Raw genomic sequence first — 72,089 nt, 5'->3', positions numbered from 1 at the left:
CCCCCAAAACTAAAACCCTCCCTAAAATTACTCCCTCTCTCTTTCTATATCTCACTTTCTCTCTCTTGCCCATGAAAATTAGAGGAAATTTGAAATTTCCATGGAAATGAGAAATCTCCACCAAACAAAAACAAACTTATTAACTCAATAAAGAAAAACCGAAGACTAATTTCTATGTATAAACACACCTTAAATTATTATGAAAAACAGACAAAAAGTTTAAGAAGCTAAGAAGAAGGTTAAGAAGGAAAATAATGAAGGGGAAAGATTCATTAGATATGCTAATTTATGCAAAGACAAACAAACAATTTCTCTATCCTTATCTCTAATTTTTCTCTCTTTCTTTTTTAAGTGAAAATCTTTCTTTTTCTTCATTTATATTCAATTTGCTTTTTTTTTTTTTTTTTTTTTTTTTCAATTTTCCTGTAAGTAGCCAAGGTGAGGGATGAGAGAGAAGAAAATGATTTTGATATTTGTTGAGTGTGGATTTTGGAGTCAATGGTAAAACAAACGAAGGAGAGAAGAGCAAGCCGAAAAGAGAGATGGGCCTAGTCGACCTAAGCCGAGCTGAGATCAAGCCCATCAGTAATGGCCCAAAAATGATGAGCCCAACATAAGCTTAGCCAAAAATAGATGAAACCCTAAAAGCACTAGGTAAGAATGTAAGGCTGGTCAGCCTCGGCCCATAGGGAATCTATGAACAGTCAGCCTAGTTGAAAACCCTAGTCAAAGCCTATAAATAAGGCAAAGAAGAACGTAAATGGACAAGTAAGTTCTCCAAATAGTATCAAATACTCTCTTATTCTTCCAACCTTCTGACTTAAGCATCAGAGTGGTTGTGGCTTATACCACACCGGTGTCCAAGTTTCTCTTTGTTTGCAGGCGAGCTCTCTTCCCCTAAAATACAATTGTTGCCCCGTGGAGATCAGGTACGCTAGCTTGGTCAAAATTTGGTATCAACAATTGCCACCGTCTGTGGGGAAGAATACTCAAGAGAACATTTAGAAGATCTTTTTAGAATGAGTCAAAGATTCATTAACATGAATTTGGAAAGAGATGAACCTGACTAAGAATACTACCGTCGAAAAGTCTTTAATGAAGAAGCTCCTTGGCCTCGGTCCAAGGATCAACCCGTGAAAGACAAGAAGATGGTATCGATCAAGATTGTCACCCATTAAGGATCTAAGGTGAAGAGTCTCATTGACCTTGGCTAAATGAGGGTCGATCTAAGGAGATATTTAAAGCCCAAGGACAGGCTAAACTTAAAGAAGCATTACAGATCCTTCGCAAGTATAATATGAAGTTAAACCCTACCAAATGTACTTTTGGGATAACATCTGAGAAGTTCTTGGGCTTTATGATTCATCAAAGAGGGATAGAAGCCAATTCGAACAAAATTCAAGCAATCCTCGACATGTTTTCTCCAACCAATCTTAAGCAACTTTAAAGTCTTAATAGTAAGATAACAACCTTAAATAGATTTCTTAGCGTAGCAACCGATAGGTGTCTACCTTTTTTTTAAGATTTTAAAGAAGGGATCCCAGTTCGAATGGACAGGAAAATGTGACAAAGCTTTTTCAGAACTAAAGGCAAACTTAAGTAAAGTTCCATTTTTTGCCAAGCCTATTCCAGAAGACAAACACTATTTCTCTATTTAGCAGCATCTGATACAACATTGAGCTAAGTTCTAATCAAGGAGGAAAATGCGAATCAACGCTCGATTTACTATACAAGTAAGGCAATGGTGGGGGCTAAAACTAGATATCCATGAGTAGAAAAGTATTAATCTTCACGAGTAGAAAAGTATGCTCCTACTTTCAAGCACATAAAATTACAGTTTTGACTAACTACAAGCATTAAAAACCCGAGACGTCATGGCGATTAATGAAATGGGCCAATAGATCTGAGCGAACATGATATTCACTATAAGTCAAAGACTTCAAAAGGGACAAGCAGTGGCAGACTTCTTAGCAGAATTGATTTTGGCTAATGCCGAGGCCGAGGCCAAGGCCAACCAAAGGGATTAAAAGTTTCCAAAGGGATAGGTATTTTTAACCTTATGATTTTGAGTGCTTCATAATTAATGGTAAAGTAAGTAACAATGGAGTACCACACCAAAGAATGAAGGATGACAACTTATTTAACCAAGGTTAAGGAGTTACTTGCTTCATTCCCCAAATATAAGATCAAGTAGGTTCTAAGTGTAGGATTGTATCAGCAACAGTGGAAGCACAAGGATCATCTAAGCACTCAAATTTACTAATTTTGACAAAATATAAAGCATGCTCTTGCAGAAAACAAGTGAGTTTCAAGACATACCTCTTGTAGAACTTTTTCAAAGCTCCTTCTCCAACTGCTATCTTCTCCAAATCTTATTGTAGATCACCTCAAGATCTTCCCCACTATTCTCTTGGTGCTCTAGATTAAGTTGTGGGACTCAAAACAAGCTTGAATCAAGGGATGAAGGAGAAATGCTCACTGTAGTAATCTTGTTGAAGAACTCTTTCTTTAACCCGATTTTTCTCTGAAATTCTCTATAGATTGCATGCCCAATTTTCACTCCAATCTCTTTATTATATTGCAAATCAACATGCAAAGGAGAGACTTGCATGAGTTGCAGCTCATGCTTGGAGAAGACAAGGCCAAGAAAATGCTTCTTGTGTGAGCAAGTGAAAAAAAGGATAATGGAAAATCAATATTTTCCATTTTAGTGTTTTGTTTTCTAATTTTCAATTTTTATCTCAAAAATCAAAATTTGAATTTATAAAATCTATTTTGATTTTTAAAAATGGAAATTTTAATTAATTTCACAAATTAATTATTAAACAAAACTTAATTAATTTAATATCAAATATTAAATTAATTTTAACACATATCCATCTTTATATATTTAAATCATATTTAAATATATAAATTCTCCTATTCTGTTTAATTCTCAAATTAAACATGTAATTATATCTCATATAATTACTAATTCCCTTAATCCTAATTTGAACGTTTCAAGTTAACTTATCACGTTATTCTAGAGCTAGTAGGGAGACCTCGCGGACCTACAGATCATGGGCTCCAACGATTCGAGATTAATTGACTAAACTCATTAGACTAAATTAATCCTCATTCATTAACTAATGGGTCACTCCACTAAAGCCCATAGTTGCACTCCCTTCACTGTAGATATATTATCCATAATCAGCAAGTCGACCCTTCACAGGTTGTTCGTAATAACGGCTGGGTCAAATATCTGTTTTACCCCCGAGATTACTTCTTATTCCTCAAGTCCCTACTGATCCTCTAATGAACAATTGGTCTGTCTCTTATACACATCTAGATGTGTATAAGAGACAGGTATAACCTAGGTCATCTAGGTGAAATAGTCAGTCTTAAACAGTAAACAACGTTATAAAGTAAGAGTGACTTATTTCTTGATCCTGATCTTATGCAAACTCATTGCATAGGATGCCCCCACTCCTCATGTCATAACATGTACGAATTAGGACCACATCATATGTAACACTTTACAACTCTTTGTAACAACTACAGAGTAGGCCGCATCCAATGCTGTTACCAGAATAAGGTGCCCAATCTTATTCATGTACCATAAATCATTTTGACTATTTACTCGAACTTGATCCACTCTTATGTCTCCACATAAAGTTCAAGTACTCATACAATAGTCATGGGTCTTATTTTATTGGATTTAGACTTTTATACAATTTATGAAATCAATAATAAGTACATTGATTATAGAAAATGTTTATCATTTTACAAACTGCGAGTTTTAGGACATAAAACCCAACACTAAGGTTGTAGAATGTAGACGCAAATTCATTAGCACGGTTAACAGCATCATATGAGATAGAATTTAACAGAATAGTCCCGGTAGAAATCTTGCTCGAGCCCAGTATACACAAGAAATAAACTATGGATATTGAAGAGCCAGAATTCTCCAAATTCGAGGCGGTTAAAGCCAAGTCTGAGGTTGACCCTACTAGAGACGACCTCGAGGCCGAGGCTATGGATATTGAAAAGACAGGTTTCTCCAAGTCTATGGTTGTTGAAGCCAAGTCCGAGGCCGATCCTACTAGGGATGGGTTTGAGGCTGAGGCTATGGATATTGAACGGCAACATTTCTCTAAGTCTAGGACTATTGAAGCTAGGTCTGAGGCTGACCCTACCAGAGACAAGGCCGAGGTGATAAAACTTAAAGAAGTTTAAGTTGAATGGACCCGATAATCAAACATTTGAAAAACAGAGAATTGCATTAAGAAAAAGCAGAGGCCAAGCGATTACAGAGGCGAGCATCGTATTTCATTTTAAAGGAAAACCAGCTTTATAAATAAAGTTATTCATTGCTCATGCTAAAATGCCTCACACCCAGTGATGCAAAATATATGATGAGAGAAATTCACAAAGGGATATATGGCAGTCATTATGGAGTAAGATCTCTATGCCACAAAATCTTTAGGCAGGGATATTATTGGCCAACCATGCTTCGAGATGCATGAGACTTTGTGAGAACATGTGACCAATACCAATAGTATGCACCAATCCCAAGGCAACCACCTGAACCATTAACCAATATTGTAAATTCTTGGCCTTTTGCACATTGGGAAATGGACCTTATTGGGCCACTCCCCCAAGGAAAAGAGTAGATAAAGTTTATTGTGGTAGCAGTAGATTACTTTACAAAGTGGATTGAGGCCAAAGCACTTGCAACTATAACAGAAAATAATGTTATAAACTTTATTTGGAGAAACATTGTGTGTCGATTTGGGATCCCCCATACAATTATTACGGATAATATAAAATAATTTGATAATTCAGCATTTAGAAGATTTTGCTCAGATCTCAACATCAACATCGATATTCCTCCCCAACTCTGTTGGGGTTGATGCCTTAAAGTCTCGTGTCCTGTAGTTTGTAAACAATTTGTACGAACGCTTGTGTTGTATAATATATGATATTTACTTCACATCTTGTTTTTTGCTCAGTTGCATGTTTTATTTGCTTTACTATAAACTAATAAACATAAAATCCCTGGTTATCTGTGTATAACTTAAGCATGTATGTGGTGACATACAAATGGATCATGTCTTGAGAGATAACCAAAATGGTCTGTAGTATATGGATAGGGAAACCTTATCTCGGTAACGCTACGGATGCGACCCACTTTGTGGAATGGTCATAAGTGTTGTGACTTATCACAGATGGTCTGATCCTGATCATTCATATAGGGGACATGCGAGTTGTGGATATGATGAAATTATGGTATATATTGAAATGGTGGTGTGTGCATTGTGCATGCAAGTTTTCCTAGCAAAATCCAAGTATAATCTACTACTTGCTTGGTAAGCCAGGGTCGAACACAGGGACTTATGGAGACAGTATGCGATGGTGATCTCAGATTTTCCTTGCGGTGACAAATAAACAATGCGGTTTTTGGTGTGTGTTTGTTTAAGGGTATAGAATTCTATGCTGGCGAATTGAGAAAAAAGTTAATAACATGAAAGTTTCAATGAGTTATGTGGAGAGAACAGGTTGAGAAGGGATTTAGCTAACCATCCTAGATTGTGTTGATGTTAGGCGATATGATATATACATACAAAACAACATGTCATCTCTCAATGCAAATGCTCTAGCTCCTAGTTTTAGGATGCATGCGATGTATGCGATGATGTCTATAGGACTTATGTCTAAGCCTCTATTCTTGTCTATGCAATGATGTATGACACACACATACACAAGGCGACCGCATACTACCATAACCTATTTCTAGGGTGCATACAATGCATGTTAGCAAATAGAACTTATCTCTAAGTCTCTATCTCTTGCTTATGTGGATCTAATCTTGCTTTCTCAAGTCTAGACTCTAACCTAGCTCTCTCAAGTCTAGATTCTTTCTTTAGACTCTCTCTCGAGTAGCTCTAAAGGGGTGATGGACGCATACATAAGACAAGATGATCGCATAAAATGAAGATCTTAGGTAATGCTAGCTAAGTGCTTCTCAACCCATTTAGACATTTAGTTACTCATGCGTAATGTAAAGAGAGTGAACAGATGTAGAGATATAAGTTCCATTCTATAAATGAAATCAGAATACAGAATGACAATAGGAAATAAAGATAGGGAGCCTGGTAGCAATTTCTTACTTCCCAAGGCTTTTACACTGCATTTTTCTACTCTGCCCAAAAGAATATCCTTGCTTTCGCAAGAGACAACCCTCTCTTCATTCTCAATGCTTCTCGACACTCTTTCGAGCTGACCAAGAACGATCTTCCGGTGTCTTCTCTCTTCACTCGCCTCCGCCTTCTAAATGTAAGAGAACTTATGAACAATGACTAACTATCTTCTGTATGGTGAACTCTCTATATGGCTCAGCTGGAAATGGAACAAAACTCCTTTAACAAAGGTGGCCTTCGGTATTTATAGAGCTTCAGGTTGAAGAGCTTTTCTCTCTCAAATGATTGCATTGATGGGATGTCATTAATTCTCTGTCTGATGCGCCGATTAATTGTCACCAAAAAGTTGAGTGTACTTGCTACAGTGTATCGTTAATGGCTTGTAAACTAAATTCGGATTCGACCACATCAGCTTTTTGTCCCATCATAATTTATTAAGCTTTCACCTCGATGCACCATCTCTATGTGGCCACCTTCTTAAGCAGATCTTCGCGAACACATATGATCGCATAGCCTTGCGGTCATAATCTCTTAATGTGCTCGGACGCTGAATTCCTTAGATTGCAATTCTGCCTTGCGCCAACGCATTTTTCTGCACAAAATACGTAAATTAGCTGCTTTAATGCGATGGACGCATGTGATAGCAATGTTCTCAACTTAATGCTTTTGGACACGGTTTTACATATTTTTATCGTCGCAATCCTCCATTGTTTTATATCTTTGCGTTGTAATAACGTGCATTTCTGCCCGTTATCACACCCCCAAATTTAAGACAATGCTTGTCCTCAAGCAAAACTAAAGATTTTCTCTAGAAAGTCAGCCACCTTTTTCTTTCCTAGTTTTCTCAAGGCGCCTTATTCAAATCCTATGTACCAAAATCTCCTTAATTCCTATCCAGGTCTCTTCTTAAAATATTTCTAAAATTTAGAGACCGAAAGTTTAACCTTAAAAAAGCTTTACTTGTTTCTAGTGCATCGCATGATTTATTTCATAATTTTTTTTTTCAACTGGGGTGTTTTCAAATGATTTTTATCCTTGCGTAGTTTAGATATTCTTTCTATGAACTTGGCTGATCCAAGTGCCTAGCCTTCATTTTGGCTTGCCCCCACGGGTGTCATGCGAGCATCCAACTACGAGCAAGGCACTTTTTCTCAGACTAAACTCATGCCCATTTGGCAGCGGAGTTGCGATCATTTTATTTATGCATTGATCACGATTCCTACCTTCGTTTTGGCTTTCTCCCATGGGTGTCATGCAGACATCCAACTATGAGTAGGATCCGATCACAACGTTATGATTTTTTTTTAAAGAGGTCTAAAAGTAGCAAGGTTGAAAATAAATACCGCACCCCCAAATTTAAACGCAACAATGTCCTCATTGCTGAAAGATTGAAAGAATTCATGCGATGCTCTTAGAAGATTTTGTAAAAGTCAGTTTGAAAGAAAGTTGGTGAACCACTAACTTCTAGAAATATTTCCTAAATTGACTGTTCTAAAATTAAGTTGACTCTAGTGCATGCGATGAAAAATAGAGGCATGTGTTTCATCATTGAAATCATAATCGGCAAAGAAAAACAATGCGGTGACTTACTAAATTAACCAATGTTTAATGATTGCGCCAACTAAAGAAAATGTGATGATAAAATTATCAAAGTTAAAATGAGATGCAAGTGTGCAAAATTTGGAATAAACAAAGTCAAGGAAAGATAAAACCCCCAAATTTGCTCTGTCGCCTGCATTATTTGTGATCGCATCCTTCTTTGCAGCGAGTCGATTCTTCGATTGCGGTGGCTGTTCGAACTAGTCGCGTCTTTCAGTTATCGTGTAGCTCTCCCGCAATCTTTCACCATGATCGTTGTAAAAAAACATCGAGAGGGTCAACTAAAAGACAGAGTAATTTTTTTCTTGATAATGAAAAGGATAAATAAATGATAATGGATATAAAGAGGTAGAATTGAGTTCATGAATTGAAGGTTTCAACGGATACTTCACAAAAATTGCGTCCCTGATGAATTTGAATCGCATGATTATGCAGGGACTGCCCACTTCTTCTTTAGTCAGAATTCTTTAGGTACACGAGGTGTTCTCACGATGCAAGTCTTCTCCGTGATATATTTTGACTCTTTTCCTGTTGACTTTGAATGCGTTGGTCCCGTCCTTATTGATTAACTCAACCGCTCCATGCGGGAATACCTCTTTGATTTTGAAAGGACCATACCATCATGATTTTAACTTACCAGGAAAGAATCGTAGCCGAGAATTGTACAACAAGACCTTTTGTCCAACTTGGAGATTCTTCTCGCATAGATGTTTATCATGCCAACGTTTTGCTCGCTCCTTGTAGATTTTGGCATTCTCATATGCGTGAGTTCTCCATTCATCAAGCTCGACCAACTGAAGTTACCTTGCATCCCCTGCGGCCTTTAAGTAAAAATTGAGCTTTTTCACTGCCCACATTGCTTTATGCTCCAGCTCAGGCGGTAAATGACATGCCTTTCTGAACACCAGCGCATACGGGGACATGCCTATAGGTGTCTTATAGGCGGTCTTGTATGCCTACAAGGCATCGTCTAGCTTCATTGCCCAATCTTTGCGTGAAGGTTTTACCACCTTCTCTAATATCAGCTTGATTTCTCTGTTGGACACTTCAGCTTGACCATTTGTTTGTGGATGGTATGTGGTGGCCACCTTATGAAGGATACTATACATGAGCAACAATTTGTTGATGATGTGATTAACAAAGTGAGAGCCTTCATCACTTATTATGGCACGTGGAGTGCCAAAACGAGTGAAAATATTCTTCCTCAAGAACTTGGAGACTACTGTCGCATCGCTTGTCGAATAGTCGATGGCTAATAGAATGTATTTGTGACCATTTGGAAACATAGTCGATGGAAACAAAGTGAGAGCCTTCATCACTTATTCTACCCATTTGGAAACATAGTCGATGGCTAATAGAATGTATTTGTGACCATTTGATGGTGGAAATGGTCCCATGAAGTCTATGCCCCAGACATTGAATAGTTCCAATTCTAAGATGATGTTCATGGGCATCGCATGCTTCCATGAAATGTTTACCGTGTGTTGGCACCGGTCGCATTTCATTGTGTAGTCTTTTGCATCCTTGAATAGCGTTGGCCAAAAATATCCACTTTGTAACACCTTTGCTACTATGTGTAGGCCTCCAAAGTGTCCTCCATATGGCGAGTCATGGCATTGTGATAATATGCATTGGTGAGCAGCATTTGGTACGCATAGGCACAAAATCTGGTTTGATCCCCTTTTATAAAGATTTGGCTCATCCCAATAATATGACTTACATTCATGTTTGAGCCGCCTCTTTTGGTGGGCTATGTAGTCCTCAGGAAATTGTTCGCATACCAGAAAATTGACCACGCCCGCATACCATGGTAACTCTTCAATTTTAAACAGCTGCTCATCTGGGAAGGTTACGTTCACCTTTGACTGGTTGCGGTCGACTTCTGGATTTTATAATCTTGACAAATGGTCCGCAACTTGGTTCTCCGTCCCCTTGCGATCAATGATTTCCATGTTGAATTCTTGGAGGAGGAGAACCCATCGAATCAATCTTGGCTTCGCATCTTTCTTTGTCATTAAGTACTTGATTGCCGAGTGGTCAGTGTGAACGATCACTTTGGATCTCAGCAGGTAAGTTCTGAATTTTTCCAATGCAAATATCACCGCAAGCAATTCTTTTTCTGTGGTAGTGTAATTTGTTTGGGCAGGGTTCAAGGTTCTACTCGCATATACGATGGGGTGTAGCAATGTTTTCTTCTTTTGTGCCAGCACCGCCCCCATCGCATAACCGCTTGCGTTGTACATTAGTTCAAAGGGTTGTGTCCAGTCCGGTGCGATCAACACAGGTGCAGTTATTAATGCGTGCTTCAGTATCTTGAATGCGTTGAGGCATTGGTCATCAAAGTCAAACGCTCTTTCTGCCTCCAGCAACACACTCAATGGTCGTGCAATCTTTCAAAAGTCTTTCACAAAACATCGATAAAAGCTAGCATGTCCTAAGAAGCTCCTGATAGCTTTCACATTTGTTGGAGGTGGGAGCTTTTCAATCGCCTCAATCTTTGCCTTGTCCACCTCTAGCCCGTCCTTGGAGACTTTGTGCCCAAGCACAATACCTTCCTTTACCATGAAGTGGCATTTCTCCTAGTTCAGCACAAGGTTCGTCTCTTCACATCTCTTCAGTATCTTCTCTAGATTGTTGAGACAGACTTCGTATATTTGCCCATACACCAAGAAGTCGTCCATGCAAATTTCAATAGAATCTTCGAGATACTCAGAAAAGATGGCCATCATACACTTCTAGAATGTGCTTAACGCATTGCACAGGCTGAACGACATGTGTCGAAAAGCAAAAGTTCCATAGAGGTAGGTGAATGTGGTTTTCTCTTGATCTTCCAGAGTAATCATGATTTGGTTATAGCTGGCATATCCATCCAAGAAGCAGTAGTAATCATTTCTTGCTAGGCGGTTTAGCATCTGGTCGATAAAAGGAAAAGGGAAATAATCCTTCTTTGTCGCCGCATTCAGTTTGTGGTAGTCCATGTAGATCCACCAGCCAGTGACAGTCCTCATCGGTATTAGTTCATTATTTGCATTTGGGACTACCGTCATCCCTCCTTTCTTTGGCACACATTGCATGAGGCTGACCCACATGCTGTCGGCGATTGGATAGATAATCCCTACATCCAACCATTTGATTATTTCCTTCTTCACGACCTCCTTCATGCAGGGTTGAGTATGCGTTGATGTTCATCTTTTCTGATTGTCCTCGAGACATATCCTGTGCATGCAATATGCGGGGGTTGATTCCTCTGATGTCTGCTAGCGTCTAGCCAATTGCTTTTATGTACTTTTTCAGGATGCTCAGCAACGCATTTTCTTGATCTTCTTGACGTGTAGAGGAAATTATTATTGATAGCGTTTCATTCTGACCCAGAAAAGCATACTTTAGGTGGTTTGGCAAGGTTTTCAACTCTATTGTTGGTGGTTGTTCCAAGGATGGTTTTGTGTTTTTCTTTCTTTATTCATTGTTAACTTTTCTTCTTTGCTTGTTGTTTCTGTGATCGCATTGCAAGTTACTATGGATGCGGTCACATCATCTCTTTTATCTTCATCTTCAGACTTTTCTTCTTCATATAAATTAGGTTCATCATCGGATTTAGCGAGGTCTTCTTCTTCCGGATATCTCATGGCTCTGATAATATCAATCCTGATCTTCTGTCCGTTCACGCTCAGTGTGATCTCTCCCTTGTACACATCAATCTGAGCGCGACCAGTGGATAAGAATGGTCGTCCCAGAATGATGGGTACATCCTTCTCTGCTTCATAATCAAGGATGATGAAGTCTGTTGGTAAGATAAATTTGTCAATCGTGACTAGAACGTCCTTCACCTTCCATTCTGGATGAACAAGGGATCTGTCAGCTAGCTGAAGAGTCACCATTGTGGGCATCAGCTACCCCACATTCAGCTCTTAAAGATTGGAAGGGGCATTAGGTTGATGCTGGCCCTGAGATCACAAAGTGCTTGACCAATGTATAACCCACCGATTGAGCAGGGTATGGTAAAACTTCCAGGGTCGCGAATTTTTGGTGGATTTACGGATTTTGAACTTTGTGTCAATGCCAACGTTGCAAACTTACCAGTGCTCATTTTCTTCATCACCATGTCCTTCAAAAACTTCGCATACTTTGGCATTTGTTCAATCGCTTCAATGAAAGGGATGTTGATATGCAACTGTTTCAGTATGTCCATGAAGCGTTGATACTACACTTCATCATTTTTCTTCTTTTTAAGTCTCTGAGGAATGGTGGTAGCTGTATTTTCACGGTTTCCTACTCTATCGGCTTAGAGGTGGACGCAATCTCCTGTTCCATCGTCTCCTGTTCTTCTGTTTCTTTTCAAGTTAATGGGGTCTGTGGTTCTATCGTAATTGGAGCAGTCCAGCTGGGCTCCTTCTTCTACTTCGCCACTGTCTTTCCACTTCGCAACGTCATAACTTGACATTGCTCTTTTTTCGTACTCCTTGGGTTGCGCGGGAGCTTCGTAGAACTCGACAATGCCCCATACGGTCTACTTTTGAGTTCGCCCGCAATCTGTCCTATCTGAGTTTCAAGATTGCAGATAGATGTCACTTGATTCTGGAGCACTGTTTCATTCTTTTCAATATACTGCTTCAGTAAGCTCTCTAGAGATGATGATTGTGACACTTGCGAACTACTAGCTTGATTTTGCGTTTGACCGTTTTTTCGCGAGAAAAATCCTTGTGGGCCCTTCTTTTTACGCCAGTGGTTGAAAATTTTTCTGTTTATTTTTCCACGTGAAGTTAGGGTGGTTTATCCACACAGCCGTAAGTATTGGAAAACGGATTATTCTTCACGAAATAAACAGACTGTGGGTTCCTCGGACACTCTTCCATTGGATGGCCTTCACCGCAAGTGGCGCAACTTGCACTCGTTTGGTCGATTGCGTTGACTTGCCCACTATGCGTTCTTGGGCTGTTGATTGCGATTCCTTGTATTAAATTCATCATTGCAATGATTTGGTTTTGTAGGGATGCGATGGCCCTATTATTTGCATCACTGTTTTTAATTCTTAGTCTTTGACTGCGTTCTCTCCAGTTCTCATGATTCTTTGAAATGCGATCAAGTATATTCTTGGCCTCGTCATATGTCTTGTCAAGCAGACCTTCAGCTGCTGCCACATTGGCAGCCATCTGCGATGTAGGGTTCAAACCCTGGTAGAAAATTTCCATCAGTAGACAATCTGGTAAGCCATTATGCGGGTAATCTCTCACCAATCTTTTAAACCTCACCCAGGCGTCATTGAGCGATTCGTCGATATCTTATTCAAAATTGGTAATCAACTTCCTCCTTCTGGCATTTTATGTTAGGGGGAGGTACTTCTTCATGAACTTTTCCACTACCTGTTCCCATTATGTAATCTCCCCTGGTTCGAGAGAATAAGCCCATTTCCGTGCTTGGTCACACAACAAAAATGGGAATAGTGTTAATCGAACCTCCTCAACGAAGATGTTTGGGAACACAAACGTATTGCAGATTTCAATAAAACTCTGGAGGTGGGCATGTNAAATGGGAATAGTGTTAATCGAACCTCCTCAACGAAGATGTTTGGGAACACAAACGTATTGCAGATTTCAATAAAACTCTGGAGGTGGGCATGTGGATCCTTGCCACGCTTACTGCCAAATTGTCCAGCAGTTTGAATCATCTGTAGCATCACTGGTTTCATCTCGAACCTCGATTCGTCCAGAGTTGGCCTCATGATTCCTGGTGAGAAATCATAGAGGTTGGGCGACGCATAGTCCCTGATAGGCCTATTGCGGTCGTTCCCCAAGAGGATGGGATTCACCATGATATTATTTGCATTTGGTGCTCTGTCTTCTGGTTGCTCTGCCATGTTGGAATCTTTCTCTTGTTGTCATTGGCAGTTGTTTCTTCTTCTTCTTCGGAAAGTTCTCTCAATCTCTGGGTCGTAGTTGGAGTCAGGATTTTATCCTTCGCTCATACGACGCCCATTTCTTCCCTTACCCAAGGAGAGGCAGTGCACAGAGATGGAGAGTCTACAAAGAAAATAAAAAAGGTACCGTTAGCTCAACTTGTACTACCGTAGTCCCCGGCAATGGCGCTAAAAACTTGATGCGTTGTGGATATGATGAAATTATGGTATATATTGCGATGGTGGTGTGTGTGTTGTGCATGCAAGTTTTCCTAGCAAAATCCAAGTATAAATCCTACTAGGTTGCCTGGTAAGCCCAGGGTCGAACACAGGGACTATGGAGACAGTATACGATGGTGATCTCAGATTTTCCTTATGGTGACAAATAAAACAATGCATTTGTTGGTGTGTTTGTTTAAGGTATAGATTCTATGCGACGGAATTGAGAAAAGAGTTAATAACACAAAAGTTTCAATGAGTATGCGGGGGAACATGTTAAGAAGGGATTTAGCTAACACTTCCTAAGATTGTGTTCACGTTATGTCATGCTACATACATACAACAGCAAGTCATCTCTCAATACAAATGCTCTAGCTCCTAGTTTTAGAATGCATGCGATGTATGCGATGATGTCTATAGGACTTATGTCTAAGCCTCTATTCTTGTCTATGCGATGATGTATGAAACACATATACACAGGGCGACTGCATACTACCATAATCTATTTCTAGGGTGCATGCGATCCATGTTAGCAAACAAAACTTATCTCTAAGTCTCTATCTCTTGCTTATGCGGATCTAATCTTGCTTTCTCAAGTCTAGATTCTAACCTAGCTCTCTCAAGTCTAGATAGACTCTCTCTCAAGTAACTCTAAAAGGGTGATAGACGCATACATAAGACAAGACGATTGCATAAAATAGAGATCTTAGGTCATGCTAGCTAAGTGCTTCTCAACCCATTCAGACGTTTAGTTACTTATGCATAATGCAAAGAGAGTGAACAGATATAGAGATGCAAGTTTCATTCTATAAATGAAATCAGAATATAGAATGACAATAGGAAATAAAGATAGGGAGCCTGGTAGAAATTTCTTGCTTCCCAAGGCTTTTACACTGCATTTTTCTACTCTGCCCAAAAGAATATCCTTGCTTTCACAAGAGACGGCCCTCTCTCCATTCTCAACGCTTCTCGACACTCTCTCGAGCTGACCAGGAACGATCTTCCAGTGTCTTCTCTCTTCACTCGCCTTGACCTTCTAAGTGTAAGAGAACTTATGAACAACGACTAACTATCTTCTGTATGGTGAACTCTCTATATGGCTCAGTTGGAAATGGAACCAAACTCCTTTAACGAAGGTGGCCTTTAGTATTTATAGAGCTTTAGGGTGAAGAGATTTTTTCTCTCAAATGATTGCATTGATGGGATGTCATTAATTCTCTGTCTGATGCGTCGATTAATTGTCACCGAAAAGTTGAGTGTACTTGCTACAGTGTGTGTTAAATGCTTGTCAACTAAATTACAGAATTTCGACCGTCATCAGCTTTCTGATCCTTGTGTTTATTGCTTTCACTCGATGTTCGTTTCTATGCGGCCACCATCTCTCTGAGGAGATCTTCACAATAGCACTTATTATTGCACATAGCTTGGCCGTGGTCGCCAATCTCTTAAATGTGTTCTCAGACGCTGAAATCCTTGGATTTCAAATTCTGCCTTGTGCCAATGCATTTTTCTGCACAAATACGTAAATTAAGCTTATTTAAATGGCGAGGATGCATAGCGATACAATGTTCTCAATTAATGCTTTTGAGACACAGTTATTATCAATATTTTAACACACAGACTCAGACAATACCTACATTGTTTTATTATCTTTTGATTGATTAATAATGTTGGAATTTCTGCCCGTTATCACCTAGGATGTCGATTACAAACCTACCATTTTGGGGATTAATTTAATTTGGGAGCTAGGAACTCAGTTACACAGATGAAATGTCACTCCCTTCCCGAAGTAGGGGTAAATAGATTGATAGCTTCCTTAAGGCTGATTTCCAAGAGGTATTGGTAACGATGTTGCGCCACATACACCTCTTGGCCCGAGAGGTGTTATCACACATAGTTGGACCATATTGTATTGTTCATTGATAGGAATACCGTGGTACTTTAAGGAGTGAGATGTAACTACAGGGGCAAAACGGTAAATTGGCCAGTTTGTACTACGAGCATGTGTGAAGGTCATAAGTACTCATGATTGTATATCGATGGACACGAAAATATATCGGTTGGTAAGGAAAAGAGTTAGCTGTTTGACATTCTATGTGGAATGCTGACAATTACAGATGGTGGATATGTGCTAAAGAGTTAGTAGTTGCTATTCATGGACCTTGAGCTTCGAGTCACAGGTCTATTAGGTCCCTGGGTAGTTGATAAGTCCCAAGAATCAATGTTTAGGTGAGTTTGAAATGTTCAATATTGACAAGAGGGAATTTTGATTATATATGAGTATTCAATTGACTAAATGTATGAGATATATCATTTAGGGAAAATTTAGTATATAAATATGCAATTTATTATCCAATTGTGGAGTGAGAATTAATTACTATAGTAAAGTATCAGTGATATACAACGTAATCATAGGGGTAAGAAATATAATATTATTGAATTCATTATTATTAATTGGTTTAATTATATGATAATTGGCCTAAAACTCTCTTAGGACATGGCGTGGGAGCAGCCAGCATTCGGTTATGGTAACAATGAATGAAATGAAAATTTGTTTTCATTTTGCAAAAGATCGAAAACATTGGCATCGGTGTGAAAAACAGTAACAATCGTATAGTTTGCGAGCCTATATGATAGTCGCTCAGCGCTCACGATACACACTCAATGCTAACGATATGCATGGTAGTCTAAACGATCGTTGCTTTCCTAATACGATCGTAGTGTGCCGTGTTTTCTAAACGATCGTCTACCATTTACTAAACGATCGCTTAGTAAAACCTACACGATCGTGTAGCTTCTTCTAAACGATAAGCATTTAGCTATATGATAGCTCCTTTTCTCACCCACTTGCTTATCGTCTACACAATTTATCCTTTCTCCAACCTCTACCAAATTCACCAATGACCACTCTTTGGATTCTCACTCCGAGAATACCAAGGGCTCCATTTTGATGGTGTCGTCCCCGCTGTTGTTCACTTGTTCGTGATTGATCATGCTGCTGCAGCAGACACATTTGTTGGGCGATAGAGTACGGCTGGAGATTCTTTCACTGCATCTGAGTTCCAGAGCTTGAAGAGGGTCTTTAACTGGTATGAGAACTCTTTCCCTTGTATTTTAGTGTTCAAAGCATGCCTTTAATTAGTGTGTATTTGCATAACTGTATGTTAGAATGTATATGTTGTATTTCGGTCATAATGAAATCGGAAAGATCCGAATGTGCTCATGGATGCTCTTCGTTAAGAGTTCCTTCAAACTCATCCCCGAGCAAATGGACAAGTAGAAGCAATAAGTAAAATCATTAAACGAAATTTAAAGACAAAACTAGAATGATTGAAAGAATTATGGACAGAAGAACTACCAAACGTATTATGGGCATATCAAAGAACAACAAGAACTTCTACAGAAGAAACCCTTTTTTCTCTTTCTTTTGGAGTTGAAGTAGTAATCTTGATAGCAGTTGAAGTAGTAAACTCCCCTAGTCAATTTGAATATTTCAAATTCTTTCAAAACTCTTGATCGTTGTTTTATCCATTATGAGCTAGCAGTGGGATCTAATAGACCTATAGTTATAAGCTTCAATGATTTGAGATTAATTAATTAAACTCTTTAATTAAATTAATCAACATTCATTAACTATAGAACACTTCACTAAAAACCCATAGTTGCACGCTTATAAACTATAAAATATTTTGCATCCATGGATTTAACCATTACAAGTAAGTCAATCTTTCACGATTTTCTTGTAATTACAACTGGATCAAATTACCATTTTACCTCTGTAATTACCTCTTACTCATTAAGTACCATTGATCCTTAAATGAACAATTTATTTATGATCCAACTATAAACCAAGTCCTTCTTGAGTTAATGAGAGGCTAGGACCCCATTGTTCAAGACCTGGAATATGTTGGAGTTATGATGCATAATTTTATTAAGTGAAAAATATGGATGATATGCGTTGGTGGATTACGTTGTGCACTCAAATTTCCCCAGTGGAATTTAAGTGTAAATTCCCCTGAGTTTCTCGGTAAGTCCAGGGTCGATCACACGAACTTGTGAAAATAGACTGCGTTGATAATTTTTGGATAAAAACTTTGCGGTAACCAAGTAAATAAATAAAGTGTTGGTTGTTGATTGTGTTTATTAAAAAGAAATAAATAAATGCGGCAGATTTGAGAAACGAAAGTTGTGTTGATAGATGCAATGAGTATACGATGAACGGGTTGAGAAGATCTTTAGCTAGCGTTACTTGGGAATGCGTCAAACTATGCGATCATGTTACTACCATGCATAACAAGTCATTTTCCAATGTAAATGTGATGCTCCTAAATCTAGGACGCATGTGTTGCATGCAAAATATCCATAGAACTTATTCCTAAGTCTCTACTCTTGTCCTATCTTATCGCTAAGATGCATGCAATGCGTTAATAACAAATAATGCTTATTCCTAAGCGTCTATCTCTCGTTTATGCGCTCTAATCTGGTTCTTCCAAACCTAGATTCTGACCTGACCTTCCCAAGTCTAGATCCTGTCCTTAGACTACCTTCCCGAGTATCTCTAATGGACAAAGGAAGCATACATAAATAAGATAATCGCAAAGAATGAAGATTCCCTAGTTGTGCTAGCTAAATGCTTCTCAACCCATTCAACTAATTTAGCTACTCATGCGTGAATCACAGAGAGTGAATAGATATAGAGAATGAAATTCCATTCTTATAAATAAGTTAAGTACAAAATGCCAATGGAAGTTTAAGGTAGAGAGCCTGGTAGCAATTCCTTGCTGACCGAGGCTTTTTACACTGGAATCTCTATTCTGGTCTAAAGATATTCCCGCTTCCGCAGGAGTCGGCCCTCTATCTGCCTTTGTAGCTTCCGACGCTCTCCCAAGCTTATCGGAATGATCTACCGGCACAACTTCTTCCTCGCGTCCGCTTTAAAAATGGAAGAAAAACTATGAACAGAAGCAATGGATGTAAAATGGTCAATTTGTTAACCCCTTTTCTGAAGAATAAACTTGGTATTTATAGGGCATCAATAGTGAAAGGCGGCTTCTCACTCCTGGTTGTACAGATGAGACAGCTTTAATTCCTGATTGATACGCCGGTTAATTGTCACCGATAAAGCTGAATGTACTTTGTGACCGTTATTGACTGTCAACTTAATTGGGATCCGACTGTCATCAGCTTTCTGTCCCATCGCTCTTAATTGGTCTTTTGCCCAGATATGCCCACCATGTTGCGTTGACCAAGTTGTGGCGATCCTTCTTGGGCGAATATTTGCGAGCACGATCAACGCAAAGTCTTGCAGTGAAGTTGCGCTCGATCGATGATTTCCTATGATCGTAATCTTGCATTGTGTTAACGCATATTCTGCACAAAAAATAAAAAATAAATAGTCCTAATGTGCTGAACGCATGCGACCGCAATATTATAGAATTTATGCTTATTGGACGCAATTTAACATATTTTATCAATGTAATCCAACATTGTTTAAGAACTTAGCATTATGATAACGTACATTTTTGCCCGTTATCACACCCCCAAATTTAAACAATGCTTGTCCTCAAGCATAAGCTAAAGATTCCTTTAACAAGTCCATCGTAAAGTTCTTTTCCTAGATTTCTCAAGGATACTTCATTCAAGCCCTATATACCAGAATTTCCTCCAGTCTTATTCAAGTCTCTTCTTAAAATATTTGTAAGACCTAGGGACTGCAAGTTTAACTTTCAAAAGGACTTTACTAAATTCCGGAACATAGTATGATTTATTTCAAAAAGAAAATTTTTCATCGGGGTGTCAAATGATTTATCTTTGCACAAAAATTTTCTTTATTACTATATTTATTTATTTATTTATTTTTCTTCTGACCTTGCGCTGATCTGAGTGCCTTGCCTTCATTTTGGCTTGCTCCTACATGTGTCATGCGGACATCCAACTACGAGCAATGCACTATTTTCAGACTAAACTCATACCGATTTGGCAGTGGAGTTGTGGTCATTGGTTTATGCATTGATCCTGGTGACTTACTTTAGTTTTGGCTTACCCCCACGTGTGTCATGCGGACATCCAACTATGGGTAAGTGCCTTTCACAACTTAACTCTTATCAACATGGGTTTTCCATTGCGTTGACAGTGGAGTCGTTAATTTAATTTAATTTTTTTATAGCAAGGTCAAAAATAAATACTTCACCCCCAAATTTAAAATGCGGCAATGTCCTCATTGCCAAGAGAAATTAAAATAGGTCATGTGATGGTCATAGAATGCATTATAAAGAAAGTTTGAAAGAAAGCTAGCAAACCCCTAACTTTGAGAAATATTTTATGAGGTAACTATCTTAAGATTAAGTTGACTCTAATATATACAAAAGAAATAGAAGCATATTTTTCATCATTGAAATCATACTTGGCAAAGAAATAGAATGCGGTAAACTACTAAATTTATCTACTTGTTAAATGATTGCGGTAATCAAGAAGGATGCAGTGATAAATCTTTGAAAAGCGAAATGCAATGTGAAATGTGAAATAAGGATAAGGAAGAGTACACCCCCAAATTTTGCGCTGTCGCATTGCAGTGTGCATTGATGCATCCATTCTTGTGGCGATCTTTGTTTCTGTGGATTGCGGTGATGGAGTGAGATCATTTGCTTCTTCTGGTAATATCTCCACAATCCTGTGCCTTAATCATTGTAAACAGACAAAGAGAGGGTCAAATGATTTTAAAACAAAACAACAAGTTTGTTTTTTAAGAGAAAATAAGTGAAAAACTAATAATAGTAAAATGACGAAGAGTTAAATGTTCAAGAGTTGAGTAAGGGATAGTTCGGGTTTTCTAACTTTACGGAGACTGTTTCTGGCTGGAAATCTCCTCCGCAATAAGCCTTTATCCGTTATCCATTAACTTTAAATGTTCGGCTGCCGTCCTTGGTGATCAGTTCCACTGCACCATGTGGAAATATTTCTTTGATGATGAAGGGACCAAACCAGCGCGATTTTAATTTTCCCGGGAAGAGCCTCAATCTCGAACTGAAGAGTAAGACCTTTTGCTCGACTTGGAGGTTTCTAGCGCATATGCGATTATCATGCCAGAACTTGGTGTACTCTTTATAGATCTTCGTATTCTCATATGCGTTGACCCTCCATTCTTCTAGCTCGACCAGCTGCAGTTTTCGTGCTTCCCTTGCTTTCTTCAAATCAAAATTTAGTTTCTTGACCGCCCACAATGCTTTATACTCCAGTTCCAACGGCAAATGACACGCCTTGCCAAATACCAACCATAGGGGGACATACCTATTGGTGTTTTAAATGCGGTCCGACATGCCCACAATGCATCATTAAGCTTCATTGCCCAATCCTTCCGCGAAGGTTTCACTACCTTTTCAAGTATCAATTTAATTTCACGATTGGACACTTCAGCCTGGCCATTTGTTTGTGGATGGTATGTGGTGGCCACTTTGTGAAGGATATTGTACTTTCGCACCAGCTCCTTTATATGGTGGTTGACAAAGTGTGATCCTTCATCACTTATTATGGCATGAGGAGTGCCAAAACGAGTGAAAATATTTTTCTTAAGGAACTGGGAGAATACCGATGCATCACTTGCGGCGCAAGTAATTGCCTCTACCCACTTGGAAACGTAATCAACGACCAATAAGATATAATGCTTGCTATGCAAAGGAGGGAATGGTTCCATGAAATCAATCCCCAAACATCAAATAATTCCAGCTCCAAGATAGTGTCCATTGGCATTGCGTTCTTCCATGAAATGTTGTCGGTGCGTTGACACCGATCACATTTCATTGCGTAGTCAGCAACATCCTTAAATAATGAAGGCCAAAAGAATCCACTTTGCAAAACTTTAGCTGCAGTGCGTTGCCCTCCAAAGTGCCCACCATATGGAGAGTCGTGGCATTGTGACAATATGCGTTGTTGAACAACATTTGGTACGCATAATCAAATGATTTGGTCTGCGCCTCTTTTATACAGATTTGGCTCATCCCAATAATAGTGTCTGCATTTATTCTTGAGCTTCTTCCGTTGATGATAGGTGTAATCTTCAGGAAATTGTTCACAAACCAAATAATTAACGATGTCCACATACCAGGGAAATTCTTCTATGTAGAGCAGCTACTCATCCGGGAACACGACACTCACCTCAGATTCATTGCAGTCAACCTCAAGATTTTCCAATCTGGACAAGTGATCCGCAACTTGATTCTCTGTCCCCTTCCGATCAATTATTTCAATATCGAATTCTTGGAAGAGGAAAACCCATCTGATCAATCTCGGCTTTGTGTCTTTTTTTGTCATCAAATATTTGATTGCCGAGTGATTAGTGTGAATGAGCACCTTTGTTCCCAACAGATATGCCCTGAATTTCTCCAACGAAAAAATCACAGCCAGGAGTTATTTTTCAGTGGTGGTATAATTTATTTGAGCAGGATTTAAAGTTTTACTCGCATATGTGATGGGGTGCAAAATAGTTTTCTTCTTTTGTGCTACTGCAGCCCCTATCGCATACCCGTTTGCATCGCACATGATTTTACATGGCATTGTCCAATCTGGCGCAATTAGTACGGGGGCGGTAATCAGCGCATCTTTTTAAAAACTCTGAAGTATGGTTTTGAAGTAGTTATTGTTAAACTCCAATTCGTCCGCCTCTTAACAAATGCACTTAGTGGTCGTGCAATTGTTAGAAAGTCCTTTGACGAATTCGTCTCTTGTAAAATCCACATCTGCTCAAGAAGCTCCGCACAACTCTTCACGGCTGGATGGAGTGTGGAGTTTTTTCATGCTTCAATCGTTTGCTTTATCCACCTCCAACCCTTCCGGAGATTTTTTATGTCCAACACTATACCCTCTTTCACCATGAAGTGACATTTTTCCCAATTGAGCACCAGGTTCGTCTCTTCACATCTTTTCAGAATTTTCTCCAAATTGGCCAGGAAGACTTCATAAGTGGTCCCATAAATAGAGAAGTCATCCATAAATATTTCCACAGAGTCCTCGAGATAATCTGAAAAGATCGCCATCATGCACCTTTGGAACGTGCTTGGCGCATTGCAGAGACCAAACGGCATGCGGCAAAAAGCAAACGTCCCATATGGGCAGGTGAATGTGGTATTATCTTGGTGTTCAAGAGCTATCATAATTGATTGTACCCAACATATCCATCCAAGAATCAGTAAAAATCATTCCCTGCTAGTCTATTTAGCTTTTGATCGATGAATGGCAGAAGGAAGTGATCTTTCTTTGTGGCCACGTTCAATTTACGGTAGTCCATACATATGCGCCATCAAGTGATGGTTCTTTGCGGTATTAATTCATTGTTCTCATTTGGGACTACCATCATTCCACCCTTGTTCGACACATATTGCACTGGGTTGATCCACGTGCTATCTGCAATAGGATAGATAATGCCCACATCCAGCCATTTGATAATCTCCTTCTTGATGACTTCTTTCATTGTAGGGTTAAGTCTGCATTGATGTTCAATTGTCGCTTTGTGGTCCTCTTCAAGACGAATGTGGTGCATGCAGTACGTGGGGCTAATTCCTCTAATGTCAGCGAGCGTCCAGCCAATTGCTCGCATATGTTTCTTGAGAATGCTTATCAACACATTCTCTGATTTTCGTTGAGCGTAGAGGAAATTATCACTGGCAGCTTCTCATTTTGCCCCAGAAATGCGTACTTCAAATGGTTTGGTAGGGTCTTTAGTTCAAGTGTTGGTGGTTCCACGAAGGAAGGTTGCGTTGTTTTTCTTTCTTCTTTTGGCTCTTCTTCTTGCATTGTGATAATTTCTTCTTCTTTGTTTGTTTTTGTTACAATCGCATTGCAGGCAGCTACGGATGCATTGGCATCCTCTTCTTCACACTCTTCATCAGACTTTTCTTCTTCAATTGAATTCAGGTCATCATCAAAATCTTGCAGGTCTTCCTCATCCAGGAATTTCATGGCGCGAATTATGTTAAATTTGAGCTTCTGTCCGTTTATGCTTAAAGTGATTTCTCCCTTGTGCACATCAATTTGAGCACGACCCGTTGATAGGAAAGGTCACCCCAAAATGATGGGCACATCTTTGTCGGCCCTATAATCTAAGATGATGAAGTCAGCTGGCAGAATAAATTTATCAATCATGATCAGCATATCCTTCAACTTACCTTCTGGATGAACTAGAGATTTGTCAGCCAATTGGAGAGTCACTGATGTGGGCACAAGTTGCCTCACATTTAATTGTCTAAAAATCGATAGCGGCATCAAATTTATGCTGGTCCCCAAGTCACACAAGGCTTGCCCAATATAGAGTCCTCCTATGGAGCAAGGAATAGTAAATCTCCCAGGATCGCTCATCTTTGGTGGGATAATGGATTTGGAACTTTGCGTTAATACCACCGTGGCAAATTTTCTAGAGCCTCTTTTCTTAGTTACCATGTCCTTCAGAAAGTTGGCATAGGCAGGCATTTCCTCAATCGCTTTACTGAAAGGAATGTTAACATGTAATTGCTTAACATAGATAAGAAGCGTTAGTACTGTACCTCTTCGTTTTTATTCTTCCTTAGCCTCTGAGGGAAAGGTGGTAACTGAATTTTCACGGTTCTCGTTTCATTTGACTTTGAGGTCGACGCAACCTCAGGCTTCATTGCTTCATTTTCTCTTTCTTCCTCTTGCGTTACTGAAATCTCAGGCTCAGTTGCGATGGAAGTTGTTCTACTATGCTCTTTCTTTTCCCCCTCCATAGTCTTTCCACTGCACAATGTCACAACCTGACACTGCTCCTTACCTAATCCCCTCGAGTTGCGTGAAAGTTTGATTGAACTTGGTAACACCCCTTGCGGTCGACTTTTCAACTCACTTGCAAACTGGTCAATTTGCAATTTGAGGTTGCAGAGGGACGTAGCCTGACTCTAAAGCACTATTTTGTTTTTCTCTATATATTGCTTCAATAGGCTCTCCAGAGAAGAGGATTGCGGTGGTTGTTATGAGCTACTTGCTTGATTGCTCTGTTGACCATTGTTGCACTGGAAGAATCCTGGTGGCCCTTCTTTTTGCACCACAGGTTGAAAATTTTGTTGTTGATTCTTCCAGGAAAAATTAGGGTGGTTTCTCCACTCGGGGTTGTAAGTGTTTGAAAAAGGGATTATTCTTTACAAAATATATAGACTGTGGATTTTGCGGACAATCTTCTATCGCATGCCCATCACCACAAGTCGCATACCTTGCGGTGTTTTGACTTATTGCGTTAATTTGCCTACCTTGCGGTGTTGGGCTACTGATCGCCATTCCTTGAATCAAATTCATCATTGCGGTCATTTGGTTTTGTAATGAAACAACATCATTATTTGCGTCAGAATCTTTAAGTCTCAATCTCCGGTCACTCTCCCTCTAGTATTCATGGTTCTTGGAGATGCGGTCCAGGATATTCTTCGCCTCATCATAACTTTTATCAAGTAAACCACCAGCGGCTTCTGCATTGGCAGCGGTCTGCGAAGCGGGATTCAAACCGTGATAGAAGATTTCCATTTGAAGACAATCTGGTAGCCCATTATGCAGACAATCTCGAACCAACCTTTTAAACCTTGTCCAGGCATCACTGAGCGATTCGTCCATATCTTGTTCAAAATTTGTGATAAGCTTTCTTCATCTTGCATTTTCGGTAGGTGGAAAATACTTTTTCATGAATTTCTCCACTACCTGCTCCCAAGAAGTAATCTCTCCTGGTTCGAGCGAATAAGCCCATTTCCTAGCCTGATCACAAAGAGAAAATGGGAACAACGTTAGTCGAACTTCTTCAGCAGAGATGTTCGGGAACACAAAAGTATTGCAGATTTCAATAAAAATTTGGAGGTGGGCATGCGGGTCCTCGCCACGCCTTCCTCCGAATTATTGACCTGCAGTCTGGATCATCTGCAGCATCACCGGTTTCATCTTGAATCTACTTCCGTCGAGGGCAGGCCTCATGATTCTCGGAGAGAAATCATAGAGATTTGGCGATGCATAGTGCCTAATGGGCCTATTGCGATCGTTTGTCAACAGAATCGAATTCGCCATGACATTGTTATCATTTGGTGCTCCTCCTCCAGACTGCTCTGCCATCTCTTCTTTATTGGATTGTGGTTTCTGTTGGCGGTCTCTCAATCTTCGTCTCAATCTTCGGGTCATAATTCGCCAGAGATTGAGAGTCCTACAAAGAAATCAAAAAATTACCGTTAATAAACTATTTTGCCGAAGTCCCCTGTAACGGTGCCAAAAACTTGATGCGGCATTTTATTAAGTAAAAAATATGAATGATATGCATTGGTGGATTGCGTTGTGCACTCAAGTTTCCCCAGCGGAATTCAAGTGTGAATTTCCCTGAGTTTCCCGGTAAGTCCAGGGTCGATCATAGGGACTTGTGAAAATAGATTGCGTTGATAATTTTTGGATGAAAACTTTGCGGTAACCAAGTAAATAAATAAAGTGTTGGTTGTTGATTGCGTTGATTAAAAAGAAATAAATAAATGCGGCAGATTTGAGAAACGAAAGTTGCGTTGATAGATGCAATGAGTATATGATGAACGGATTGAGAAGATCTTTAGCTAGTGTTACTTGGGAATGTGTCAAACTGTGCGATCATGTTACTACCATGCACAACAAGTCATTTTCCAATGTAAATGCGACGCTCCTAAATCTAGGACGCATGTGTTGCATGCAAAATGTCTGTAGAGCTTATTCCTAAGTCTCTACTCTTGTCCTATGCGTTGATGCAAAATGTATGAAAGCAAAGTGACCGCATACAATCGTATCTTATCGCTAAGATGCATGCGATGCGTTAATAACAAATAATGCTCCTTCCTAAGCGCCTATCTCTCATTTATGCATTCTAATCTGGTTCTTCCAAACCTAGATTCTGACCTGACCTTCCCAAGTCTAGATCCTATCCTTAGACTACCCTCCCGAGTATCTCTAATGGACGAATGAAGCATACATAAACAAGATAATCGCAAAGAATGAAAATTCCCTAGTTTAAATGCTTCTCAACCCATTCAACTAATTTAGCTACTCATGCACGAATCACAAAGAGTGAACAGATATAGAGAAGAAAATTCCATTCTTATAAATAAGTTAAGTAGAAAATTCCATTTTATAAATAAGTTAAGTACAAAATGCCAATGGAAGTTTAAGGTAGAGAGCCTGGTAGCAATTCCTTGCTGACCGAGACTTTTTACACTGGAATCTCTATTTTGGTCTAAAGATATTCCCGCTTCCGCAGGAATCGACCCCTTCTCTGCCTTTGTAGCTTCCGACGCTCTCCCAAGCTTACCGGAACGATCTATCTGCACAACTTTTCCCTCGCATCCGCCTTAAAAATGGAAGAAAAACTATGAACAGAAGCAACTGAATGTAAAGTAATCAATTTGTTAACCCCTTTTCTGAAGAATACACTTGGTATTTGTAGGGCATCAATGGTGAAAGGTGGCTTCTCACTCCTAGTTGTACAGATGGGACAACTTTAATTCCTGACTAATGCACCGGTTAATTGTCACCGATAAAGCTGAATGTACTTTGTGACCGTTATCGGTTGTTAACTTAATTGAGATCCGACTGTCATTAGCTTTCTGTCCCATCGTTCTTAATTGGCCTTTTACCCAGATGCGCCCATCATGTTGCGCTGACCAAGTTGCGGCAATCCTTCTTGGACGAATATTTGCGAGCATGATCAATGCAAAGTCTTACGGTGAAGTTGTGCTTGACCGATGATTTCCTATGATTGCAATCATACATTGTATTAACGTATATTGTGCACAAAAAATACAAAAATCAATAGTCCTAATGCGCTGAATGCATGCGACCGCAATATTATAGTATGCTTAATGGACGTAATTTAACATATTTTATCAATGCAATCCAACATTGTTTAAGAACTTAGCACTATGATAACGTGCAAAAGTTGATGTCCTAAATTTCATGTATCTTGTAGTTTGTAAAGATAAATTATATATCTAATAAAATAAGATGTATTTTATTAATGTTTAGACTGCATTAAATCCATCCAATAAACTAAGATCCAAGGTTATTGTATGAAACTTAAACATGTAGATCGAGACATACAAGTAGATCACGTATAAGTGATAACCTAAACGGTTTGTAGTAGATGGATAAGGATGGGTACCTTATCCTGGTGACACTATGAATACGACATGCTTTGTAGATGTTACAATTGTTGTAAAGTACTACAAATGATCTGATCCTCATTTATGTGTAGACATGCGAGTGGAGGTATTCTATATAAAGAGTTTGTATAAAATCGGACTGTGAAATGAATAGTCTCTCTATATAACACCGTTACTAGAAGAGACTTACATTTTACTAGGATGACCATAGGTGACTTGACCTTAATCTTAAGTGAGTTATGAACTTCTGTCTATGAGGGCAATCCTTTGATTTGTATGGGTGAGAGTGGCATTGTTAGTTGACTCAACAAGCTTACCATTTTGAGAACTTGTCTGAGTAAGGAGCTAGGAACACAACTACAAAAGATAAATTGCTCCCTTAATAGCTGATTCCGGGTCTTGAACATTGAAGCCTCAACCTCTCACTGGCCGAAGAGGTGTTAGTTTATAGTTGGACTATAAATTCGTTGTTCATTAGAGGGATCAGTGGTATTTAAGGAGTTAGATGTAACTACAAGGGTAAAACGGTATTTTGACAAAACTATAGTTATGAACAATTTGTGAAGGGTCGACTCACTGTTGATTGATTATATCCAAGGACACAGAAATAAATCTACAGTGCGAAGAGTGCAACTATTGGTCTTTAGTGGAGTGACCGGTAGTTAATGAAAATTGATTAATTTAATTAAAGAGCTTAATTAATTAATCTTATATCATTGAAGCTTCTAATCTGTAGGTCCATAAAGTCCCTTGTTAGCTCACTAAATGATATATAAGAGAAATGGTTTGAATTGTTCAAATCAATTGCATATTAATGAGATTTATATAATTAAGAGAGAAAAATAATTGAATAAGATTCAAATATTAAAGAGATGTATACATATAAATATGTGATAATTATATGTGATTAATTCTATATTAAATATGATTTAATATAGTCGTTTAATTGATTAATTAATGGTTAATTAATTAATTAATTTTTAAGAACTAGAAATAAATAAAACATATGATGTTTATTATTTATTAATTAATTATATATGTTAAATTGGATTTAGTATATATGATTATTTAATTATTGGATTAACAATTAAATAAAAGTTATTTAATTAAATTAGAACTAGAGTAGGAATAAGAAAGATTAGGAGAAGGGAGTCACCCCTCCTCCTTATAAATAGGTCTTCATGGCCCATGTTTGTGTCAATTGAATTAGGAATTCTGAATCCTAGTCTCCTACTACTTCTCTCAAAATCTCTCTTCTTTTTTCTACTACTTCGTCTTCCTCTTCCAAGTCTTGGAGACCACACATCCAATTCTTGGGATCCTAAAGAATAACAAGGTTTCACATACGGTGGTATCCCTTGATCATTAAAGAGACATTTCAGAGAAGATGCGGAGGGAATCATGAAGAATTTGAGAATCTACAAAGGTAAGGTTTAGCTCTTCCCTCTTTTCTTCTCTTAAATACATGCTAATCTTGATTGTTTATCCATTAAGTTAATATTTTTTTTACCATATTTTGTTTATGTAAAATCAAAAACAAAATTGCTAAGCGATCACATGCTTCCGCTTGGGATCCGATCCCTTCATTTGGTATCAGAGTCCAATTTGTGCAATTTTGATTTTCCCTTTTTTAGAAACAAAATCAGAATATAATCGTGGGTTGCTTTTAAAATATATGCATGAGATGTATGTGATTTTAATTGTGATTTGCGAGTTGACTGTTTAGGCTTTTGACATTTACAAATTTAATTGATAAGATGAATGTAAAACCTAGTATTTATGGGTATTTCTTTTACTGTAAATTGAATCTGTAAGTCCGTGTCTTTCGTGGAAAAAAGGTACTATGAAAAGAAATCGGGAAAACAAAGGTAAAACAAGAAAAACGGAGATAAACAATGTAGTGCAGTTCGTTTTTTTAGGGACAACTTTTATACATTTATCAATAACTGGAGTTCTAATCGTTGGATCATGCTAAAACTTGGTAAGTTGTTCAAGACACCTAGGGTCTCGTTTTGAATGGTTGGATTGTCGTTTTGAGCTCTGGTTTATCCGCCATCACCGCTGAATAGAAGTAGTTCTTTTATCTTTTTCCTTTTTCTTTTAGGATTTTCTAAAATCTAAGGTTTTAGATTTTATTTTAGGAATGCCAATAGTTGGTCAATGTTGCTATTTTGAAATTTAATTATGCATGAGATGTATGATTTAAATTATTTTTGAATAGTACATAAAGTATGTCATTTAGATTCAAAATCCCATCTTAGGATAAACATGTTCATGCATCATGTCAAAATGTAAGTGTTATATTTTTAGGATGCACGATTAAATTAGCATGCTCATGCATCTTAGTATAAATGTTATAATATTTTAGATGTATGGTACATTAAGCATGTTTTTGCATCATACTAGGTTATAATTGTTATAATGTATGATGACATGATGGATATGTGTGCTTAATAATGGTTAGATATAAGTGTTATATTTTTCAATTAAAATAAATTTTGCATTGAGTATGACATTACTTAGATAAATATAGATGTTATATTTGATCAATGTCTTTGAATGCAATTATAGATTTTATTTTTCATTATTTTATAATGGTTATAAGTATAATGAAATTAGAATTAAAATCTATAATAAAGAGTTGCATACAAACATAGGTTCAATTTAATTTTAAATGGTTTAAAATTAATTCACATAGACTTATGTTAAACACGTTTCTAATGAGATTAGAAATATAAATGGTTTAAAATTAATTCACATTGACTTATGCTAAGGAAAGTTCTGTCTAAGCTGAGGTATTTAAGCTGACGGAAACGAACACATCTACCTGGGAACCGACCTGGAAGATGAATTGGGTAAGTACTTTATAAGCATGCAATAATTGATTGACTTCGTTAAAAAGTTTAATAAATGAAGTCACATATTGTTGAAATATTCAATATAAGCGTTATATTGAACAAATTAACAAAGACTTAGTTAAAATTAATTAGCTGATTTTACTAAGTTAATAAACCCATTTTTGTAAAATACTCAATGGGAGGAAAAAGATATCTACGATATGTCAATTTTTTTTATTCACATTCTCCCTAAAAGTTCACCCCGTGAGACTCATGCTTGGCCTCAAGGTACCCTAAGAACCTCCCCCTTCGGATGGTGTTTGCATGGGTCAATATCAAGGTGAATGAAGAGAGTGTTTATAATAAGCGGGAGGAGGATATGTGTCAACATGTCCTACAGTCTCCTTCATTAATTTGCATTGTGAGACCTTCTTGCATGGCCTCGAAGCGCCCTAGGAGCGTCCCCCTTTGGATGGTTTGTGTATTAGGTCAATATCAGGGGCAAACTTCAGAAATGGTTTCTGGATAGGATAGCTTTAGTTTTTGCCCCAATCAATTTTTCCCTTCAGTTGGCTCATTGGGACGAAACTTTAGGGTCTAAAATGAAGGGTCACACTTACACGAAATTGTTAAGAAAGTTAATGATTTCTTGACTAAATCAATGGTGATTAATCATTATAGGAATAAAAAATATTTTGGTATAATGATTGGTTGAGAAGTGTTTCAATTCAGGGAAGGGGTGACTGACCACCATTTGGTGGCTTTTGTCCTAAATCACTGAAGCATCATTGCAAAGTGGAATAATGTTGGGTTCATTATTAGTTTTTGCTAAACTGATTGGATTAAAATGAAATTTTGCATAAGTGTTTAAAATAGTAATTTGTTTTTTATCGACAAAAATGACCAGCGCTTTAATGAACCTTCTTAATGTTGAAATATTGACCAAATTCAATTACAAAACTTAGAAAGAATCAATTAAAATTATGTTCGTGGTTAACGACCTTAACTTTGTCTTGACTGGGGAATGTCCTTCAGTTCCAACCCTTGATGCAACATGAGATGTTCGTGATGCATATAAAAGGTGGCCGAAGGCCAATCTTGAGGCTCAAGTTCAGATTTTTGCAAGCATACCTAATGCCTTAACCAAAAGATTATAGAGCATGGTCATTGCACTTCAGATCATGCAATCAATGCAAGAGTTTTTTGAGTGAATGTCCTCACAATTCAAGCAGGATGGGGTTGATATAGACGAAACTAGTAATGTTAGCTCCCTATTTGAACTTTGTTCCGTATTGTATGTCAAGTGATAAATAGAAGAGCCAAAAGTTGCTAACTCTAGTGAAGTTTATCAAAGACGTTTGACCTTAGAGGAAAACTTAGAGTTCATAATAAGGGTGTTTAAGTTGATCCCACTGCTCTCCAGAATAGGAAGAGATCCAATGACAATAAATCTGATTTACCTATCCTAAAATCGTGCTTAGTAGAGAATAATGATTCTGACTAGTTGATTCAGAGGCGACTAATCACATATGTTCTTCTTATCAGGGATTTAATTCTCAAAGACAATTCGAAGTTGGGGAGATGACTCTTTTAGTTGATACTAGTGAGGTCATTTCAGTTGTCGCCGTAGGCAGGCTTAAGCTACTTTTGGACAAGAAACGATATATGTTATTAGATGACGTATATGTAGTTCTTAATATGAAAAGGAATTCAATTTTTTTTCTTGTTTGATTGGGCAAAATTGTTCTCTCTCATTCTCTGGAAGTAAAATGATTATTTTTAAAAAAGAAATGGAGATAGGATTTGCTTCAAAAGAAAGTAACTTATATGTACTAAGGTCGTCAGTTACAAAGGTCGTCCTAAATACTACAATATTCAGAACGACAACAACTGCTAAGAGACCAAGGATTTCTCCTAAAGAAAATGGTTACCTTTGGCATCTAAGGTTAGGTCACATTAATCTTAATAAGATTGAAAGATTGGTGAATAATTGACTTCTAAATATTTTAAAAGAAACTCTTTACCTGTATGCGAGTCATGCCTTGAAGGCAAAATGAAAAAAACGACCTTTTAATGGAAAAGGTTATTGAGCCAAAGAAGCCTTAGAACTTATACATTCAGACCTCTGTGATCAGATGAATGTAAAAGCAAGAGGAGGGCATGAATATTTCATCTATTATATAGATGATTACTCAAGATGTGGGTATCTATAACTAATGTAACATAAATATGAAGTACTTGAAAAGTTCAAGGAATATAAGACTGAGGTTGAAAAGGTAAAAAGATAAAAACACTTAGATCTGATCATGGTGGAGAGAGTATATGAACTTAAGTTTTCAGAACTGTATGATAGAACATGGAATAACGTTTCAACTTTCAGCCCTTGGTACACCTCAGTAGAATGGTGTATCGAAAAGGAGAAATAGAACCCCATTGGACATGGTTCAGTCTATAATGAGTTATGTTCAACTTCCTAACTCTTTATTGGGATTTGCAGTAGAGACTACTATTACATTTTGAACAACGTTCCATCCAAGAGTGTTTCTGAAACACTTTTTTATGGAGAAATGTCGTAAAGGTAGTTTATGCCACTTCAAGATTTGAGGATGTCCAGCCCATGTGCTTATGACAAATACCAAAACTTGGAACCTCATTCAAAAGTATGCCTATTTGTAGGTTACCCCAAGGAAACGAGAGGTGGGTACTTCTTTGATTCAAAGGAAAACAAAGTGTTTGTATCGACAAACATTACTTTCTTGGAGGAAGACCACATGATGAACCACAAAACACAGAGCAAAATAGTTTTAAGAATGATTTCTGATGATAATACTGAGATTTCAACAAGAGTTATTGAAAAGGCTAGTACATCAACAAGAGTTGTTGATGTCGGTTCATCCAATCAAGTTAATCCATCTCAAGAGTTGAGATGGCCTCAACATAGTGGGGGAGGGTTGTAAACCCACTTATTCGCTATGTGGGTTTAGCAGAAGCCCAAAACATCATATCTGATGATGATATTGAGGATCCATTATCTTACAAGAAGGCAATGGAAAATGTTGACAAGGATGAATGGATTAAGGCCATGAATCAAGAAATAATGTCTATGTACTCCAAAGCTAGACTAGTGGCAAAGGGTTATACCCAAGTTGAGAGAGTGAAGTATGAAAAATTTCTCACTTGTTGTCATGTTAAAGTCTATACAAATTCTCTTGTCCATAGCCACATATTATGACTATGAGATATGGAAAATGGACGTCAAAATTGCTTTTTTTTTTTTTTTTTCTAATGGTAATCTTGAAGAGATCATCTACATGAATCAACCAGAGGGATTCATTGAACAAGGTCAAGAGCAAAACGTTTTGTAAACTTAATGGTCCATTTATGGACTGAACAAGCATCTCGATCTTGGAATATAAGATTTGATACTGTGATAAAATCTTATGGCTTTAGTCAGAATGTTGATGAGCCTTATGTTTACAAGAAAATCATCAACAACTCAATAGCTTTCCTTGTGTTGTATGTGAATGATATCCTACTCATTGGATGTTTACTGATAGAGGTAAAGGAATGACTAACTGCCCAATTCCAAATGAAAGAATTGGGTGAGGCGCAGTTTGTTTTGGGATCCAGATCATCAAAGATCGTAAGAATAAAATGTTGGTCTTGCCTCAGGTATCATATATTGACAAGATGTTTGTTAAGTATTCGATGCAGAATTCCAAAAAAGGTTTACTACCTTTTAGGCATGAAATTGTTCTTTTTAAAGAACAGTGTCCTAAGACACCTCAAGGGTTTGAGAAGATGAGACAGATTCCTTATGCATCTGCGATAGGTAGCCTTATGTATGCCATACTGTGTACTAGGCCCGATATCTGCCATACAGTGGGAGTGGTCAGTAGATATCAGTCCAATCCAAGATTTGATCACTGGACAGCGGTCAAAGCCATTCTCAAGTATCTTAGTAGAATGAAAAACTATATGCTTGTGTATGGTGCTAAGGATTTGATTCTTATAGGATACACTGACTCTGATTTTTAGACTAATAAGGATTTATGGAAATCCACATCAGGATCGGTGTTCATTTTGAATGAAGGAGCTATAGTATGAAGGAACATCAAACAAGGATGCATTCCAGATTCCACAATGGAAGTTGAATACGTAGTTGCTTGTGAAATAGCTAAAGAAACTGTTTGGCTAAAAATGTTCCTTATTGATTTAGAAGTCGTTCCAAATATGTCTTTGCCCATTAAACTTTATTGTGATAATAGTGGCGTCGTAGTAAATTCTAAGGAACTTAGGAGTCATAAAAGAGAAAAACATATTGAATGCAAGTATCATCTCATTAGGGAGATTGTGCAATAGAGAGATGCGATTGTCACATAGGTTGCCTTGGAGCACAATCTTACTGATACATTTACAAAGACTCTCACGGCTAAAGTTTTTTAGGGTCACTTAGAGAGTCGGGGTCTACGAGATATGAATCGCTTATTCTAGGGCAAATGGGAAATGTTGTTGGGTATATTGTATATATTGTATTCCCTAATTTATTATATTGTATTCGATACTATACATCGCACTTATGATATTTGATATTGTATACTCTGTTCATTGTATTGTATTGGATACTATACATCCCACTCGCTTTAGAACAAGTGGGATATTGTTGGAATCCTAAATCTCATGCATCTTGTAGTTTGTAAAGACAAATTATATATCTAATAAAATAAGATGTATTTTATTAATGTTTAGACTGCATTAAATCAATCCAATAAACTAAGCTCCGAGGTTATTTTGTGAAATTTAAACATATATGTGGTGACATATAGGTGGATCACGTTTCCATGATAGCCTAAACGGTTGTAACAGATGGATAACGACATGTTTTGTAGATGTTACAATTGTTATAAAGTGCTACAAATGATTTGATCGTGATCGTTCATGTGGAGACATGCGAGTAAGGTATTCTATACAAAGAGTTTGTATAAGACTGGATTGCGAAATGAATAGTCTCTCTATATATAACACCATTACTAGAGGAAAATCCTTAACAATTGTTACAATCGTGACACCGTTACTACAAATTAAAGGATGACCACAGGTGACTTGACCTTAATCCTGAGTGAGTTGTGAACTCCTGTCTATGAGGACAGTCCTTTAATTTGTATGGGTAAGAGTGGCCTTGTTAGCAGACTCAACTAGCCTACCATTTTGGGGACTTGTCCGAGTAGGGAGTTGGGAACACAATTACACAATATGGAATTCACTCATTTCCTGACCTTAGGGAAGGTAGATAAATTACTCCCTTAATTGCTGATTTCAGGTTATAAACATTGAGGCTTCAACCTCTCACTGGCCCGAGAGGTGTTAGTTTATAGTTGAACTATAAATTGGTTGTTCATTAGAGGGATCAGTGGTATTTAAGGAGTTAGATATAACTATAGGGGTAAAACGGTATTTTGACCTCGTTATAGTTATGAGCAATTTGTGGAGGGTCGACTCATTATTGATTGGTTATATCCGTGGACACAAAAATAAATCTACAATGCAAAGAGTGCAACTATTGATCTTTACTAAAGTGACCAATAGTTAATGAAAATTGATTAATTGAATTAAAGGATTTAATTAATTAATCTTATATCACTGAAGCTTCAAATCTATAGGTCCATAAGGTCTTCTTGTTAGTTCACTAAATGATATATAAGAGGAATGGTTTGAATTGTTCAAATCAATTGCGTATTAAAGAGATTAATATAATTAAGAGAGAGAAATATTTGAATAAGAATCAAAGAGATGTATACATATAAATATGTGAGAATGATATATTGATTAATTTTATAAATTAATTAATCAATTAATTTTTAGAAGTAGAGTAAATAAACATGTGATGTTAATTAATTAACTAATTAATTATATATATATATTAAATTCAATTTAATATATATGGTTATTTAATTAGGACTAATTAATTAAATAAAAGTTATTTAATTAAATTAGAACTAGAGTAGGAATAGGAAATACTAGAAGAAAGGGGTCACCCCTCCTTTCTATAAATAGGCCTTCATAGCCCATGTTTGTGGACTTCTGAATCTTAGTCTCCTACTACTTCTCTCAAAATCTCTCTTCTACTTCTTCTTCCTCTTGCAAATCTTGGAAACCACACATCCAATTCTTGGGATCCTAGAGAATAATAATGTTTCACTTACGGTGGTGTCCCTTGATCATTAGAGACGTTTCGGAGAAGACGCAGAAGGAATCATGAAGAATTTGGGAATATAAAAATATAAGGTTTATCTCTTCCCTCTTTTCTTCTCTCAAATGCATGCTAATCTTGATTGTTTATCCATTATGTTATTGTTTTATACTATATTTTATTTGTGTAAAATAAAAAACAAAATTACAAAGTGATCACATGCTTTCGCTTGGGATTTGATCCCTTTAGAATCGGCACTTAAGGGAATTACTCATCTACTTACCTTAAGAGGGAATGAGTAAATTCCATCTTATGTAGCTATGTTCTCAACTCCCCACTTAGTCAAGTCCCCAAAATGGTAGGCTTATTAAGTCGACGATTCGGACTGTTGGGTTTTATGCCCTAAAATGGATAATAAATGTTATCAATTGACAGTCATCAATAAAGAGTTATTGATGTTAATTCAATAAATGTTATTGATTGTGTTTTATTCTATTTTTTCTTAATAACCTTAAATCCACTAAATTAACATCCAAGACTACCTTATGAGTTTTGAACTATATGTAGAGAGATATAAGGATCAATATTCAAGAAACAACCTAAAGGGTCTATAGTATAGGGATAAAGTTGGGTACCTTATCATGATGATACAATGCAACGATCCAACGCGTTCATGTGAGTGACACACGAGTGGGGGATTCTTATGCAATGAGTTTGCATAAGATCGGACCGAGAAATAGTAACCACTAGATGTAACGTCGTTAACTAGTTTGGTTCCTATTTCAATTGGATGACCTAGGCAACTTAGACTTAATCTTGAGTGTATTATGAACTCCCGTTCACGAGGGATTGTCCTTTTATTTGTATGGATGAGAGTAGTCAGTTTTCTGACTCAACAAGCCTATCATTTTGGGGACAAGACTGAGTGAGGAGTTGGGAACATAATAATACAAGATAAAATTCACTCATTCCCGACTTTAGGGTAAGTAGATAAGTGTTCCCTTAAGTGATGTCTCCGGGACTTGAACAAAGGGCCCTACCCTCTTACTGACTCGAGATGAGTTTATGTTTATTGGTTGGACCATAAATAGGTTGTTCAATAGAGGAGCATTGATACTTAAGGATATAGAGGTAACCCAAGGATAAAATGGTAATTTGACCAAGTTGCCGTTATAGACACTCGTTAAGGACTAGCTTGATGTTATTGGTCTATATCCGTGGACACAGAAACATATCTGCAGTGAGAAGAGTCTAGTTGTGGGTCTTAAGTGGAGTGCACTTGTAATTAACAAATATTGATTAATTTGGTTAATGAGTTTAGCCAATTAATCTCATATTGTTGGAGCTTCTGATCTTCAGGTCCATTAGGTCCCCTTGTTAGCTCACTAAAGGATATTAAAGAGGAATGATTTGAATTGTTCAAATTAATTTGAGGAAATTGTAATTGATTATGGATATGATTAATATGCAATTGATTATGGATCTGATCAATAATTTAAATTAAGTTGGAGAGAAATATTTGAATGAGATTCAAATATTTAATTCAAGTGAATTATATTCATAAAGAATTAATTAATTAAATTAATTGATAGGTAATGTACATAAACATACGATGTTTATTTATGTTAATTAAATGTATACGTTAAATTGGATTTAACGTATAGATGGTTATTTAATTAATGTACTAATTAATTAAAAAAATGTTATTTGATTAACTGAGTACAAGGGTAAATTGGGAAAGACTTGGAGAAGGGTTAACCCTTCTCCATATAAATTCTTCCTTATGGTCCTTTTAGGGGAAGATTTGATTTTGGTGAGATTTACCCTAGCCACCAAAACACAAATCCTCTATTTACTCTCTATGAGAAACCTCTTCCTCTTCCAATTAGTCGGATATCACCTATCCTTCTATTGGAATCCTTGAGAATAACAAGGTTATTCTCATGGTCGTGTCCAAGTTCAATTTAGAAGAAGTTTGTGCCAAGATCGAGAGGATTTTTTGTGGAGCTCGAGAATCTTCAAAGGTAAGAATGGTTCTCTTTTAGTTTCCATTCTCCAAAGCATGTTATTTTCATGTGTTCTATTTTAGATCACTATTTTTGTTTATTCATAAAATTGATTTTCGAGATGCAAGACGTTCACACGCTTCTGCTCGAGATTTGATCCCTACAATTGGTATCAAAGCTAATTTATTGCATCTTTGTTCTTTGTATTTTTTAAACAAAAATAAGTTTAGAGGTGAGTTTTGAATCTGCATTTTGAATGAAGGTTTGCAAGATTGGATGTTTTCAATTTTGGAACTTATATTACTTTTAATGTGATTAAAATGTAAGTGCTTGTTGTATTTTTTGGGCATTTATTTTTTACTTTGAGTCTGTAAGTATGTTTCAATTGAAAGAGCAAGTGTTGTTGAAAAGATCGGGAAAAACGGAGGTGTTCGGGACAAGTTCGGAGCAGAAAATACACAAAAGAGGGGCATTTTGCCTTTCAGCATCGCAACGCTGCGAGGCGAGGTGATGCACAAATTGATTCGTAGCATTGTGACATTGCCCCTCATCGTTGCGATGCTCCGAGTATTTGACGAACCCTGGCGGCGCGCGCAATAAAGAGCCTGTTGAAGGCTGGTTTGTTTTTTACCTAATTCTTTTGTTATTTTTAGGATTAATTAATTAAATTGATATTAATTTAATTAATTAAGTTTGTTTAGAGTACCAAAATTGGTCCAATTTTTTCTATTTAAATTAATTTAATTTTGCATTGGATGCATATTTAGAATAATATTTGAATTCATATTACATATTGTATGTCATATAAATTCAAAAATTCCCACCTTAGGATAAACATGTTCATGCATCATAATTAAATATAAGGGTTATATTTTATGGATGCATGATTAAATTAGAATGCTCATGCATCATAATATAAGTGATATGTTATAAGGATGTATGATCACATTAAGCATATTCATGCATCATGCTATGTTATAATTGTTATAACGAATGATGGAATGATGTATGTGAGTGCTTGATTTTCATGTATGATTAATATAAGTGTTATATTTATCAAATGAAAATGGAATTTGCATTGAGCATGATATTACCTAAATAAATATAATTATAGTATTTATTTAATGTCATTAGATGCAAATTTATAGGTTTTAATAAAGCATTAAAATATAAGTGTTATGTTTTTAACGAGATAGATTAAAATCTATAAACAAGAGTTGCATGCAAACATAGGTCCAAATTAATTTTAAATGGTTTAAAATTAATTCACCTAGACTTATGTTGGAAGTTTTTCTAATGAGATTAAAAATAGGTTAATCTTTTAATTTGTTTTAATAGGATTAAATGAATATCGTTAAAAGATTAAATTTATAAAATAATTACCCATAAGGGACCTTTGTCTAAGGAACTTTCTATCTAGACGGAGGTATTTAAGAAACAGAACACCTCCACTTGGGAACTGACTTGGAAGATGAATTGGGTCAATATTTTATAAGCATGCAATAAAGGATTGATTTTATTAAATAGTTTAATACATGAAATTATGTATTATTAAATCATTCAATATAAGTGTTATATTGAGCAAATTAAAAGAACTTAGATAAATTCATTAGCCAGATTTTTAACTAAGTATAATAAAACCCTAAAAATATTAAAATACTTTAGTGGAGAAAATTGATATATAGGATATATCAAATTTTAGCTCTCATGTTCTTAAGAGTTCACACCAAGAGATCCATGCTCGGCTTCGTGTCGCCATAGGCACGACTTCCCTTCAAAAAGTATTTGCATGGGTCAATAGCAAGGTGAATGGGGAAGTGTTCATAGTAAGTGGGAGAAGGACGCGTGTCAACGTATCCTATGGTCTCCTCCAATAGGTTGCGCTATGAGATTCCTATGGTCCACCTATGTGTCGTCTTGATATGTCATCCTGGAGCAACCATCCCTTCGGAGGATCTGATTGTAGGAGTTGGAACAATGCAAACTCCAATAATGGATAAGGTTTCTTAGGCTAATCTTCAACAATTGTCTTTCCTTTCGGTAGCTTGTTAAAGCATACTTTTGGGATCCGACAATGGGAGGGTCACACTTAGGGGATGAATTAAGCTAGTTAATGAATCATTCACTTAAACAACTACAGCTAAAGAACTATATGATAAGAGTTATTCTGGTATTAGTGATTGGCTTAGATTGTCTCAATTCAAGGGAGGAGTAGCTGAAACACCCTTCGGTGGCTGTTACTCTAAACCTTTGAAATATCGTTGCAAAAACTAAATCATTAGTTAAATTAGAGTTCTATGATTGCATGTGTTTTTGCTAAATTTATTGGATAATTTAGTAATGGGTTAAGACAAATATAACTAATACGATCAATTGTTTGTTATTCGTTTCAGCATGTCTTCCACAATCATTTCCTTGCTTAAAAACATAAAATTAGTTGGTGAAAACTATATGGAAATCTAACCTGAATATGATTATGGTTATTGATGATCTGTGGTTCGTCTTGACAGAGGAATGCCCTTTAGTCCCCATTCACAATGCATCCCAAGCGTTGAAGGATGCTTATGACTGTTGAACGAAGGCCAATGACAAGGCCGGAGTCTAAATTTTCGCAAGTTTGTCTGACGTTCTTACCAAGAAGTATGAGGCCATGATGTATGCGTACCAGATCATGGAGTCCCTCCAGGAAATGTTTGGACAACCATCCATTCAGATTCGACACGAGGTCCTCAAATACGTTTATAATTCGTGCATGAAGGAAGGGCAATCAGTGAGGAAACATGTTTTTAACCTAATGGTCCAGTTCAATGTTGCTGAAATGAACAGTATGATCATCGACGAGCAAAAGTCAGGTGTCCTTTATTTTGGAATCTCTTCCAAAGAGTTTCCTTCAATTCCACTGCAATGCAAATATGAACAAAATACAGCGCACCATAACTACCATTCTTAATGAGTTACAAACTCATCAGTCCATTATTAAAGGTAAAAGTCCGGTAGAAGGAGAGGAAAATGTTGCTCGTTCCAAAAAGTTCCATAAGGTTTCATCCTCGGGAACCAAGTCTATTCCTTCATCTTTTGGTTCTAAGAAGATCTAGAAAAAAAATGAGGGAATTGGAAGACTCTTGCTGTTGAGAAAGGCAAGAGTAAGGCCAAGGTGGCTCAAGTGCTTCCACTGCAATATGGATGGTCACTGAAAACACAATTACCCTAAGTACCTCGTCGAAAAGAAGAAAGAGAAGAAAGGTAAATATGATTTACTAGTTATGGAAACTTGTTTAGTGAAAAATGACCATAATGCTTGGATACTTGATTCGAGAGCCAATAATCACGTTTATTCTTCTTTACAGGGAATTAGTTCCTTGCAACAGCTCAAGGAGGGTGAAATGACGCTCAATGTTGGAACAAAAGATGCCATTTCAGCTCGTGCAGTAGGAGCTGCTAAATTAATTTTTGAGAATGTTCTTATTTTTAGAAAACTTATACATTGTTCCTAAAATGAGGAGGAATGTTATTTCTATTTCTTGTTTAATTGAAAAATTGTACTATGTTTTTTTCATCCAATGAAGCGTTCATTATGAAAAATGGTGTGACTATCTTTTTAGCTAAACTAGAAGACAATTTATATGTGTTAAGACCAACTGAATCAAAAGTACTTTTAAATCATGAGATGTTTAAAACTGTGAATACTCAAACAGAAAGGCGAAGAATTTCTCCAAGTAACAATGATATGTATCTTTGGCATTTAAGATTAGGTCATATATATCTCGATAGGATTAGAAGATTAGTAAAGAATGGACTTCTAAGCAAGTTAGAAGATGATTCATTACCTCCGTGTGAATCCTATCTTGAAGAAAAAAATGACTAAAAGACATTTTAGTGGAAAAAGTCATAGAGCCAAAGAGCCCTTAGAGCTCATACATTTGGATCTTTATGGTCTAATGAATATAAAGGCTAGAGGAGGGTATGAATACTTCATTTCTTGTATAGATTATTATTTGAGGTATGGTTACTTATACCTAATGGAACATAAGTCTGAAGCTTTTGAAATGTTCAAAGAGTATAAGGCTGAAGTTGAAAATTTATTAGGTAAAATGATTAAAACACTTCAATCTGATCGGAGTGAAGAGTACATGGATTTAGAATTTTAGGACTATAATATAGAACATGGAATTCAATCCCAACTTTCAGCACTTAGCACACCTAAGTAGAACGGTGTATTAGAGAAGAGAAATAGAACCTTATTAGATATGGTTCGTTCTATGATGAGCTATGCTCGATTGCCTAACTCGTTTTAGAGGTATGCAGTAGAGACTGCAATTCACATCTTGAACAACTTCCCTTAAAGAGTGTTTTTGAAACACCTTTCGAGTTATGAAGGGGCGAAAATCGAGTTTACGTTACTTTAAAATCTAAAGTTATCTTGTACATGTTTTAGTGACAAATCCTAAGAAGTTGGAACCTTATTCAAGTTTATGCCAATTTGTTGGTTACCCTAAGAAAACGAGAGGTGGTTTGTTCTATGACCCTCAAGAAAATAAGGTATTTATATCCTGTCTCTTATACACATCTAGATGTGTATAAGAGACAGGTTCAAGTTTATGCCAATTTGTTGGTTACCCTAAGAAAACGAGAGGTGGTTTGTTCTATGACCCTCAAGAAAATAAGGTATTTGTATCGACAAATGCTACATTTTTAGAGGAAGACCACATGAGAGATCACAAACCACGTAGTAAAATAGTATTAAGTGAAGCTACTGAAGAAGGCAGCATTTCAAGTCAGTCTGTCCTTCTCAATCGCTGAAAGTGCCTTGATGCAGTGGCATAGTTATGATACAACTTGATCATTACTTGGTTTAACTGAAACTAAGATTGTCATACCAGATGATGGTGTTGAGGATCCATTTTCCTATAACCAGAAAATGAATGACATAGATCCATTGTCCTTGAAATGGAAGCTATGTACTCTAATTCAGTTGGGAGCTTGTAGATTTACCTGAAGGGGTTATACTCAGAGGGAAGGGCTTTACTATGAGGAAAATTTTCCCCCTATTGTTATATTTAAGTCTATAAGAATTCTCTTGTCCATAGACACATATTATGACTATGAGATATGGTGAATGAATGTCAAGACTGTTTTTCTGAATGAAAATCTTGAAAAGAACATCTTTATGTCTCAGCCTAAGGGGTTCATAGTCCAAGGTCAGGAGCAAAAAGTTTGCAAGCTGAATTGATCCATTTATGGGTTGAAACAGGCATCCAGATCTTGGACATTAGATTTGATACAGCGATCAAATCTTTTGGTTTTGATCAAAACGTTGATAAACCTTGTATTTACAAGAAAATCATCAATGATAAAGTAGCTTTCTTAGTACTTTATCTGGACAGTATCCTACTCATTGGGAATGATGTAGAATACCTTACTGACATTAAAGAATGACTAGAAGCCCAATTCCAAATGAAAAATTTGGGAGAGACACAGTATGTACTTAGGATCCAAATCATTAGGGATCGCAAGAGTAGAACGTTGGTTTTATCTCAAGCAACTTATAACGAAAAAATATTGACTTGATATTCGATGCAGAACTTTAAGAAGGGTTCATTATCTTTCAGGCATGGGGTTCACTTGTCTAAGGAACAGTGTGTCCTAAGACACCTCAATAAGTTGAGGGTATGAGATGTATTCCCAATGCCTCAACAGTGGGCAGCTTAATATGTATGTTATGTTCTACACTAGGCTAGACATTTATTATGCACAGTAGGTACTAGTTCAATCTAGGGTTAGACCCTTGGACTACGATTATGAACATCCTTTAGTATCTTAGGAGAACGAGGGACTACAAACTGGTGTATGGAACTAAGGATTTGATCCTTATGGGATACACTAACTCTGATTTCCAAACTAACAAGGATTCTAGGAAATCCATGTCAAGATCAGTGTTTATCCTAAACAAAAGAGTTGTAGTATGGTGGAGTATCAAGCAAGGATGCATTGTAGATTCCACTATGGAGGCTAAATACGTAGCTACTTTAAAGCAACAAAGGAAATAGTTTGGCTCAGGAAGTTCCTAAGTGATTTGGAAGTGGTCCCAAATATGAACTTGCCCATCACCTTATACTGTGACAATAGTAGGGCAGTAGCCAACTCTAAAGAACCTTGCAGTCACAAACGAGGAAAGCATATTGATTGATGGAACAAACACATGCACAACAGAAGAAAAATGGTATCTAAAGTACTCTAATTAGGTTAATTACAAAGATAAGCATGCATTAATGTAACAAGTAAAAGGGGAAAAAGTATACAACCTTTGTAGACTTTGAAACTTCTCTAAATTAGCTCCAATCTCCAGCCTTAGAACGGGATGGTGGGATCCTGTGAGTGACTAATTTGGAGAGGAAAAGGTTAAGACTTTGAGAGAAAATTGCAATGAGATTATCACATAATCTCATCAATTCCACTATGGCCAAGAGTTTTCTAAATTCAATAAACACTCCCTATTAAAGCCCATTACATGCAAAACATGTAACTTTGAGTTCGATGAGAATTTGACACTAAAAAATCTACTAACTCAAAATGGGATTTAGTGGGACAAGTGTCTTCAAGTGAAGACAACACTTAGCAATTGAAATTTCCCACTAAAAAATGTTGGATCTTTCCACTAACTTGGTCAAAGTTTGACTCTCAAAGTCCAAAGTCAATAAATTTGACTTCCTTGCATTTTTGACCTAGTCAACAACTTGACTTTTAATGCAATTTTGACAAATTTCATTTAATTTCAAAATTAATTCCAATAATAAATTTTAAAATTAAATTAATATTAAATATTTAATTTAATTTAATTTAATATTAAATCCAACACTAATTCCAATTTATATGAATCTCTATTCATAATCTTGATATTTAAATCTTATTTAAATATCTCATATTTTCCATCTCTTTATGTTTAATTCACAATTAAACATTATGTTAAATATATTATATTTAATGCTTTGCTCCAAAAACCAAATGTGAACACTTCAAATTCGTTCCTCACACTGTTATAAGGTTTAGTTCAATATGAGCTAGTAGGGGGACCTCATAGACCTACAGATCATGGGCTCCAACGATCCGCGATTAACTGGCTAAACTCTTTAACCTAATTAACCACCATTCGTTAACTATCGGATCACTTCACTAAAGCCCAGTAGTTGCACTCCTCTCACTGTAGATATATTATATCCACTCGATATAACCATGATTAGTAAGTTAATGGAGGAAGTCTTATCAAAGAGAACCCATGAGCGAAAGCACGGTCGATCCAAATTCATTGTGACAGAAATAAAAGCATTCACAAACATACAAACTAGTTATGATTTTCTAACAAATTACGACATGCTTTAGAAATTAAATACAAAGGGAATGTGAGACTTACCTTTGAAGAACTTTTCTTCTAACTTTCTCTCACTCTTGTGGAGTCTGGAACAACAACCTCTCGTTGTCTCTACGATCGTCTACCCAATTGTCTGGTCAACCACGGACAATCTTCTCCATAAATAAGTAACCACTCAGACACTACCACTCAGTAACCTTGGTCTTAGAGTAGGAATTCAAGAGGTGTGGGCTCTATTGGATTTGGTAGTGTAAGACCCTAACACTAAAACTAAAGTTAAATAGAGAAGAAAAATATTAAGTGAGGATATTGGAACAAAGGGAGGAAAACATCAAAATTTTCCAAAAAGGTGACCAAGGGTCCAAACGCCTAAGATATGTTGGACGCAAGAAGAAATGAATGATGGAAGCAAGAAAACTTGGAAAAATGGTTAGAGGTTGCATACAACCAAGCAAAGGCATACAAGAGCCATGTGGACAGGGCAACAAGCATGCGTCGAGTGAACATGCTAGGTGTACCAACCATACATTGAGGCCAAGCACATAGGCCATGCACCAAGCGTGCAGGCCATGCATCGAGGCCTAACATACAGGCCATGCATCAAGCGCACAGGCCATGCGGCGAGGACAAGCGTAGACCGTGCGTCAAGCGCAACCCATGCATCGATGAGCACCTGCCTATGCGTCAAAAGAACAAGCGAGCGAGTCATCCTATGCGCTACGGGGTAACCATTGCGTCGATGAGCGCCTGTCTATGCGTCGAACGAACAAGCGAGCGAGCCATCCTATGTGCTTTCGGGTAACCATGCGTCGATGCACCAGGCCAAGCACACGCTCACATGGCCGAGAGTGCCTATGCAGCCGAGCATGCCATGCGGCCAACCGTGTGAGCGCCTAGGCAGCACACCATGCGTCGATGGTGAGCACCATGCGTTCATGCCTAGTAGGTCGAGCAAGCATACTTAGCAAGCCATGTGTCGAGGGTGAACGACCACCCTATGCGTTGGTGATGACCAACTCATTCATTGGCTAAGTTGAACTTTGATGAAGGAAAGGTGAGTTGCTATGCGTTAAGGATAGAAGGTGAGGCTAATTGATGGAAAACTTCAAGGGAGAATGCCAAGAGTATACGAATATAAGACTTAAAAAATTTTAGTAGAGAAATATGTGAGGTATTTAGGTGATTTAGGTGGCAAAAGAAGGATCACATAAAATTCTAGTAGGAGGTGGCTAAAGGAGATTTCATGCAATTCACCCAAGCATGAGGTGGGTGAAGGAGATTTCATGCAACAAAAGGAATTTTGTTTGGCAAGCTGAAAGGAGAATAACTCAAGGCTAGGCTAAGGATAGGCTGGGTAGACTGAATGTTGGAAACTCCAAAGGGAGACAAATGGGAGTTGTGTTGTCAACATGGGGTGAGTTTGAAATGGCTATAAATAAGGGAGTTGGGCAAGGGAAATTCATTCGTACCAGCACCTAAATCGTGTGTTGAGAGCATATTTAGAGAGTGACGTTTGAGTTATTAGGCTGATTGGAGATCAAAAGAAATAAGGTTGCATTGGTGAGACATTGAGGCAGCTGGACGCACAACTAGCCCAAAGCAGTCGGACGCACAACTAGCCCAAAGTAGCCGGACGCATAACCAGCCCACGCTTTGCCCGCACGTAGCACTGCGTCCATCCGTCCATCCACACGCGCATCACTCGATGCATCCCCTACGCTAGCCCAACGCAGCTGCCTTCTCCGTGCAGCAGATCACACCCAGCGCACGCCCAAACGTGCCAGCCCCTATGCGGCACAACATGCCCACTCTGCCTACTGCCCAACGCCCAGCTGCCTATCTCAGTCCAAATAACCTCTAAAGAGGCTAACTTTGGTATTTTGACTAATTTTGAGTAGGGTAAGTTGGTGTTTTCAATATATAATGATATTTTGGCTAAATTTGACACTATTATTGATATAACAAGTATTAATTGAAGAATCTCCATTGATATGGAGGAATTCTCAGGAAGGTAGTCTGAAGGTGATTTTAGTGGAAAAACTTGCTAACGGTGAGTGTTTACTTGCTTTATGCTTTGATATGTGAATAAATGCATATGTAAGTGCAAAATACATGCTTATGATGTTATGATGATTGCCATGATATTGTTTGTGAAATTGTTATGGAAACTGAGATTATACCCAGATTACATAGTTAGCATGCTTAACAAATGGTGCTTGGCGGGAAAATATAGTCGGCCTCGGTCAGCGGGAAATAATAGTCGGTGACGACCGGTGGGAAATATAGTCAAGTACCTAAGCATGACTAGCGGGATAAAGAATTGTCGGTGTGCACATTGGCAGGAAAAGTGGGTTATAGGAAAGTTTCCATAAAAAGTTATGATGATTGATAATGTGTCCATGATATGAGCATGCCACGTATAGCATGGGACTGGAGAATGTTGATTGAATGAACATATACATGATCATGCATAAATTATATTGGAATTATGATTATGTGATTGATTTCCCAAAAATATGATTTGCAAAGTGATTATTATTTTAAAAGAACCAGTCACTGGGCTTAGTAGCTCACACTCTTCCAAATGTTTTCTTATATCCCCTCCCCCCCCAGGTAGCAAAGCAGAGCATTCAAGGAGGAGTCTGCTAACCACCATCACATCAGGACTTGGTAAATTCTCAGGGCACGACTCAGATCATGTAATAAAGAATATAGGAAATTAAACTATGTGTATGAAAGATAGATAGAGTGTTGTAAACATGTTGAAATCCTTAATAGATATGGGGAGGAATGTTGAATTTAAATGTTGTCTTGGAATACTACTAGTTTACCCTCATGCTCCTTTCTCGGTCTTGGGGGTTAAAGCTAGGGAGGGGGTGTGACAGGTAGAGGTTTGGAGGAAATAATGATCGAACTCAACGACCAAGCAAGTGGAAGAGTAGACTTTGTGCTTGATCGTTTAGTAAAATTTTAGCAGGTACACAATCGTTTAGGAAATCAGGTGTGATCGTTTACACGATCTTTTAGTGAAGCTCGCTTGCCACGCGATCTTTAGTAAAAAGCTACACAAACGTTTAGAGAATGGCACGTGTACACAATCGTTTAGACAAACACTTGATGGCTATTGTGTAGTCTCTCATGAGCTAAACGATAAGCTGTGTACTTAATGAAGCAATCCCTTACAAAATGAAAACATTTTTCATTTTATCCTTCAGTTATGAAAACTGAATACAACCTCCCACTTTCACGCACAGTAAAATGAGAAACCGCCTACAATTATCTCATAATTGTTTTAATTATAAATAAATATAATAACTAACTTATCATATTATATTTATAACCTATAGTTTTAATATCACATCATATGTAACATTTAAACCATAGTCCTTTTCTCCTTTACTTGATATAAATCATATTTATATCATTTTCCTCCAATTAATGTATCTTATACATCATATCAATTATATCATATATAATTGAACCAGTTTAATCATATCATATATAATCAAACTCCCTTTAGTCAAATTGAATACTTCAAACTGACCCAAAAACTGATTCTCAACTTGAGTCCATTGAGCTACCAAGGGGACCTTATGAACTTGTAGCTTGAAGCTCTAACTGTACGTGAATAGCTTACTAAACTCTTTAGCCACGAGATCCACCATCCATTAATTGTCGAGCACTCTACTAAAGACCAGCAACCGCATTCTTCTCACTATAGATATATTTCTATGTCCATCGGATATAATCAGTCAACAGTACGATAACCCTTCACAAATGGTCGTAAGTATAGCTGGTCCAATTTATCGTTTTTCCTCTGTAGTTACATCTAACTCCTTAAGTACCATTGATCCCTCTAATGAAAATACATCATAGTCCTACTATGAGTGGACACCTTTCGGGCCTTGAGAATGTGTGTGGCGCCACATCGTTCAAGCTCCAGAATCAGCCCTTTTGGGAGCAATCTATCTACTTACCCTTGCTTTGGGAAAGGAGTGAATTCCATCTTGTGTAGCTGAGTTCCCAGCTCCCCAATCAAACAAATCCCCAAAGTAGTAGGTTTGAGTCGGCGATCTGGCCACTCACACCCATGCCAATCAAAGGATCGCCCTCAAAGGCAGACGTTCCTAACTCACTCAGAACTAAGGTCATGTTACCTATGGTCATCCTAGTGAAGTGAAGTCTTCATTATGAACGATGTTATATAACGAGACTATACACTTCGTGGTCCGGTCTTATACAAACTCCTCTATATAGGTGATGACTAAAATTAGGGGGACGCAATATGCGATGCATGTCTTAAGTTATGCGTCGGTGGTCATGCGTTGGAATGGAATGTATGCGTTGATCTCATATGAAATGACCATGCATTCCTGTCACAAGTTTTCTTGCGCTCTTGCCAAGTGTAACAAGAACACAAGTTTATTGGGTGATCCGAGGTCGAACTCAGGGACTTGTAGCTAAAGGGTATGTGGTGATGTGTTTGCGGCGGATGAATAAAAGAATGATTGGGGTTATAAGCTATGAACTACTCCTACTCCTAACTAACAGATTAAGTGATAGAAGTATGACTGAGAGGTAGAGACACGGAAACCATTAACGAGTAGTAAATGCATGGAAAAATAGATGAAAAGGTGAGGATGTCTTCATTGCAACACTAAGCTTGACTGCAAGGGCAACCCTAGCCAATGCAAGCATTGCGATCATGCTATACACACTTGACATAGACACATGTGATGTATATGCGATAATGTCAAGAAGCCTCTTTCTAAGCCTCCATAACCCATTCACGTGCTCTCACACATAAGCGAGATGATCGCATACCACCATAACCTACTTAAAGGGTGCATAAGCTGTGTAGTAGCAAACAGAGCTTATTCCTAATTTTCCCATTCTTGCTTATGCGATCTAATCCACTCTCCTGAGACTTAGATTTGGTTTTTAGACTACTCTCCCAAGTATGCCTAAATAATGAATGATGCGCTCATAAGACAAGGTAATTGCATAAACCTGGTTGACGTAAGATTATTCCTATTCCTAGTGAACACTTGCTTACATTGCTTAATTCGACCAACCACTTACCCTCCCGGGCAGTTAGTTGCTACTGATTCTATTCATAGACAAGTATTGCGTCCGTTTATAGACAAGTGTTGCTACAACTTCATACTAAACAAATAAGGTTTTCTCACAACACTCACGCAACGCACACCTCCCGGTGGTTTGCTACATGCTTCATATCTCTAATCTGCATGATTAAGTATGCGATACTCTAGCAATCTCACTTAGTGATGCAATGAAAGTTAAGAATGCTAAGTAAATGAAGATGGAGATGGAATCAAAGAAAATATAGAAATGCATTGATAAAAAAAATGTATTAATTCCTTAAGCCAAAATGTAATACAATACAAGGAAAGAAGAGAAATGGAAGGACCGGCTGGAAACAATGTCTTGCTTCCAGCAGATGTGTGTCAAGGCTGTCGGTGGTGCCATGGATGGGCGATGGAGCAGACTCTCTCGAGTTCTAACTCCGGTGAAGGCTTCGGTCATCACTTGGAATGAAGGAAGGAGATGAAGAACTCTCAAGCTATCTTTTCACACTTTGGTCTGGATCACAAGGATCCGCCCTAAGGCAGAGAACCTCAGGCGGAAAACCCTGGATGATATGAAATTCTACTCAACGACCTCTATTTATAGAGCTTGATCGTCGACAGCATTAATGGACTTACTCTTAATTTGACATTCGCGGTGCGATAGTCCTTTTCTGAATCTCTGTTGCTAACGGCATGGTAGGTGAAATGTCAACATCATCTTTTGATTCTCCCAAGGTATGCGTTCATGTTTGCATTCTACCTACCTTGCGTTCATCCCTCTATTATGGTTATCATTATGTAGCCGCAACTTCTCTGCGATGACCGCATTTGCTTGACGGCTAGAACTTCTCGGCAATGACCGCATTCGCTTGACGGCCACCACTTCTATGCGATGGACGCATGCAGTTGATGGCCACAACATCCATGCGTCAAATGTATACGTTCGCCTCTACGATGGAGAGATTCCCCACATGCAGTCGTCTTTGCGATAGCCCGGCTTCCGCATATGTGCCCGCTTTCTGCGTTAGCTACAAAGATAGACAATTGAATGCATAATAACGCATAATAGTGGGTTAGCCAAGATTCTTAATGTCGATTGACGCAAACTCGTTTTCTCATGAATTTCTAACATAATCGCTGCATATTCTACTTAACAACCCTCATAATTCTAAATAAATGGCCTATAATGACGTGCATTTCTGCCCGTCATCAATAGGACACTCCCGCTCGCATGTCTCCACATGAATGATCAGGATCAGACCATCTATAGCACGTCATAACACTTGTAACTATCTACAAAGCGGGCCACATCCGTAGTGTCACAAGGATAAGGTTTCCCTCCTATATCCATATACTATAGACCATTTTGGTTATCACTTAAGGCATGATCTACTTGTATGTCTCCACATACATACTTAAGTTACAACAACAACCATGGATTTTAGTTTATTGGTTTGTGGTAAATGCAAATAAAACATCTCATGTTTCATAGACAATAGTGAAGAAAATATCTCATATTATTACATCATAAGCGTTTGTTCAATACAGGTGTTTAAAAACTACAGGACCGAACGAGAGTTTAGGGCATCATTCACAGGTTGTTCATAATAATGATTGGGTCAAAAGTTGTTTTACCCTGGAGATTACATCTTGCTCCTTAAGTCCCAATGATCCTTTAATGAACAATTGGTTTGTGATCCAATCACTAAATCGAGTCCCTCTCGGGCCAATGAGAGGGTGGGGCCCCTTGTTCAAGACTCAGAGTCAGCACTTAAGAGAACAACCTCTCAACTATCCCTAAAAGCGGGTAGGAGTGAATTCCATCTTGCACCCTATGTTCTTGGCTATCTATCCGGTCTTACCTCTGAAATGGGAGGTTTATTGAGCTGGTGCTATTGAGCCAACCCCTATCCATGCAAATCTAAGGATAATCCCAAATAAGCAGGAGTTCATAGTTAGCTCAGGATTAAGGTCAAGTTACCTAGGTCATCGCTTTGAAATAGTCAATCTTAAACAATAAACGACGTTATAAAGTAAGAGTGACTTAATTATTTGTCCGATCTTATGCAAACTCATTGCATAGGATGCCCCCACTCCTCATGTCAATACATGAACTAATTAGGATCACTTCATTTGTAGCACTTTACAACAAATTGTAACAACTTCAGAGTGGGTCGTATCCAATAGTGTTACCAGAATAAGGCATCCAACCTTATTCGTATACTACAGATCATTTTGACTATTTACTCGAACCTGATTTACTATTATGTCTCAACATAAAGTTCAAGTACTTATGTAAAAGTCATGGATCTTTTAGTTTATTGGATTTATTTCTAAAATGAAATAAGAAATTCATATATTCAATAACAACTTTATCAATTTACAAAATAAGTTTATTGTTTACAAACCACGAGTTTTAGGACATAAAACCCGACAATTGAGAGGAAGTTCATCTGATACGGGAGATTTTGCAACGAGGAGATGTGATCGTCACAAAGATCACCTCGAAGCACAACATTACTAATCTATTTACGAAGGTTCTCTTTGCCAAAGTGTTCAAAGGTCACCTAAAGAATCTAGGCCTACGAGACATGTACATTGTATAATCTAAGATAAGTGGGAGATGTGTAATGGGTATATGAATGCCCTGGTTTATTGTATTTATTTACCATATTCCCACTATTTCAGATTCTTATATTATATACAACCCACTGACGAGTTTTAGTTCAAATGGGAGTTTGTTGGGTTTTATGTCCTAAAACTTGTAGATAGTAAATGCTATCAATTGACCGTCATCAATAAAGAGTTATCGATGTTAATTCAATAAATATTATTGATTGCGTTGTATTCTATTTTGTCTTAACCCTAAATCCAATAAAATAACATCCAAGGTTGCCTTATAAGTCTTGAACTGTATGTGGAGACATATAGGGATCAATGTTTAAAAAACGACCTGAAGGGTCTATAGTATAGGGATAAGGCTAGGTACCTAATTCTAGTGACATTATGGATATGACCCACTTTGTATTTGATACAAACACAATGATCCAACGAGTTCATGTAGGTGACATGCTAGTGGGGATATTCTATGCAATGAGTTTGCATAAGATCGGACTGCGAAATAGTGACCACTAGATGTAACGCCATTTACTAGTTTGGTTCCTATTTAAATTGGATGACCTAGGCAACTTAGTCTTAATCCTGAGTGCACTATGAACTCTTGTTCATGAGGGATTGTCCTTTGATTTGTATGGGTGAAAGTTGCCAGTTTGTCTACTTAATAAGCCTACCATTTTGTAGATAGAACCAAGTGAGGAGTTGGGAACATAATAATACAAGATGGAATTCACTCCTTCCCGACTTCAGGGTAAGTAGATAAGTGTTTTTTTAAGTGATGTCTCCGAAACTTGAACAAAGGGTCTTACCCTCTCATTGGCCTGAGAGGAGTTTTTGTTTATTGGTTAGACCATAAACAGATTGTTTATTAAAGGAGCACTAGTAATTAAGGATACAGAGGTAACCCAAAGGTAAAACGGTAATTTGACCTAGTTTGTGTTATGGACACTCGTGAAAGATTAATTGCTGTTATTGGTCTATATCTATGGACACAGAAATATTTCTGCAGTGAGAAGAGTGCAGTTGTGCATCTTTAGTGGAGTGTACTCATAATTAACAAATATTAATTAATTTGGTTAATGAGTTTAGCCAATTAATCTCATATCATTGTAGCTTCTGATCTACAGGTCTACCAAGTCCCTTTGTTAGCTCACTAAAAGATATTAAAGAGGAATGATTCGGAGTGTTAAATTTAAGGAAATTGTAATTGATTATGGATGTGATTAATATGTAATTGATTATGGATGTAATCTATAATTTAAATTAAGTTGAAGAGAAATATTTGAAGGAGATTCAAATATTTAATTCAAGTAAATTAGATTCATAAAGAATTAATTAAATAAATTAATAGAGAGGTGATGCACATAAACATACGATGTTTATTTATATTAATTAAATATATACATTAAATTGGATTTAATGTATAGATTGTTATTTAATTAATATGTTAATTAATTAAATAAACGTTATTTAATTAATGAGCACAAGGGTAAATTGGAAAAGACTTGGAGAAGGGGTTAACCCTTCTCTATATAACTTCTTCCTTATGTCCTTTTTCGGGCAAGAATTGATTTTGGTGAGATTAACCCTAGTCACCAAAACACAAATCCTCTCTTTACTCTCCATGAGAAATCTCTATATCTCTTCCTCTTCCATCTAGTTGGATACCACCTATCCTTCTATTGGAATCCTTGAGAATAACAAGGTTATTCTCGTGGTCGTATCCAAGTTTGATTTAGAAGAAGTTTGTGTCAAGATTAAGAGGATTTTTCGTGGCGTTCAGGAATCATCAAAGGTAAGAATGGTTCTTAGTTTTCCTTCTCCAAAGCATGTTATTCATATGTTTATCCTTTATATGTTTTGTTTTAGAACACTTTTTGTTTATTCAAAAATCAGTTTTTGAGATGCAAGACGTTCATACGCTTACACTCGGGATTTGATCCCTGCACGAGCCACTTTCACTCATACAAATCAAGGGACGAGTCCTCATAGATAGAAGTTCATAACTCACTCAGGATTGAGATCGAGTTATATATGGTAATCTTATGAAATATTAATCTCTTTAATTATTTCATGGTCAACTCCATATCATTTGTAACAATTACAAAGTGGTCCATAGCCTTACTAGGATAAGGCACCCAACTTTATACATATACTATAGACGTCAACTACGTACCGTTGAAATCTCATAAAATGACGTTGGATTTTTACTATAATGGATAATTCATTATTGCATATTTAACAATTAAATTAAAATACTATATTAAATAATTAATTAATTATGAGGCTTTAGGGCACGAATCCGAGCAATCCATTATTACCATACCTCTTTCTTATTTGTTCTAAAGGCCTTTCCGCCCTTCTCCAAGAAAAGGAACGACATGCTGCTTTTTCAGGTTTGCATATCAACCCTAATTGCCCTTCTATTTCTCACATTTTTTTCTTTAGAAGATAACCTTTTCATTTTCTGGACGACGAAAAATGACTGGAGGGTGATCAAGATGGAGATATATGAGAAAGCCTCAGGATAGATGATCAATTTTCAAAAATCCATGTTCGTGGTCGGCATAAATCAATTTTCATAAATACTATTTTTCTACTGAGTGATAAGATTTTACAATTTAGCTCTCGTATTTAGAGATTGAAAAAAAAAAAAAAAAAAAAGTTAACTAAACGTACTATAACGGGGAGAGAATAAATCAGAAAATTTTAAAATATTAAGGGCCAAATCATATTATTATTTACTATTTAGCCCTATACATTATTTAATAATCTTAAAATAAATTAAGAAATCTTTATTGTTAGTATTTAAATTCATGATTAGTGATTATTCATTAATCCTTCAAACCCATCTCCCCGTGGCAATCATTTCTCATCATCAGAAGCCCAAATTCGTGTCACAGGATGAAATTACGGCAACAATGGGTTTCGTGATGGACAAGATCGCTTTCTTTTTATAGGGTTCATTCATTTGAATTTTCGTCATGGCAGCAGAGGAACGTGGTGAGTTTCTCCATTTGCCGATCGCATTCAGGGCACTTGAAATTCTCCGGAATTCTCCCAGTGGTGTGTGGAAATTCGAAGCGGCAACAAGGATGAGTAATGCCTTGAAGTTCGTCGTGGTGATTCTTGAAAGCTATGTCGAAACCCTTATCGGCGGCCTGTTGCTTCCATGAATCGAAACTCCCGAGGGTGGGCAAGACGGTGGTGCTGTGGCCGTTCAGGATCACGGTTGATCCTTTGCTCAGAACTGCCCATCCTCCTTCTTTGTCGTAGCTGAGGAGCTTTTTGATTTCTTGCATCAGAGGATCACAATCGTCGGCTTTTCCTAATTGGATCTTGGAGTAAAGCATGCTCTCGATTCGAGTCCAGAAGAACCAAATCATGGTAAGATCTTGCCAGCAATAGCCAAGTTTTTCTGTTATGATTGTTGTAATGATTTTCTTGACGCGTTCTCTTTTGCTGCTTTTTCCTACGTACACCATTTCTAATGGTATGCGTGCTGCTTGTGCCACAGTCTTCGCCGTGGTTGTGAATTTTCTTATCCATTCTATGTCGTCTCCTCCATATAAGAAGACGTATCTCTCTTCCTTAATCTGTGTTTTGAAAAAAGAAAAAAAAAAAAAAAAAAAAAAAACCCTTTGAGAAACTAGCTGATTTGTTTAGAATGGCTTAAGATTTGATTATGGGGATTTTAGTAATGAGTCATTGCATTAGCTTTATGATGGTTGAATTACCCAGTTCAGAACTGCAGGGTCGATTCCGTCGACTAGCAGCTCGAGTCGCCAGGTCTCTTCCCTCCAGAGAACTTCCTCTTTCACGCTGGTGAATGGAAAGGCAAGACTTCCCCAAATCCACATCATGTGGATTGCATTCGGGCTTACAACTTTACCTTGAGGGTCTAACACCACTAGGATGGGCCTGTTTCTGAATTGCCATACTTCCCCAATGAATCTGGTAACTGCCTTGGAGATCAATGTAGGATGGTGCACTATGTGCCATGGCATTATTGACAGGAGATACTCAAACCGTTTTTGCATCGAATCATTCCACTTGATAGAATGGTCCACAATTGGGATCCAAACTACCTCGAACTGGCTCTCAACCCGCATCCCTTGGGCCCTTGACTCATTGTAAAGCTGATCAAGAATTGAAAGCTCATCATGGGAGATATTCAAGTCTGAGATGAGCAGTAGGACATTTTTCCTTTTTAGCACATCAAGGCTAACCTGTTTTTAACAGAGAAGCAAGAGATATTTAGAAGAATGACAGAGAGAGGTAAGAATTGGAAATGTCAACTGAGTCTTGTTTGCAATGGTGAGATGTCCAGACCCTTTGGCCTGTAGAGCCATCAACTAGAGGCTGCAGATCATCTTTAGCATAAATCAAAGCCTTGAGAACCTTCATGTTATCCAGATGGGTCATTTCAAAAAGATTAATGAGCATTTGAAATGATTCAATATCTCTCTTTTCCTCTGCATTAAGGGATAACCACTTATCAGCACTACATCACATACATGTCTGTGCGCATTTAGATAGAGGGAGAGCTATCTATTTAATCTACCTATATATTGGTGGCAGAGTACCAGCTGCTTTTTGAGATGGTCACGTATGTTTTTAAGTTTGTGCGCGAGTGTAGATAGTTCCCACGAGTCGGTACTGGTTGATAAAGCTAGCCTGAAACCAGACAACCACAATGCTCAAGGTGCCATATAGCTGGGAAAAGGAAAAAAGAACTGAAAATGGATGATTGGAAAATTAGAAGAGAACATACTCATATCCCATGCTAGTTAAGCTAGTAATTTGAGTTGCACAAGAAACAATACTCCTGATGGTCCAGTAGACGGCAGTTGGGATATGGGCTACTGCTGTGGACATTGCTGGAACCTCTTGTGAGATATATGCTGAAGGAAGTTCCTTCAAGTCAATGATGCACCAAGTTACATCCAGTATAGCTGCCACAAGATCTTTTAGCGCATCAAACTTAGGCTTTAATGCAATTGAGTGCTCAAAGATTCCTGGAAGTTGCTTCAAAATTGCCATTGCTTTGGCAAGTTGGTTTTGTGAGTAAATCTGGGCAAGAAGCCAGAATTCCCCATAGTTCAAAGCAAAAGCTGCTAATGTCAGCACCAGCTTAGCATCCCATCGGTAGCTTGCCAACATATTAAAGATTGCCAATGTTGTTGCATGTGGGTCTATCCCCTCCAAAGCCTTGTATGATATCTGATAATGTTTATCATTTTATTATGTTGATACTCAATATTACATATCACTGGTGTTTAGGGCTAGTTTCATTGTCATTGCATGGAAAATATTATTAGAAACTTGAATAGGTAAGTAATGATTTTCCAAATCACCTCACTAGAAATCCTATCAATTGTGTAGGACAAAGCTTCCAACATGGTAGTGAAGCCCGCTTGATGGGTGCCTGTTTCCTCCAAACTCTCTAGTTGTTCATATGAGCCCTGTATTTTACCGTTCATAATTAGTTAAGTATATAAGCAAAGTTATTTTAAAGAAAAACATCAATTTACACCCCTAAACATTATGGTTGTATAATTTAAATTCTGAATTAATAATTGTTTTAATTTGAATCATGAACTTTTGTAAGTGTATCTATTTAGACACTCCATTACGATCCGTTTGGACAAACATTGTGTGAGGATTATAATTTTATCAATTAAATCCCTAAACTTTCATAAGCAAATCAATTTAGACTTTCTTGAAAAATTATCCATGCATCAATTTTAATCGTCTATTTTATTAATTCGACGTTTGAAGAAATGAAATCTACACGTATAAGAATTGAATGCATGGATGATTTTAAAATGCAATCTTAATAAAATGTCTAAATTGATTCACTTATAAATGTTTCGCAAGATATTTTTTCGAATTTTGTCTGAAGGATGATATTAATTGATACACTTGTGAAAGTTTAAGGTACAAATTGATACAATTTGTACAGGTTCAAATTGATACAACATTTTAGAGTGAACTTTTCCCCTGTTTTAAATGCCCAATTTCAACAAGTTTCATCTTTGTCTGCATTAATTGTTTGAAAATTCTTAATAAGCAGAATGCTGATATATCTCATTCTATCAGTCTATTGAATACTTGTTGGAAAGGATCAGTTCCATACCATGGCATCAGCAGCAGCTATGGTGGCACGTTTCAGAATGTTTTCGACCAGGCGTAGAAGCGATCTTGTGTCGACATCTCGATCATCAGGATCATGGGTGGCTATTATTTGTTTCATCATCACATTGTCGTCAGAAATGGCGGACAAGAACTTGTTACCCTTGGCCAATTGATGTCGAGAGGCTAGCGAGAACTTGTTACTGCCGTCCATTGTTCTACAACACGAATGTAGAGAAGTTACAACAGGTTGTGTGGAATGGGAATGTATGCAAGATGGATTTCCAAATTTATAGCCTCAAGGAGGAGTAAAGTTTCTGTTGAATCAACTTCCTTTCTTTCTCTTTTAGTTAAGTTCCTTCTATGTCAAGACGCCTTTGGTTGTGTGGATCCTTTTAACTTACCCTCTACATTTCATTTTATTCGGCAGGATCGGAATATTTATCTGGGTCTTGAACATGCTCTGATTGGTGAAATCGCTAATGAAAAGGCAATAAGATTCGAAACCAAAGCTCTATGTCATTAACATTGAGAATTTCAGATTATATGTCAAATTTGTCTGCAATTTAGTGATTTATTGATTCTATATGGTTTAGTGATTTCTGCTATTTAGTGATGATGTTTAGGATGGCGTTAATTTTAGTTTATTTGAATCTTCTACTTAGAAACATCTATTAAAACAATATTTTAAAGATCTATCATGATATATGAAATTACAAACAATATTCTAAACATATGTTTTGTTCTCTTTGTGGTTGTGGATTATGTAGAATCTTTTTATGTTTTTGTCTTTTTTTTTCCTTCTTGAAAATATCAATGTGAATCAATTGTGATGATTTATAATTATTTTCACTTTATTTCATTCAAAATCAGCTAGAAATTATCTAATTAGTTGTTTTATTCTCCTAGAATTCTACTTAAGTGATGAAAAATTATCATGTTACTCTTTTTATAAGTTGAGGAAAAAGAGGATGAAAAATGGCCAATTAGCAATTAATTACTACATTTCTCTATGATATTGTTTTAAGCATTACATTTAAACAAGTCTTTCAAATGAAACGATTTAAAAAACGAAGAATTTGTTAGGAAAAAAGCTCAATTTAAAAAAAAAACAAAAAACATCAACTTTATCAAACAAGATTTCAATTATGTAACATTTACATAATTGAGTGTTAAATAAATAACCGAATATTACCACATGACGGTCAGTCTTTTTATTATTATTATTATGGACAACTTTTTATTGCTTCCTTTCTTGACTTGCAAATGTGGTTGAGAATTCATTTGTAGAAGAGAATAATAATAATAATAATAACAATCACAATAATAATAATAATATATGTAGCTAAGAATAATGTTATGTTTTATTAAATAAACTAAAACTACAAAACTGCTTCCTTTCTTTTCTTGCAAATGTAGTTTGAGAACTTTCATTTTGTATATTAATTGGGAAATTGTGAAGGGGAGACAATAGGAAAAGCTTCCCTTGCTTTTGCATTGCATATGTTTCACAAGAAATTGTGTTTTTAAATAGGAGAATAATAGTCAAGTTCAGTTGCGTTTCACTCTATTAAAGAGATAAAATATCAAAATCATTTTTATCATATTTAACATCACTTTGAAACACGATATTTAATCGCTAAAAATTAATAGAATATTTTGTTTTATTTTACACGTGTAGATGCAAATTTCAAATCATTATAATAGGTTTTAATTAATTAAAAGCATAACTCAAAGTGATTTTAAAAATGAAAAATGATTTAGTATTTCATAACCACTCCTAAATATATCTACTCAAATGGTGAAGGGGAGATTAGAAATAAACAATAATAAAAACTTTGATCTCTCCCTTTTCCATCTACGCGACATACAAGTTTAGTTAATGAATCTTCATATTGACGACACATCTCCATTGTAATTAAACAAAATAACGCATTGGTTCATTATGGTTTTGTTTGATAAAGTTCTTATTTCGTGTTTCCTATTTCTTGTTTTTTAAGAACTATAAACATGAGTATGTCTGGTGACTATTTCTGTTTGTTATTTCTTGAAAAAAAAAAAAAACAGAAACCAAAACAAAAAATTGTTTAATAACTATTTTTCGTTTCTTATATCTTTTTCCTTACTATTTTGGTTTTTTTCTTGTTTCATAGTTTAAATATAATTTAATTATATAATATAGAAAAAATATATAACGTGCATTAAAATGTATAAAGAACAATTATCAAACGTTTACATTATCTAATACAAATAAGTCCCGACGTAATATTAATAACAATAATATAAATGTTTCTCTCCTTTAAATGTTATCCAAATTTTATCTAGAATGTTAATTGTTACTCTAGTCATTCACCTCGAATAATGTCAACTTAGATCTAATCCTATTATATTGTTTTTGTAAGTTTTGTGGTTGAAATCATGATGGATTGACCTTGTTGTTAATAAAGGGTTTAGATTTGATAAAGGACTAAGAGATAATGTATTCAATCCATAGTAGCCTCCAGATTTAATAACCTAACGTTTTCTTGACATCCAAATGTAGTAGAGTTTGGCGGGTTATTTTGTGTGATTAGTTGAGGTGCTCGAAGCTAGCCTGGACACTCTTGCATATCAAAAGAAAATGTGGCTATAAAATATTGAAATGAGGTTAAATGCATGTCCAAATAAATAATATTTATTTCTTTAAAAAAATAAAAAATTTATATATTGAAAATTTTAATTAAAAATTATTTTTAAAATATAAATAATAGTTTTATTGACGGTTTTTTTTCCATGAGCATCAATTAAACAAAAGAATCCGTGTGTTAATAAGGCTCACATTTTTAGTAGTGGAGAGAAATTCTTGAAAATTGATTATTTTTTTTTAATAATAATAAATTTGTGGATCATTTCTTCTTTCTTCATTTTAATCTTACATATATAATCGTTTTCCACTATTTGAGGGGGGACAATTGCGGTTGAAGGTTCTTTCGTAGTGGGGCTCAAGACTACATTCTTAGATCTAGGTTTGTAGTTAACTCACACGTGTCTAAGATGTCAGTATTGTGTAAAGGTACCACAAATTCTTCTTTTCCTTCCGTATTGTTCTTTTAAGATGATGTCTCCCCTTTGATCGTTGATTATTACTATGTAGCTTATGAGTCTAATTCTTGTTGAACCTCTAACTTGTCAAAGGACATAGAATAGTTTCTTTTGTTGTATTTTTGTTGGTGTATTCTTGCTAAAGATGTGAGCTTGTCATTTATTTTGTTTTGCTTTAGTTGCAAGCTCTAGCTCTGAAGCTAGGAGGTCTCCTTTTTGCAATATACTTATATAACCTTTGTGAATATATATATATATATATATATATATATAACCGTTTTTCAAATTTTCGTTTAATTAACTTTTCAACTTTCACATCAACATCCATAAATTTTTATCAATATTTACAATTTTTAAAATATCTTATAAACAAAATATTTTAATTGATTTTTTATTATTATTTTCTACCACTTATAAATAATCATTATTCAATTTTCACTTTCTCCATACCTCAATTTTAATCCTCTCTTCTACTCTCAAATTCCTTCCAATTCTCCCACGTTTTCTCTAAATCCCTCAAATTCTCTCTCAAGTTTTAGGGAAATTGTTATAAATAACCTTCAAATGTTTCCATCTTTCATGACTAGCATCCTTTTAGAAAATACCTTGAAATAATTTTTCTCTATCCATCCCGGTCGAGATCAACCATGGAGATTTGAATAAAAAAAACTAATCTTTTCATATTATCGATTATTTAGGGCTTTCTTGGTGAAATCTCTTGCAGGATGAACGACGAGAATCCACTAATTTTTTCAAATATTATGTCATCTTTCCAAATATTATACCAAATCTTACATAATTTTTCAAAATTTTCACCCAGTTTTTGTTTCTATAATTATTTAAATTTCTAAGATTATCAATTATCCAAATGAAAATTTCCAAAATTAATGTAAGATTTGGGGTAGAGTCTTTGTATTAAATTGTTCTTTTCTTTATCTAGAATAATGGATGTTGTTGATGCTAATTTTTTTTAATAGTAATATTATTATACAATAATAAGAGGGATCCTACGACCTGGGATCAAGGCACCACAGCAAACAAACCATCTACAGAAATAGCGCACAGACGAAACAAGCATAACCATAATAAAAAAACAACCCAAAAGGAAAAACAAACAAACCAACCAAAAGAAAAATCCCACAAGCCGGTAGGGTTGGCAAACCTTGCCCCAAATATATATATATGTATGTATATATATATAACAATATTATGAAATAAAATTTAAAAGAATATAAAAAAACTAAAAACGATATATATAAGCTACTGTTTTTAATTTTTTTTAATTTTATTTCATAATAAAATTAACTTTAACTTGTTATTAAATTTTAAAATAAAGAAATGTTAAAATATTTTTTATTATTAAATTAAATAAATAAAACAATAATAATACTAACTTGTTACCTAAAAAGTGTATCATTCTAATAGAAATACAAAAAATTAGTGATTTTAAATTAAAAAAATTAAAAAGAAAAACTAATGGCCGGGGAATTTTTCCCCGCGGGGCTCCGATCCCCGAACAAGGATTCCCCGACCTTAACCCCAATTCCTCAAAATGAGGAATGGGGCGGGGACGGGGAGTACATCCCCGGCCCTGCCCCACCCCATTGCCAACTCTACAAGCCAGGGAACCTACAGAAACCAAAGTAACCAAGAGAAAACTAAAGAAAACGAAAACAAATAAGCTAGAGAAAGCCATGAAGACCGTCTGCCAAGACGCAACATGCGCTCGAACCATACACATAATAAGCTGAAACAAGGTATATGCCATTCTCGGATGCTCTCCATGCAATCAACGATTCCTCTCCTGCCAAATAAAGTAAATTGACGCACACCAAAAGACTCGAAATAACTTACTTCGCACATCTTTACTAGACCCCACCCGACACACCTAACACAACTCCACATCCCACTCAGGAACCCGATGAGATGAACCCAACAGACACACCACACCCTCCCAAATCTCCCTCCCAAACACACAGTAAAAAAACAAATGATTCTGAGACTCAACCTCACCCTTACAAAACAGATAGACAACATCTATCGATGGATCCCACCTCCTCAACCAATCCCGAGTACCTAATCTATCTTTCACCGCCAGCTAGACACAAAAAGAATGCCTCAAAATATTACCCCTAGACCAAACCAAACGAGCCCAAGACACCCTATGACGCCTAGGACACAAACTCACCTACACACTAGCAACAGAGAAAATACCATTACCACTCAGAACCCAAACCCAACTATCCTCCACATTCACCTTCGGTACTACACGCTGAACCAAACCCCATAATTCAAGAAGTTCCCTCGAAACTGAAGGCCAATGCCAAAATCTATCATCAGATAAGAAGTCTGACAGTCTAGCCTCACGATGACTATCAGCATAAAAAAATCACATGCTTCCCATAATTCTCCAAAATAGACTCCACAGGCAGCCACGGATCCTATCAAACAAAACATCTTCTCCCATTACCAATCTACAACCTAACCAATGGCTTAAGCCAATCCCGACAACATAAAATCGCCCTCAAACACCACGACCGCCCCACCTTAGCACGAACCATCCATAACGACCGTCCTCTAAGCACATACTCCTCCATCCAAGCAACCCACTGTTAGAATCAGAAAATGCACAACATAAGTTAAACAGATCAATAAGCATTCTAATTCATTAATTTTGACTTTAAATTAAACATGCTCATAAACTAATAAGAGGGTTTCATAACATACCTTTGTAGAACCACATGAATCTCGATTCCAACTATAAATCTTCTCCAAATAAACTTGTGAACCACCTCAAGGCCTTCCTTACTATTCTCTTGGTGCCTTAAATCGAGTTGTGGGACTCAAAATAAGCTTGAATAAAGGGAATTTGGAGAAGAAGATCACTGCTGCACCATGGAAGAAGACCTTCTTCAACCTCAAGTTCTTTAGCAAAAACTTATCAAGTGCATCAGTTGCATGCACGATTTCCACTTCAATCTTCTCTATTTATTGCAAGATTATCATACAAAGAAGATAGCTGCATGAACTGCACCTCATGCTTGGAAATTTGACTCAAAAGAATGGTGGAGTATGTGTGAGCAAGATGAAATGGAAAGTGTAGAAATCCCACTTTTTCCATTTTCCATCTTTTCCATCTTATGCCCTAAAACTCACAGTTTGTAAACAATAAAACTTATTCTGAAAATTTAATAAGTTGTTTAAAATATGTATTGCTTATTTCATTTTCCAATAAACTAAAAGACTCATAACTATTACATGAGTACTTGAACTTTATGTGGTGACATAAAAGTGGATCAGGTTTGAGTAAATAGTCAAAATGATCTATAGTAAATGAATGAGGTTGGATGGCTTATTCTGGTAACACTATTGGGTGCGGCCCACTTTGTAGTTGTTACAAAGAGTTGTAAAGATACTACAAACGCTCTGATGCCAATTATAGAAGTATATCAGCATGCAATAGAAGAAACAAGGATTAATAAGCATTCTAATTTATTAATTTTTGTTGTAAATAAAGCATGCTCATACAATAATAAAAGGGTTTCAAGCAATAACTTTGTTGAACATCTTTAATCTCGAAATCAGTTGCAAATCTTCTCCAAAAATTGTTGTGAACCACCTCAAGATCTTCCCTACTATTCTCTTGGAGTTTTAGATTGAGTTATGAGACTCAAGATAAGCTCGAATGAAGGGAACTTGGAGAAGAACTCACTGCACCATCCACTTGAAGAACACCTTCTTCAACTCAAATTTTTCTGTAAAAATTAAAATGATGCATGCTTCAATTCCACTTCCATCTCTCTATTTATTGTAGGACATTATGCAAAGAAGAAGGTTGCATGAGATGCAGCTCATGCTTGATGTACTGAAGCAAGAGCAAGTGGGTTTTGAGTGAGCTTCTTCATGAAGGTGAGTAGAATTTTCCAACTTTTGATTTTCCAATCTTTTTGTGTTTTAAGATTTTCTAATTTCAAATTGATTTCTAAAATAAATTTAATTTTAAAAATTGAAATTTTTATTAATTTTATAAAATTAATTTCATAAATTAGTTTTCTAATAAAATTAATAATAAACAATTAATTAAACAATTTAATTAATTCTAATTAATTTAATATAAAAAATTAAATTAATTTTACACAAATTCCACCTTTATGAATTTAATATTTAAATCATATTTAAATATTAATTAATTCTCCAATTTCATTTAATTCCAAAATTAAATGTTTAATTATAACACATATAATTACTAATTCCTTTAATTCTAATTCGAAAAGACTGGGTCAAATGTCTGTTTTACCCCCGAGATTACCTCTTGTTCCTTAAATCTCACTGATTCTCTAATGAACAATTGATTTGTGGTCTGATCAACAAACTCAATTTAATAATTCAAGATGTTCATGTTTTACGAGCTAGTAGGGGGACCTCGCAGACCTATAGATTATGGGCTCCAATGATCGGAGATTAATTTGCTAAACTATTTACACTGGATTTACCCTCATTCATTAACTAATGGGTCATTCCACTAAAGCCCATAGTTGCACTCCCATCACTATAGATATATTATATCCACTCGATATAATCACGATTAGTAAATTAACCCTTCACAGGTTGTTCGTAATAACGATTGGGTCAAATGTCTATTTTACCCGTGAGATTACCTCTTGTTCCTTAAGTCCCACTGATTCTCTAATGAACAATTGATTTGTGATCCGATCAACAATCCGAGTCTCTCTCTGGCCAATGAGAGGGTGGGGCCCCTTGTTCAAGACCCAGAGTCAGCACTTAAGGGAACAACCACTCTACTATCCCTGAAAGCGGGTAGGAGTGAATTCCATCTTGCACCCTATGTCTCCAGTTATCTACCCGGTCTTACCCCTGAAATGGAGGTTTATTGAGTCGGCGTTGTTGAGCCAACCCTCACTTATGCAAATCTAAGGATAATCTCGAATAAACAGGAGTTCATAGTTAGCTTAAGATTCAGGTCAAGTTACCTAGATCATCGCTTTGAAATAGTCAGTCTTAAATAGTAAACAGCGTTATAAAGTAAAAGTGACTGATTTCGTGGTCTGATCTTGTACAAACCCATTGCACAAGATGGCCCCACTCCTCATGTCATCACATGTATGAATTAGGATCACATCGTTCATAGCACTTTACAACCCTTTGTAACAACTACAAACTGGGTTGCATCCAATAGTATTACTAGAATAAGACATCCAACCTCATTCATATACTATAGATCATTTTGACTATTTACTTGAACCTGATCCACTTTTATGTCTCCACATAAAGTTCAAGTACTCATGTAATAGTCATGGGCTTTTTAGTTTATTGGATTTCTAAAACGAAATAAGCAATATATATTTTTAATAACAACTTATTGAATTTTCAGAATAAGTTTTATTGTTTACAAACCACGAGTTTTAGGATATAAAACCCAACAATCCACAGCCTGGGATCAAGGCACCATGACAAACAAACCACCTATAGAAATAGCACATAGACGAAACAAGCATAACCATAATAAAAAGACAACCCAAAAAGAAAAACAAACAAACTAACCAGAAGAAAAAATCCCACAAGCCAGGGAACCCACTGAAACCAAAGTAACCAAGAGAAAACTAAAGACAACGAAAAAAAAGTAGCTAGAGAAAGTCATAAAGCTCAGTCTGCCAAGACGCAGCATGCGCTCGAAACATCGAGACAATAAGCTGCAACAAGGTACGTGCCATTCTCGGACGCCCTCCATGCAATCGATGATTCCTCTCTAGCCAAATAAAGTAAATTGACGCACACCAGAAGACTGGAAATAACTTACTTCGCACACCCTTACCAGACCCCACTTAACATACCCAACACAACTCCACATCCCACCCAACAACCCAATGAGACAAACCCAACAGACGTACAACACCCTCACAAATCTCCTTCCCAAACACACTGTAAAAAAACAAATGATTTCGAGACTCAACCCTACCCTCACAAAGCTGACAGACAACATTTACCGATGGATCCCACCTCCTCAACCAATCTTGAGTACCTAATCTATCTTTCATCACCAACCAAACAAAAAAAAAATGCCTCGAGATATTACCCCTAGACCAAACCAGACAAGCCCAAGACACCCTAGGATGCAAACTCTCCCACGCACTAGCAATAAAGAAAAGACTATTACCACTCGGAACCCAAACTCAACTATCCTCAACATTCACCCTGGACACCACACCCTAAACCAAACCCCACAATTCAAGAAGTTCCCACGAAACCGAAGGCCAATGCAAAAACCATCATCAGATAAGAAGTCTGATAGTCTAGCCTCACGACAACTGTTAGCATAAAAAAATCACATGCTCCCCATAATTCTCCAAGATAGACTCCACAGGCAGCAACGAATCTCACCAAACAAAAAATCTCCTTCCATTACCAATCTACAACCTGACCAACGGCTTAAGCCAATCCCGACAGCGTAAAATCACCCTCAAACACCATGACCACCCTACCTCAGCACGAACCGCCCATAACGACCGTCCTCTAAGCACATACTCCTCCATCCAAGCAACCTACTGTTAGAATCAGAAAATGTGAAATGGAAGTTAAACGGATCAATCAACATTCTAATTCATTAATTTTGACTTTAAATTAAGCATGCTCATAAACTAATAAGAGGGTTTCATAACATACCTTTGTAGAACCACTTGAATCTCGGTTCCAGCTGTAAATCTTCTCTAAATCAACTTGTGAACCACCTCAATGCCTTCCCTACTATTCTTTTGGTGCCTTAAATCGAGTTGTGGGACTCAAAATAAGCTTGAATAAAGGAAGTTTGGAGAAGAAGATCACTGTTGCACCATGGAAGAAGACCTTCTTCAACCTCAAGTTCTTTAGCAAAAACTTATCAAGTGCATCAGTTGCATGCACGATTTTCACTTCAATCTTCTCTATTTATTGCAAGATTATCATGCAAAGAAGATAGCTGCATGAATTACACCTCATGCTTGGAAATTTGACTCAAAAGAATGGTAGAGTATGTGTGAGCAAGATAGAATGGAAAGTGCAGAAATCCCACTTTTTTCATTTTCCATCTTTTCAATTTTTTGAATTCTAAATTGATTTCCAAAATAAATTTTTCATTTTCAAATTGAAATATTTATTAATTTTAAAAAATTAATTCATTAAATAATTTTCTAATAAAATTAATAATAAATAATTAAATAAACAATTTAATTAATTCTAATTAATTTAATATCAAATATTTAATTTAACACTAATTCCATCATCATGAATCCCTATTCATGAATTTAATATTTAAATCATATTTAAATATTAATTGATTCTCCAGTTTCATTTAATTCCAAAATTAAACGCGTAATTATATCACATATAATTACTAATTTCCTTAATTCTTATTTGAACGTTATAATTTAACTTATCACGCTACTCTAAAGCTAATTCATTTATGAGTTAGTAGGGGGACTTTGTGGACTTATAGATCATGGGCTCCAACGATTCGAGATTAATTGACTAAACTCTTTACACCGAATTAACCCTTATTCGTTAACTATTGGATCACTCCACTAAAACTCAGAGTTGCACTCCCCTCACTTTAGATATATTATGTCCATTCGATATAACCATAATTAGTAAGTTAACCCTTCACAGGTTGTTCGTAATAACGGTTGGGTCAAATTACTATTTTACCCCTGAGATTACATCTTGTTCCTTAAGTTTCACTAATCCTCTAATGAACAATTGGTTTGTGATCCAATCATCAAACCAACTTCCTCTTGAGCCAATGAGAGGGTGGGGCCCATTGTTCAAGACCTAGAGTTAGCACTTAAGGGAACAACCTCTCTACTACCCTGAAAGTGGGTAGGAGTGAATTCCATCTTGCACCCTATGTCCTCGGTTATCTACCCGATCTTACCCCTAAAATGGAGGTTTATTGAATCGGCGCTGTTGAGCCAACCCTCACCTATGAAAATCTAAAGATAATTCTGAATAAACAGGAGTTCATAGTTAGCTTAGGATTCAGGTCAAGTTACCTAGATCATTGCTTTGAAATAGTCAATCTTAAACAGTAAACAGCATTATAAAGTAAGAGTGACTAATTTCGTGGTCCGATCTTATGTAAACTCATTGCACAAGACGCCCCACTCCTCATGTCATGACATGTATGAATTAGGATCACATCGTCTGTAGCACTTTATAACTCCTTGTAACAACTACAGAGTGGACCGTATCCGATAGTGTTACCAGAATAAGACACCCAACCTTATCATATACTATAGATCATTTTGACTATTTACTCGAAACTGATCCACTTTTATGTCTCCACATAAAGTTCATGTACTCATGTAATAGTCATGGATCTTTTAGTTTATTGGATTTATGTCTAAAACGAAATAAGCAATTCATATATTCAATAACAACTTATTGAATTTTCAGAATAAGTTTTATTGTTTACAAACTACGAATTTTAGGACATAAAACCCAACACCTATAAGGAACCAAACCGAACCAGCAATAACCATAACAATTTCAAGATAGCCGCCATATTCCATGAAAAAGTGTGATGGATACCCAAACCTCCTTCAGATAACGGAAAACAAACCTCTTCCCAGGAAACACGCACACCCCCTGAAGGAAATCGGAAGCGTCTCCACGCTTCGTTGCGCAACAAACGCTTGAACAACATGAATGAACAATACATTTATAGTCGACTTCAAACAAA

The 72,089-nt window shown here is 36.7% G+C and overlaps 1 protein-coding gene and 2 long non-coding RNA genes across 3 annotated transcripts; 2 read left to right on the top strand and 1 right to left on the bottom strand.

The window, feature by feature from the left end:
- Positions 1 to 55,724: 55,724 nt before the first annotated feature.
- Positions 55,725 to 57,183, top strand: LOC120090345. Its single transcript, XR_005485522.1, has 3 exons — positions 55,725 to 55,937; positions 56,039 to 56,179; positions 57,046 to 57,183. It is a non-coding gene; the product is annotated as an uncharacterized LOC120090345 (long non-coding RNA).
- LOC120090334 (protein SIEVE ELEMENT OCCLUSION B) lies at positions 56,616 to 60,491 on the bottom strand. The gene is made up of 7 exons (XM_039047921.1): positions 60,282 to 60,491; positions 59,500 to 59,607; positions 58,917 to 59,365; positions 58,707 to 58,819; positions 58,475 to 58,617; positions 57,880 to 58,371; positions 56,616 to 57,738 (listed from the first exon to the last, which is right to left on the bottom strand). The coding sequence occupies exons 1-7, from the start codon at positions 60,489 to 60,491 to the stop codon at positions 57,106 to 57,108; spliced, it is 2,148 nt and encodes a 715-aa protein (XP_038903849.1). The 3' UTR covers positions 56,616 to 57,105.
- Positions 60,444 to 61,011, top strand: LOC120090342. The gene is made up of 2 exons (XR_005485521.1): positions 60,444 to 60,585; positions 60,708 to 61,011. It is a non-coding gene; the product is annotated as an uncharacterized LOC120090342 (long non-coding RNA).
- Positions 61,012 to 72,089: the final 11,078 nt, after the last annotated feature.

Source organism: Benincasa hispida, chromosome 1 (genome assembly GCF_009727055.1).
Source record: "Benincasa hispida cultivar B227 chromosome 1, ASM972705v1, whole genome shotgun sequence".
In the NCBI taxonomy this organism is placed as follows: domain Eukaryota; kingdom Viridiplantae; phylum Streptophyta; class Magnoliopsida; order Cucurbitales; family Cucurbitaceae; genus Benincasa; species Benincasa hispida.
This window is presented reverse-complemented; position numbering and strand designations above follow the sequence as displayed.

Coding starts and splice junctions, on each gene's coding strand:
- LOC120090334 (XM_039047921.1), bottom strand. CDS start 60,491: ATGGACGGCAGTAACAAGTTCTCGCTAGCCTCTCGACATCAATTGGCC. Junction 58,820..58,916: donor TTAACTAGCATGGGATATGA/GTATGTTCTCTT, acceptor GTCTGGTTTCAG/GCTAGCTTTATCAACCAGTA. Junction 57,739..57,879: donor ACCCTGCAGTTCTGAACTGG/GTAATTCAACCA, acceptor TTCAAAACACAG/ATTAAGGAAGAGAGATACGT.